The sequence below is a fragment of the Oncorhynchus nerka genome, linkage group LG18, assembly GCF_034236695.1.
Source record: "Oncorhynchus nerka isolate Pitt River linkage group LG18, Oner_Uvic_2.0, whole genome shotgun sequence".
Lineage (NCBI taxonomy): Eukaryota > Metazoa > Chordata > Actinopteri > Salmoniformes > Salmonidae > Oncorhynchus > Oncorhynchus nerka.
Genome location: NC_088413.1, coordinates 32,642,155 through 32,714,243, shown reverse-complemented (window position 1 = coordinate 32,714,243; position 72,089 = coordinate 32,642,155). Strand labels below are relative to the sequence as shown.

Sequence of the window (72,089 nt, the reverse complement as noted above, 5' to 3'; positions counted from 1 at the left end):
AATGAAGGAGAGCGAGAGGTGATGGAAAACACAATGGTGAAATATTCTGTAGCTAAACAAAGTCATGCTAGCCTATTAATTATAGAAACATAAAATATTCCCCATTACTATTGAAAATCAAATATAAATGCACTATATATTGTAGGCTAACTATTCTGTAAGCTGCCCTACATAATCAATGTTTGGAATGTAACGTAAGAATCAGTCCATATAGTATGCATAATAACTGTCCACACTCAAAGCCGATTACTAGAGTTTGTTTCATTTTGTAGGTGACGAATTACAGTGCATTCAGTGCATCCTTTGACTTTTTCCACATTTTGTTACGTTACACCCTTATTCTAAACTGGATTAAATAAAACATGTCCTCAATCTACACACATTACCCCATAATGACAAAGTGACATGTTGACATTTTTGCAAATGTATATATATATATTTTTTTAAGTATTTACATAACTATTCAGACCCTTTACTATGAGACTTGAAATTGAGCTCAGGTGTGGCCAAATTGAGCAATTGGGGTAGAAGGGCCTTGGTCAGGGAGGTGACCAAGAACCCGATGGTCACTGACAGGGCTCCTCTGTGGAGATGGAACCTTCCAGAAGGACAACCATCTCTGCAGTACTCCACCAATCAGGTATTCTGGTAGAGTGGCCAGGCGGAAGCCACTCCTCAGTAAAAGGCACATGACAGCACGCTTTGGAGTTTGCCAAAAGGCACTAAAGAACTCTCAGACCATGAGAAACAAGATTATCTGGTCTGATGAAACCAAGACTGAACTCGTTGACCTGAATGCCAAGCGTCACGTCTGGAGGAAACCTGGCACCATCCCTACGGTGAAGCAATGTGGTGGCAGCATCATGCCGTGGGGATGGTTTTTAGTGGCATGGACTGGGAGACTAGTCAGGACCGAGGGAAAGATGAACGCAGCAAAGTACAGAGAGATCCTTGATGAAAACCTGCTCCAGAGCGCTCAGGTCCTCAGACTGGGGTGAAGGTTCACTTTCCAACAGGACAACGACCCTAAGCACACAGCAAAGACAACGCAGGAGTGGCTTCGGAACAAGTCTCTGAATGTCCTTGAGTGGCCCAGCCAGAGCCCAGACTTGAACCCGGTCAAGCATTTCTGGAGAGACCTGAAAATAGCTGTACAGCGATGCTCCCCAACCTGACAGAGCTTGAGAGGATCTGCAGAGAAGAATGGGAAAAACTCCCCAAATACAGGTGTGCCACGCTTGTAGCGTCATATTCAAGAAGGCTCGAGTCTGTTATTGCTGCCAAAGGTGCTTCAACAAGGTACTGAGTAAAGGGTCTGAATACGTACGTAAATGTCATTTTATAGATTTGCAAAACCTTTTTTTTTTTTTAAGGGGTGGATCAGCTAAATATTGCAGAAAGAATATTGGTTCCATCAATGTAATTGTCTGCATCATTTCCAATCCCCCGTCTGTGGTTATCACCTGCAGAACCACTCCTTTATTGGGGGTGTCTTGCTAATTGCCTATAATTTCCACCTGTTGTCTATTTTATTTGCACAACAGCATGTGAAATGTATTGTCAATCAGTGTTGCTTCCTAAGTGGACAGTTTAATTTCACAGAAGTGTGATTGACTTGGAGTTACATTGTGTTGTTTATGTGTTCCCTTTATTTTTTTGAGCAGTGTACATACACATACCTATATAGACATATATACTTTTTTAAAGAATATACCTTTATTATTATTCCCCGCAAACCCTACCACCGATCCCCCAATTTGAGTAAACCAATCAACACTTTGGCTTTTACCTTCAATTTATACATCTTATACACATTTTACATTCAGTCTATTTTACAAGAGTTATTTTCTGTTTGTTTTTAGTCCTTCCTCTATTTCTGATGTCCATCCAGTTTGATTTCTATTTGTAACTGTGCTATTTCACAAAAGTTCTGAACATATATACATTTTACAGACCCCGTATGTTCTACATGTTTTATCTTGCTATTAGTCCCTTCAGCTCCATCCAACCTCTCAACATCATCCATTTTGGATTTCTATTTGCCATATATTTTTCAACTGTGCTGTGATGCTTCACAAACTACTTGAACCTTTCTATTCTCATAGCTTCTACAGATTGTAAATTAAAAATAAACATTTTTGGTAAAATAATTATTATATTATTGATTGATTGACTATGGCTTTTCAAATCACCCAGTATTGCTGTCTGCAGCGTTAGTTCTAGGCAAATGTTGCAATTCTTCAGCCATTCCTGGACTTGACCAAAAACGAGCTACATAATGGACAATACCAAAATAAATTATCTAATGACTGCCTCCTCACAGCAGAATCTGCAGAACTGGGAAGATTGTATCCCCCATATATATAACATTCTATTAGTTGCAAGAATTTTGTATAGTAATTTAAATTGAAAAATGTGAGTGTTTGGCATCCGGCGTTGTTTTGCGTATCAATTCATAAACCATGTGCCATGGAATGGGTACATCGAAAATCTCTTCCCAAGTATATTTGAATTTAACCACAATATTTGTTGTATTATTTGTTCTGTCTAATGCTTGTTTAAAAAATAAGATATTTTGGAGATTATTTCCTTTTCAAACAATCGAAAGTGGGCTGGTGTAATCTAAGTAAAGGGAAAAAAGGCCCTTCTTGAACATAGGATGAGACATTTGTACCAATTTACTAGAGAACCAGTTTGGATTTAAGTATAACTTTTGTATGACTGATGCCTTTACTGAGAGGTCTAATGCTTTAATATTTAATCATTTCTGCCCTCCGAATTCATATTTGTTATATAAATAGGCCCTTTTAATTTGATCTGGCTTGCCGTTCCAAATAAAATTGAATATTTTATGTTCATATAATGTAAAAAGCAGGTCACTAGGTGTAGGCAAAACCATATGCAAATAGGTAAACTGTGATATAACTAAAGAGTTGATCAGGGTGAGTTCCTGTAGGTTCATGCTCTACAACATCCGCAGAGTACGACCCTGCCTCACACAGGAAGCGGCGCAGGTCCTAATCCAGGCACTTGTCATCTCCCGTCTGGATTACTGCAACTCGCTGTTGGCTGGGCTCCCTGCCTGTGCCATTAAACCCCTACAACTCATCCAGAACGCCGCAGCCCGTCTGGTGTTCAACCTTCCCAAGTTCTCTCACGTCACCCCGCTCCTCCGCTCTCTCCACTGGCTTCCAGTTGAAGCTCGCATCCGCTACAAGACCATGGTGCTTGCCTACGGAGCTGTGAGGGGAACGGCACCTCAGTACCTCCAGGCTCTGATCAGGCCCTACACCCAAACAAGGGCACTGCGTTCATCCACCTCTGGCCTGCTCGCCTCCCTACCACTGAGGAAGTACAGTTCCCGCTCAGCCCAGTCAAAACTGTTCGCTGCTCTGGCCCCCAATGGTGGAACAAACTCCCTCACGACGCCAGGACAGCGGAGTCAATCACCACCTTCGGGAGACACCTGAAACCCCACCTCTTTAAGGAATACCTAGGATAGGATAAAGTAATCCTTCTCACCCCCCCCCCTTAAAAGACTTAGATGCACTATTGTAAAGTGGCTGTTCCACTGGATGTCATAAGGTGAAAGCACCAATTTGTAAGTCGCTCTGGATAAGAGCGTCTGCTAAATGACTTAAATGTAAATGTAAATTTTTCCACAAATAGACAGGTATTTTCCTTTCCATGGTAGCAAGATCGTATCTATTTTTGCTAACTTTCTATAAAAATGTATTGGAGTGAGATCATTTCTTTCTTTTGGGATTTGTATACCGAGTATGTCCACATCTCCTTCAGTCCATTTTATTGGTAAACTACATGGTAATGTAAAATTTGCATTTTTTTGTGATCCAATGCGTAATAATTATTTTATCATAATTTGGTTTTAATCCAGAGAGAATAGCAAAAGTATCTAGATCCTCTATGAGGCCGTGGAGAGACTAATTGTGGTTTTAAAAGAAAACATGAATCAGCGTACAATGACACCTTAGTTTTTAAGCCACGGATTTCTAATCCCTTAATATTATTGTTTCATCTAATCTTAACAGCTAACATTTCGATGGCAATAATAAATAGATATGCCGAAAGTGGACAACCTTGTTTTACTCCTCTAGAGAGTTTAAAACTTTGAGATGTAGCCATTTATTCTAGGCATTTATATATAAACTCCAGTCGTACTTTATCTGGGGTCCCGGATATTTCATAGTATACTATTGTTTCCAGTACTTGTCTTATATCATCTCCAATGTATCGTCCATGTAAAAAACCTGTCTGATTAGGATGAATAATATCTGAAAATACTTTTTTAATTCTATGCGCCAAGCATTTTGCTAGGATTTTTGCATCACAACACTGAAGTGTAAGAGGTCTCCAATTTTTTAAATGGACTGGATCTTTATATATACCACTTGGGTCCTGTTTCAGTAATAATGATATCAGACCTTGTTGCATGTCTGATAATCTACCATTTATATAGGAGTGGTTAAAACATAATAATGGTCCTTTGAGTATATCAAAAAAAGTTTTGTATACTTCCACTGGTATGCCATCCAGCCCTGGAGTTTTCCCCATCCTTAAAGAACCCCAATTGCATCAAGCAGTTCCTCCTCTGTAATTTGGCATTTACATGAGTCTTTCTGTACAGATGTTCATTTTACAATATTATTAGGAAAAAAATCCATACAATTAGTTTCAGTTAGGAGAGATGGAGGAGCCTGAAATGAAAACATATTCCCAAAGTACTTTACTTCCTCTTTCAAAATATCATTTGGTGAATCATGCGTGACTCCATCAATTGTAACAAGTTGAAATACTTTTTTTTGGTAGCATTTCTATATTATATAGATTTGCAAAACTTTCTAAAAACCTGTTTTTGCTTTGTCATTATGGGGTAGTGTGTATAGATTGATGAAGGGAAAAAAGGCTGTAACGTAACGAAGTGTGGAAAAAGTCAAGGGGTCTGAATACTTTCCGAAAGCACTATGTTCAAAAGCCATATTAAATCTATGGGCTTTTGTTGTTCTGCTGTATAATATATTCTGTTTTTTTGGGAGAGGCTTGGGCTCATATTTATACGTATGGATAAGCTATAATATCCGTATGGGTGTTCTGCATGCAACGTCTAAAATGCATTAAATCAACATCTTAGTTCTGGAACCTGCCTGGTACAGATAATTGAGAGTGCAGGAGTAATTGCTTTATGTCAAAGAAAGGGATGCATTTGTGCCTTGTTTGGATTCATTATTAGTGCTTGTATTTTCTTTTTCACCATTTTAAAAACCAATCGAGGGACTTATGGTGCTAACTAGCACAAGCTAAAGCATAACAGTGCAATACATCAGATTGTTGATCCATTTTTTTTGTACGATTACATATATTATTTTACAATTCAATGTGATCATTGATGATTCAATGTGTCAAATGTTTTATTGTAATCGGTCCCTAACATTATTACTAAGGTTATAATAAATCTTACTCATAAAAGAACCATGTCAAAACATCAGTCCAATATGTACTTGTGGCTTTTTGCCAGCTCTGCCATCTGCAGGGTGTCTTTCGATTGGTCCTTGTTTGCTTAGGCATAAAGCCTGAGTCCTTGGCCTTCCTTTGTGCAAATATCATAGCCACGTCTGATAAAGATATTTTTTTTCTCCCTCAGGTGTTTGAAATTCGTATTAATTTTTAACCCTTATGTTACCAGGTTTGAGGGACGGGTTGGAATGGTACAATGATACAACCTGAAAAGTATACTACAAAGCCGGATCAATGTTTTTTATATTTATTATATTTAACCTTTATTTAACTAGGCAAGTCAGTTAAGAACAAATTCTTATTTACAATGACGGCCTACCAAAAGGCCTCATGCGGGATGGGATAAAATGTATATATTAGAGGTCGACCGATTAATCGGAATGGCCGATTAATTAGGCCCGATTTCAAGTTTTCATAACAAATCGGAAAAACTATTTTTGGGCGCTGATTTGCGTTTAAAAAATGTTTAACACCTTTATTTAACTAGGCAAGTCAGTTAAGAACACATTCTTATTTTCAATGACGTCCTAGGAACGGTGGGTTAACTGCCTCGTTCAGGGGCAGAACGACATATTTTCACCTGGTCAGCTCGGGAGATCCAATCTTGCAAGCTTAGTTAACCAGTCCAACGCAATAACGACCTGCCTCACTCTCGTTGCACTCCCCAAGTGCACTCCACTCTACTGCCTGTTACGCAAATGCAGTAAGCCAAGGTAAGTTGCTAGCTAGCATTAAACTTCTTATAAAAAAACAATCAATCATAATCACTAGTTCATTTCACATGGTTGATGATATTACTAGATATTATCTAGTAACAAGCATACAAGTATCTAAGTATCTGACTTAGAGGTGGTAGGCAGAAGCAGGTGCGTAAACATTCATTCAAACAGCACTTTAGTGCGTTTTGCCAGCAGCTCTTCGTTGTGCGTCAAGCATTGCGCTGTTTATGACTTCAAGCATATCAACTCCCGAGATGAGGCTTGTGTAACCGAAGTGAAATGGCTAGCTAGTTAGCGCAAGCTAATAGCCTTTCAAACTCCACTCGCTCTGAGCCTTGGGGTGGTTCGTCCCCTTGCTCTGCATGGGTAACGCTGCTTCGATGGTGGCTGTTGTCGATGTATTGCTGGTTCGAGCCCAGGGAGGAGCGAGGGGCGGAAGCTATACTGTTACACTGGCAATACTAAAGTGCCTATAAGAACATCCAATAGTCAAAGGTTAATGGAATACAAATGGTATAGAGAGAAATAGTCCTATAATTACTAGAATAACTACAACCTAAAACTTCTTACCTGGGAATATTGAAGACTCATGTTAAAAGGAACCACCAGCTTTCATATGTTCTCATGTTCTGAGCAAGGAACTGAAACGTTAGCTTTCTTACATGGCACATATTGCACTTACTTTCTTCTCCAACACTTTGTTTTTGCATTATTTAAACCAAATTGAACATGTTTCATTATTTACTTGAGGCTAAATTCATTTTATTGATGTATTAAGTTAAAATAAGTGTCCATTCAGTATTGTTGTAATTGTCATTATTACAAATACATGTTTTTATTATTTATTTATAAAATCGGCATCAGCTTTTTTGGCCCTCCAATAATCGCTATCGAAAAATCAATCGGTCGACCTCATATATGAGACAACACACACACATCATGACGAGACAACACTATATAAAGAGGGACCTAAGACAACATAGCAAGGCAGCAAAACATGACAACACAGCATGGTAGCAGCACAACATGGTAGCAGCACAAAACATGGTACAAACATTACTGGGCACAGACAACAGTGCAAAGGGCAAAAAGGTAGAAACAACAATACGTCACACAAAGCAGCCACAACTGTCAGTAAGAGTGTCCATGATTGAGTCTTTGAATGAAGAGATTGCGATACAACTGTTCAGTGTGAGTGTTTTTTGCAGCCCGTTCCAGTTGCTAGCTGCAGCGAACTGAAAAGGTGAGCGACTCAGGGATGTGTGCACTTTGGGGACCGTTAACATAATGTGACTGGCAGAACGGGTGTTGTATGTGAAGGATGAGGGCTGCAGTAGGTATCTCAGATATGGGGGGAGTGAGGCCCAAGAGGGGGAAGTGAGGCCTAAGAGGGGGAAGTGAGGCCTAAGAGGGTTTTATAAATAAGCATCAACCAGTGGGTCTTGTGACAGGTATACAGAGATGACCTGTTTACAGAGGAGTAGAGTGCAGTGATGTGTCCTATAAGGAGCATTGGTGGCAAATCTGATGGACGAATGGTAAAGAACATCTAGCCGCTCGAGAGCACCCTTACCTGCAGATCTATAAATTATGTCTCTGTAATCTAGCATAGGTAGGATGGTCATCTGAATCCAGGTTAGTTTGGCAGCTGTGTTGAAAGAGGAGCGATTACAATAGAGGAAACCAAGGCTAGATTCAACTTTGGCCTTCAGCTTTGATATGTGCTGAGAGAAGGACAGTGTACCGTCTAGCCATACTCCTAACTACTTGTACGAGGTGACTACCTCAAGCTCTAAACCAGGGGTCCCCAAACTTTTTCCTGTGAGGGCCACATAACTTTTCCCTTCTCTGATGGGGGGCCGGTGTCAGTTTGTAACAGAAAAAGTGTGACGATCGTAGGGGAGCTTAAAAAATTTATTGTTTTCCAGAAAGCCACACATAACCAAATAACCCTTTCCAGGTTCTTTACAGAAAAAAAGTCAGGAAACAAATAATAACACTATTAATGAAATAAATAATAACTAAATAACCCTCTCTGAGTTCTTCACAGAAAAAAACAGGAAATAAATAATAACTAAATAACTCTCTCTGGGTTCTTCATAGAAAAAAAAGCCATGGAACATTAACTTTCTGTCGTGCCATGCACAATCTTAACAGATAAAAGTTCAGCTCAGTTGTCAGAGCAGAATCTCTCTGACACATATGAGCAGTCTCTTAAAGTTCTTGTGTTCCTTCCTTATAATCCTTTTGTAGGTTCCAGTAGGCTTGTAGACACCTCTGTTTGCAGCTCTCTCTCATCAACTTCCCTGTGAAAACCACAAAAGAAGCAGGTTGAGAAACTGAACTAAGTGATACAGCACCTACACAGCACAATACATTTCACTACCAGTATGGTTGTAAAGATGGATTTTATCCCAGTAGATTTTATTATGATTATATTTGTTTATGCTCAGAATGACTCATTCAAGTCAGAAAAGTGAGCTTACCTATGTATGTTCATCAGTGTGAACTGTGGGCCTGCATCTGGCTGGTGAGAAGTTGAATATCAGGTTCCATTCTAGTTACAGCCAGTCTCAAGCACTGATGCAAATGTTCATCTGTCGATCTTGATCTCATCGGGGTTTTCAGCAGTTTCATGCGAGAAAAGGTTTTCTCGCAGATATACGTGCTGCCAAAAACTGTGGACATTTTCATTGCGTGTTTTTTGATGTTTGGATATGTGTCGTTTGGGAGGGCGGCATAGAAGTCAATGAGACTGTTGGGCTTGAATGCGTCTTTCAGAACATCACAGTTCTGTAACTCCAACTCAAACTGATATGAAGGCTGGGCTTCATCAATGTCGGCAACAAAGGGGTTCTGAAAAAGACGGATTTCTTTTGCATGAACATGTAGTTCACTGAATCGCACACCGAACTCCGCCTTCAGCATTTCCAGTGCTTCCACGCACTTTTCAGCTGGGAACGGGACCGCTGGGTTCTCTGTCGACAGGTTTTGGGTAGCAGGAAGATGGACGAAGTTGCGCTTTTTCACTTGTTCCAAAAGCAGCGCTAATTTCACCTCAAATGCTTTTATGTGTGAATACATGTCGCAAATGAGTTTCCCCTCGCCTTGTAGCTGCAAGTTAAGGCTGTTAAGTATTTCTGTCACGTCTGTTAAAAATGCGAGGTGCCATTTCCATTCTGGGTCGATCAGCTCTGGGACCGTTTTGTCTTTTAAATGAAGAAATGCGTTAATTTCGGGTAGCAGCTCGTAAAAACGCCTCAAAACTCTGCCCCGGCTCAGCCATCGGACCTCTGTGTAGTACAGCACATCTCCGTGCGTAGACTCCAGTTCAGACAGGAATTCTTGGAACTTCCTGTGTTTAAGTCCCTTTGCTCTGATGAAGTTTATGCACGACACCACAACCTTCATTACAGAATCCCACTTCAACACTTTGCAGGACAGTGCTTGCTGGTGAATTAGGCAGTGGACTCGTAGCGGGACGGTGAGACCCCTTTTTTCCGACTCCCGGTTCATGCGTCCTATTAGACCGCGAGTTTCGCCCACCATGCTAGGAGCCCCGTCAGTCGTGATGCTAGCTAGCTTTGACCAGTCCAGGTCCAACTTCTCCATGGTTTGGCACACTTTGTCAAAAATATCCTCTCCCGTTGTAGTCCCTTTGAGACTTTGGAGGGCTGCCAGCTCCTCGCATATCTCAAAGTTTGCGCTAACTCCACGAATAAAAATGAGCAGTTGCGCTGTGTCTTGCACGTCCGTGCTCTCATCCAGTGCTAATGAAAAAAAGTCAAATTCTTTCGTCTTCTGCTGCAGCTGGGCATATACATTACTCCCGATTTCTTCAACGCGTCTGGTGATTGTACTCGCCGACAGACTTACGGCATTAAATGCATCTTTCTTCTCGGGACACACCTCCTCCGCGACAGCATCCATACATTTCTTAACAAACTCTCCGTCAGTGAAAGGCTTACCGCTTCTTGCTATCAGTTTAGCAACCCGAAAGCTGGCCCGAACGGATGCCTGGTTCAGCTGAGCTTGGCGTACAAATGTATTCTGCTGAGATAGTAGTCCACTTTTAGCTTTGAGAGTTTGTCTGCTCGTATTTGGCCTTGCAAGCTATCGTACTTGTCTTTGTGACGGGATTCATAGTGTCGGCGAAGATTGTATTCTTTGAATACCGCCACCGTCTCTTGACAGATGAGACAAACAGCCTTTTCTTTGCATTGAACAAAAAAAAAAATTGTTTGTCCACTGCAGGTTAAATACCCTGCATTCTGAATCAATTTTTCTCTTACCTAACCTTTTCGCCATTATTCCGTTCTCTCTTTGACAGGGCCGGGCCTAGGATTTTTTTTTCTGAGGCCAAATAGGAAAAAAAAAATTCGATAGCGTCTCTGGTATTGTTCAGAGGGCCGGGCCAAATGTGCTGACGGGCCGTATCCGGCCCGCGGGCCGTAGTTTGGTGACCACTGCTCTAAACCCTCAGAGGTAGTAATCACACCTGTGGGGAGGGGCATTCTTCTTACCAAACCACATGACCTTTGTTTTGAAAGTGTTCAGAATAAGGTTAAGGGTAGAGAAAGCTTGTTGGACACTAAGAAAGCTGTTGTAGAGCATTTAACACAAAATCCAGGGAGGGGCCAGCTGAGTATAAGACTATCATCTGCATATAAATTGATGAGAGCTTCCTACTGCCTGAGCTATGTTGTTGATGTAAATTGAGAAGAGCGTGGGGCCTAGGATTGAGGAGCCTTGGGGTACTCTCTAGGTGACAGGCAGTGGCTGAGAAAGTAGATTTTCTGACTTTATATACACTACACTCTGAGGTAGTTAGCAAACCAGCGCAAAGACCCCTCAGAGACACCAATACTCCTTAGCTGGCCCACAAGAATGGAATGGTACACTGTATCAAAAGCTTTGGCCAAGTCAAAAATAGCAGCACAACATTTCTTAGAATCAAGGGCAGTGGTGACATCCTTGAAGACCTTTAAGGTTGCAGTGACATCCAGAACCAGAGCAGAAACCAGATTGTATACCAGAGAGAATACTATAGACATCAAGAAAGCCAGTCAGTTGATTATAAACATGTTTTTCCAACACTTTTGATAAACAGGGTAAAATAGAAATAGGCCTATAACAGTTAGGATCAGCTTGATCTCCCCTTTTAAATAATGGACGAACCGTGTCTGCCTTCCAAGCAATTGGTCGCAATTGTAAATGAGAACTTGTTCTCAACTTGCCTACCTGGTTAAATAAAGGTGAAATAAAAAAATAAAAATGGGAACCTCCCCAGAAAGGAGAGACAGGTTAAAAAGGTTGGAGATAGGCTTGGAGATGATAGGGGCAGCAACCTTAAAGAAGAAAGGGTCTAAACCATCTGACCCAGATGTTTTTTGGGGGTCAAGTTTAATTAAGGAGCTCCTTTAGCACCTTGGACTCAGTGACTGCCTGCAGGGAGAAAAAAGAGGGAGAAGCATCAGGGATAATCACATCAGAAGGGGTGGGAGATGAGGACATTTTGGACAGGCAAGGAGGCATGGCTGAGTCAAATAGGAATCCTGACTTAATGAAGTGGTGATTAAAGAGCTCAGCCATGTGCTTCTTGTCAGTAACAACCACATCCTCAACTTTAAGGGACATGGGCAGCTGTGAGGAGGGTTTATTCTCCAGGTTTTTAACCGTTTTCCAGAACTTCTTGGGGTTAGACCCACAGAGAGAGAACTGCTCCTTAAAGTAACTAACATAGGCCTTCCGGATAGCCCGAGTGCACTTATTTGTCATTTGCTTAAACGAGAGCCAGTCAGCCTGAGTATGCGTGTGCCGAGCCTTCCGCCAAAATGCAATTATTGAGGTGGATTAACTCTGCAAGATTACGGTCGAACCAGGGACTGAGCCTGTTTTTAATTCTCATGTTCTTTATGGGGGTGTGTTTGCAAACAATACCACTGAAAATGTCCAAGCGTCTTCGACAGAGGGGATCAAGCTGATTCTATACCAAGATAGCCAGTTATCTTTGATAAGCAACCAGAAAAAAAACAGACACAGATCTCTGGACCAATTCACCTGCTGTCTGTTTACATCCTCTTAACCATCCGGGTCCAAGCAGAGGACACTGCATAGACACTGTTTGCATAGACACTGTTTGGATAGACACCGCCATGCTCATATAGCGAGAAAATTGTTTGCATAGGAAATATTGATAATCCTACATCGCCTATCCCAAACATAGACCCTGATTAGGCAAGGTATATTAACATGCCATATATTTGTTTGCGATAGTTACAGTAAGCTCCAAAAGTGTTGGGACAGTGACACATTTGTTGTTTTGGCTCTGTAGTCCAGCACGTTGGATTTGAAATGATATAATGACTATGAAGTTAAAGTGCAGACTGTCAGCTTTAATATATGGATGTTAGACTTGAGGTAAGCAAAACTGAAGCATGCATGAGAGCACCAGCTGTTCTGGATGACTGTGTGATAACGCTCTCGGTAGCCGATGTGAACACAAATTTTAAACAGGTCAACATTCACAAAGCCGCTGGGCCAGATGGATTACCAGGACGTGAACTCAAAGCACACGCAGACCAACTGTCAAGTGCCTTCACTGACATTTTCAACCTCTCCCTGATGGGGTCTGTAATACCTACCTGTTTCAAGCAGACCACCATAGTCCCTGTGCCCAAGGAAGCGAAGGTAACATGCCTACATGATTACCGCCCAGTGGCACTCACGTCGGTAGCCATGTAGTGCTTCGAAAGGCTGGTCATGGCTCACACCAATTAAATCCTCCCGAACACCCTAGACCAACTCCAATTCTCATACCGCCCCAACAGATCCACAGATGACGCAATCTCTATTGCACTCCACACTGCCCTTTCTCACCTGGACAAAAAGATGTGAGGATGCTGTTCATTGACTACAGCTCAGCATTCAACACCATAGTGCCCATGAAGTTCATCACTAAGCTAAGGACTCTGAGACTAAACCCCTCCTTCTGCAAATGGATCCTGGACTTCATGACCATCCGCCCCCAGGTGGTAAGAGTAGGCAACAACATGTCTGCCACGCTGATCCTTAACACAGGGGCCCCTCAACGGTGTGTACTTAGTCCCCTCCTATATTCCCTGTTCACCCACGACTGCGTGGCCAAATACGACTCCAACACCATCATTAAGTTTGCTGACGACACAACAATGGTAGGCCTGATCATCGACAACGATGAGACGGCCTATAGGGAGGTCAGAGAACTGCAGGTGTGGTGCCAGGACAACATGTGAGCAAGACAAAGGAGCTGATCGTGGACTACAGGAAAAGGCAGGCCGAAAAGGCCCCCATTAACATTGACAGGGCTGTAATGGAGCGGGTTGAGAGCTTCAAGTTCCTAGGTGTCCACATCAATGAACTATCATGGTCCAAACATACAAAGACAGTCGAAGAGGGCACGACAAACCCTTTTCCCCCTCAGGAGACTGAAAAGATATGGCACGGGTTCCCAGATCCTCAAAAGGTTCTACAGTTGCACCATTGAGAGCATCCTGACCGGTTGCATCACCGCCTGGGTAATGCAACTGCTCGGCATCTGACCGTAAGGAGCTACAGAGGGTAGTGCGAACAGCCCAGTACATCACTGGGGCCAAGCTTCCTGCCATCCAGGACCTATATAATAGGCGGTGTCAGAGAAAAGCCCATTAAATTGTCAGAGACTCCAGTCACCCAAGTCATAGAATGTTTTCTCTGCTACCGCACGGAAAGTGGTACCGGAGCTCCAAGTCTAGGACCAAAAGGCTCCTTAACAGCTTCTACCCCCAAGCCATAAAACTGCTGAACAATTAATAAAATTGCCACCGGACAATTTACATTGACACCACCTCCGCTCTACCTTTTGTACACTGCTGTTACTCGCTGTTTATTATCTATGCAGTCACTTCACCCCCACCTACATGTACAAATTACCTCAACGAACCTGTACCCCCGCACACTGACTCGGTACCGGTGCCCCCTGTATATAGCCTTACTATTATTAGTATTACTTATTACTTTTTATTTTAGTCTACTTGGTACAGATTTTCTTAACTTCTTGAACTGCACTGTTGGTTAAGGGCTTTGTAAGTAAGCATTTCACGGTAAAGTCTACACTTATTATATTCAGCACTTGACAAAGATTAAATAGACATGATATGGAACTGCTTGCATTAGGTGTGCATTATTAGCAGCCTCATTAAGTCTCAAAATGTTTATTTGGGGAGCCTATGAGATTTGTTTTATTCAATTGAGTCTGGTATGAGAAGGGTAATCCCTATATGCAAAAGCAGGGTGTCTGCGGAAAGCTGAGAATCTTGGCTATTGATTGGTGCCTTCATGCCGATGACCTCATTTCAAGATGGCTGCTACCTACATTCCGGTTAGCGTTGTGAAGCATAAACTAAAACACGGAATACATTGATACAAACCGAAAGGCTGGATTCCACAGATCATGAGGATATCTTATTTGTCTGCCTGTGACCTACAATTATTGATCACCAGCCCCGAGAGTCAAAATATTTATTGCAAAACGTTTTCACCAAACATCTTACAAGGTAAACTGAGTTTGAGCTATAGCTACATAGAGGGTATCAAATTAATAATTTGGTTGGTATGAACAAATCTAGCATATTGCCCATGTTATCTGATGATGTATGTCTTAACAGCAACATTGAATGTCCACCGAGTGACTATATCTTTGCGCATCAAAAATATGATGTTGCCTGCTTACGAGCGGTAGGCATCCATTACGCAGGGGATTGGCTACTATGGCAACTTAACAGTCTTTTAGCCAATGAGATAAGGTTTCCATGGATTTGCAGACGACCTGGGTGGGAGAAAGCATGGCCTAGACATTTTTTTTACCCCCTTTTCTCCCCAATCTTGTGATATCCAAATTGGTAGTTACAGTCTTGTCCCATCGCTGCAACTCCCGTACGGACTCGGGAGAGGCGAAGGTTGAGAGCCATGTGTCCCCTGAAACACAACCCAGCCAAGCTGCACTGCTTCTTGACACAATGCCCGCTTAACCCGGAAGTCAGCCGCACCAATGTGTCGGAGGAAACACTGCACCTGGCCGCCGTGTCAGCGTGCATTGCGCCCGGCCGCCACAGGAGTCACTAGTGCGCAATGAGATAAGAACATCCCTGCCGGCCAAACCCGGTCGACGCTGGGCCAATTGTGCACCGCCCCATGGGTCTCCCGGTCGAGGCCGGCTGAGACAAGGCCAGAACTCGAACCAGGATCTCTAGTGGCACAGCTAGCACTGCGATTCAGTGCCTTAGATTACTGCGCCACTCGGGAGGCCTCAGCCTAGAACATTTATGCGTAATGAGAACTATTGCTACCTGGCTCAGAGATTTGGAAACGCCCCATAACCACACCTGACACCACTTACTAAAACTTCTGCTCATTTCTAGTTGTTAGGTCTATTAATCCCATTATTTTTCTGATATTGTTCACGTTGTCATCAATAATTCACTTGTAGCTTGACATAGGCCTTTCAATATAATAAAACGGTTATTTTGTGTGCTTGATCTTGTGTACTCTGAACTATGTAACTCATATCTTCTGATCATTTCCTCGCGATCTCCCAGATGTCTTTTCAAATATACCAAGTTTTTGCATGTAACAATCACGTAATTACACATGAATAGCAGTTACCTTTGGGTATGCCCATTTAGGCGGAAATCTACATATTGCCATTACATTTAAGGAGTTGCATGTTCAATAATAGGCTATAGCCTTTTGGCTGTAACGCGATAGACTTACCATTGTTGAATGTTTCCATTAAACTCTTAATTAAAAAATGTCCGGTCCTTGTATGCATGCGTAGGATCAGTTTCACTCTCGCCAAAATCAGTCCAAAATTAATCCAATGCATTTCTATGGGCTTATTTTGGGCCTAAACTTGTCCGCCTGCCTTCCCTGCCTTAGAACCACTCCCATTGTTAGGACATAAACATAAGCATCTCGTCATTATATACAGATCTTTGATATTATTTTCTGTTGGTCAAGTAATTTCACTGTTTGGAAAAATGGGAACTGTAGGGGTATCTTAGATGGTTGGTGGTCTGGCTGTTGGGAGCTAGGGCGGGTCCCCGGTTCGACTGGGTGGGGGCGCTTGACCCTGGTTGCTCCAGTGGGTCGTTCTGGATGGGAGTGTCTGCTGAATGTAAATGTTGAGTGGCTTCACTGTATGTTTTAAAATTTCTATAAAAAATGTAATACAAAATGAATATTCAGTTGAGGGTAATAGAATGTTTTGAATATTTATACATTTTCCCCATCTGTAATACACATGATTTCCAGTGTTTGTGATACTCAAGTTGGGGGTTGATGGTCACTAGACTTGATATTGAATGTTATGGATTATTCTCCTATCTGTTGATAGTGGTTGACGCCAGACTGGATGTGCAAGGATTGAGGACACACAAATTATTTACTGGTGTATTGTATTGATGACATCCTGTGAACTCCGTGATTCTGTAGCATCTAGCATTCATTGCCTTTTTGTTTCGACTTCCTACAAGACTGTCTGCCTCCCAAGATTGTATAGACTAGACATAGGCCTGCATCACACGTCTATTTCGTACCTAAACAAAGACAGATCCTGGTATGTTTATTTATATATCTGTATCATATACTATCAAATCTAAAGGCAGTTCATGAAAATAACGTGTTGCTGATTGTGAAATTGCGCCACCCACTGGTAAACAGAGGAATACTAAGAATGTACTTTGATGTACAGTAGTAGGTGGTGGGACAAAATATTTGATTCCACACCCGAAGCAACAAACACTCATCTACTGTATTCTCTAATAGCCAGCACACAGGCCTCCCTCCATACATTCACGCCACAAATGTACATTAAATAATAGTAATGGGCATTGCTGAACTCAGATGTAGGTAGAGAATTAGCCAGTTTCAACTAACTATATATTTCTCAAGAAAGGACTACCTAGTCTAGCTAATTAAAATGTAGCTATTTCAATTATACAGTATGTTAGCTAGCTAGAATAAAATTGCCAGTGGATACAAATATTAGGCTAACCTTTACTTTTTAGTTTGAATAGACATTTTTGTAAAGTTAGGCTTGCCATATCAAAGTCAGTCTCAATTTATACAAGTAGCTAACGTTAGCTGGCTACATACCCATTAGCTTAAAAAGCCTAAATCAGCAAGTGATTATGTGGCCCGGTTATGTTGCCAACAAGCTATTAGCAGTTAGCTATCGAAGGGTTGCTGTTAACTAGCTAACGTTATCCCGCTAACGATGTTAACAGCAACCCGCTTTATTCACATTGGTTAGTTAGCAGACAATGACAAATGTAACATTTGGTAACTATATGATGAATAGCTGACTAGTGCTACCTTTCCTACTTGCTAGCTAGCTTACGTGTGCTAACTTCAGCTAATTTCAACTAGGCTAGCTAGCTTTGTTATTCATAGTGAAAATGCGCATATATTACATTAACTAAAATGATAGCGAAGTTAGTTATAACGGAGCACAATATGTTTGTCTTGTCTATATTGCGTTAGCTAGCTAGCAAGATAACTTTATCCAAAAGTGTAGTTCCGCTAACGTCAGCTAGCTACTGTAGCTAGGTCAAAGTTTGCTAGCTAGGTACTACCAAGCTGGCGTTTGCAATACTCTGAAGCGTGAACTTTGCACTAAATTAACTTGCTACCTACCTTTATTCAAGCAGATCCTCTAATTTCATGCAAGGTCTCTCATCATGTCTCTTTCAGATGTAGGCTTGCGTGAACGTGAAATAGTCCCGGGTACTTATACTCAAACTAATATAACGTTATTGGCACATATTGTGCGCGAAATATACATCTTAAAAAATGTATACTTCATTTTATATTCGAGCAGCGCAAACCTCTCACCGAGCCAGTACAATTAGTGTGCAACTGCAGTCTGCAATTTAGGGGTGTTCCTACATGTGGGCATTCCTGTATCTACAGGAACACCTGCCCCAAGCATCCCATTGGTTCCTGCCAAACACCTGTCTTCGTTAATAGAACAGCGTGGGAAAAGTTGCCCGACAGACGTGGGAGAAGGACACCGTTTACTGGTTACTAGTATGGCAGGCGGGAGGCTAGTTGGTGACACTCTGTGCCAGTTAGCTAGCGCACGTGACGCCCCCCCCCCCTCCAAGGTCCCCAAGAACACAGTGACCTCCATCGTTCTTAAATTGAGGTTGTTTGGAACCATCAAGACTCTTTATAGAGCTGGCCAAACTGAGCAATTGGGGAGAAGAACCTTGGTCAAGGGAGGTGACCAAGAACCTGATGGTCACTCTGACAGAGCTCTAGAGTTCCTCTGTGGAGATGGGAGAACCTTCCAGAACAACAACCATCTCTGCAGCACTCCACCAATCAGGCCTTCTAGCTCGGTATCAAACTTCACTATAGATCTATCGACAAGACATCTAACTATAACATAGACCTTGACTAGACCAGGGTTTCCCCAAACTCGGACTTGCCTCCCCCAACAACAACAACAAAAAAGCTGTGAACCCAGGGGGAGCACCAGGACCGAGTTTGTGAAACCCTGGACGAGACCATCTAAACATCTAACTTTATCGTAGATTTAGGTCTAAGCCAACTCAACCGCACCCAAAAACCAACTCTACCAACTAGACATCTAACTAGTCTAATAGTACAGGTCAAGTCCTAGACCAACTTACTTGACCTCTCCCTAGACTTAATATTTTGACCTTATAAGACTATAGATCAAGACCAACTAGATTGTGTGCCAGTCTGTTCGTACCATCATGTCAGTGCCTTGTCACTCTTTGTTCTGATGCCAATTATGTATGGCTCGACAGTGACAGCAATGGAGCTGGCAAAAGCACAAACAGATCTGGGACCAGACTAGCTCTAATCTAGACCAATACTTACAACTCATCTAACTAGAATACATACACTGTATCTGAAACATGTAGTAAAAGCTGATGCAAGCACACATATTTTCTTCAGAAAATGTACCCTTTTCTAGTTTCTGAAGGATTCTCATTACCATTTGATGGAGCTCTTTCTCTGAAATGTTTCTTTAATCAATGACTACCCCTGGCCTGGATGAGTTTCATTGAACAGGCCGGCTATCAAATGTGGGTCCTCACCGGTCTATGGTCGTCACTCAACTCATAATATCCCGCTAAGCTAAAGTCTAGGTGTTATCTATATGAACTTAAGGTCTCAGGTAAGGTCACCCATCAGGCAAATGAGCGCACGTAGCTCAGTGGACTACCAGGTTACCTCTGCTACGACACCTTTCAAGTGATTTTGGTCCTCTTAGGGTAGCATTTTCAATCAAATGTCTGATCAACTCCTTCATTCAGATGTTTCTGAATTCTGCAAATCTGCGTGCTTGCATACAGTCATCAGAGGCAGCAATGAAGTAGCCTACAGAAAAACAGAGGATTTGAAAAACAGTTATTTCTCAAGGACTTTCTTCTCTGGGTGTTCCATCTCCAACCCCCTCTATGAATGCAGATACTCTGTGCTGAACCTCCCTCGCTCGCTTGCAGCCACTTCACTGAGCATCTCTCTCAGCCTCCATCCTGAGCACAACCCAACAGCAGCAGTGCGGCTTGCTATTTCATAACTGTGCTGCATTGCAGGGCTATTTCCACAAGTGAGGGCTGGATTGCATAAGAGCTGGCTGGTGTTAAGCCTTGAGAGCTGCAAAGTGAGAGAGAAGAGGGGAGTGAGAGAGCAAGGTAGGGGGGTGATGGAGGGGGCGGGTTGTGTGACGCAGTAGGACGTGCACGGAGACCAGAATGCAGACACTCCTTCCCCCCAACCCCAGACATTATGAAAGAACAGCGCTGCCTCGGGGACTTGTCCAGGTAAGTGTTGAATGAAAAAAAGGCTGTCACACTGCTGCAATGGGCTCCTTGGAACTGACTATGTTTTCAGCTGGAACCCTATTTCATGCATTTTACACAGACAAAAAAAAAAAAAAACTTCTTTGCACGCTTAGATTAAATTAGGTACTTGCAAACACTTCTTTCAATAGACGTTAGGGAAACAAAGCGAACTACTAGTCCCCAGGTTGATTCACTTAACAGTCGCCTTTGTGAAGTATGTACAGTATCTGGCTGACTATAAAGTCGCCCCTTAGAAGTCTTAGAATTAGACCTTAACTTCACTGGTCTGCGTCACAACACAACCCCATTACATTTACATTGTCCACAGGGGGCAGGTTATCAGGTATTCCCTATTCCCCTCTGTTGTCCAGCTCCACTGCTCAGGTGTTCCCCCACAAAACTGGGTTCCCTCTCCCCCAACACTATTAAACAACCAAGTCAAAAGAGAATTTCCCTGTCCATTTTGAATTCAGGTTTGCTTATGGGGGCAGTACAGGAAGCACTTATCACAGTGCTCTGTGTTATAGGAGGACTTATCTGGACGAGAAAAGATTAGATAAATATCCAAAGAGATTGGCTATATCGACAATGTATGTATTTTCTATTATATTTGTCACTTCATTTTGTACAGAAAAAAAATAAGCTCTGCTCTGTTATGCTTAGGAGCCAGGGCATCTACGTTTGATTTGGATTATGTTTCAAATGTCGGTTGACTAACTTGACTTGACCATTTGTATAGTGTTTGCCCTTAACAGCAATTGTAGGTGTAGCCTGTAGGCTACACCGTATATACGTTACAGGGTAGAAGCTAGGAGAGCATCCAATTCACCCCTTTAAAAGCAGTTAATCATTTGAATAATGAATTCAGGAAGTAATTACAGCAGAAAGGAAGCTGTTTGAACCACCCAGACGGTTGTGTAGACCAACAATTCAGTCACACGACTGCCTCCCTCGATGCACCCCTGCAATTTAAACGCTGGTGTGCTCACTGCGCATCTGATTTGGGTGCAGTTCCCTGGTTTGGTCAGAGGAGGGAGGTAGAGCGAATACAGTAAGAGAGAGTGCATTTCATCATCCCTGCAATGCTCGTGAAGGTCTCTCAAGGGCAACCCATCATATCTGCAAAGTCATACACACACACGTAGCCTTGGAGGTATTTCTGTGTGGACCACACCACGCATGTCAATTATGGGATTGTTTATGTACTGCATATGCTATCATCAGTTGAAGTGGAGATTATTTTTAAAGGAGAGGTATGACCTGAAATATCTTTAGAAGATTCGGATATATCTGGTCACTCACTGTTTTCTCCCTCGCCTACCCTTTAAAGCTGTAAAATATGCATGACCCCTTGAATGTATTACCATATGTATTCATGGACCTACACAGCGATTAAAAGACCAGCAACAGCAGTTTGTGTGAGTGATTTGTATGCGCGCCCGCCCTTGTGTGCATGGGTTTATGTGCGTGTGCATGTGAGTCCTGTGTGTGTGTGTGTGTGTGTGTGTCAAAGCTGGTAATCATGTAATCAATACACCAACACACGTGCTGTGAGGGGTGACAGTGTCAGCAGTCGTCAGGAGACGGCAGCATAGAACAGAACAGAACAAATCTCTCTTCAAAATGATTGTGGAAATGCAACATGATTTAGAGCCACCTTTACCACCTACACAACTCCTATTCAACCACTTAATGTTATACACAAATGTTTACACGGATATGGTAATATCATTGTTATAACATAATATGATCAAATATCCTTTTGACTGTACTTCTCTTTTCAATGCATGACTCACAATCGACGAGGGACACAGTAACAGCAAAGCACTACACAAACACGGCAGAATAACAAGCTCGCTGTTCTACGAGGACACAGACCAAACAAAGCCCTTAGTGAACACAATATCAAACGTTCCCCTCTGCCACTGAACTCCAGAGGATGTTCGGAGGCTGAACTAAAGACATGTCCCCGACCTCCCTGCCTGCCAGTCTCTCTCTGTCTGTCTGTCTGTCTGTCTGTCTGTCTGTCTGTCTGTCTGTCTGTCTGTCTGTCTGTCTGTCTGTCTGTCTGTCTGTCTGTCTGTCTGTCTGTCTGTCTGTCTGTCTGTCTGTCTGTCTGTCTGTCTGTCTGTCTGTCTGTCTATCTGCCTGCCTGCCTGCCTGCCTGTCTGTCTGTCTGTCTGTCTGGTCTACCTCCCCCAGCCTTCCTGTCCTGCCTCCCTCCCTGCCTATACTTCCCGGCATGCCTGTCTGGTCTGTCTCCCCCAGCCTACCTGGTCTCCCTGAATGGGTCGGTTTCCCCCAGCCTGCCTTCCTCTCTGCCTCCCCCTGCCTGGCCCCTAGCCAGAGCCTATAAAGAGTGCTGGGTCAGCAGAGGGTGAAGAGGACCATAAAACAAAGTGGGAACGGCATGACTGCCCCTCATAAAACTACTAACCATCAACTGTGCAGTATCGATCAACAGCCTTTAATCAATACAGGGCATATACTGGGGCCCCCAGATTTTTCTCTTTCTGCAGAGTTAGCGAATCTAGAACCACGTTATTCAATGCTCTTTGGGGGGGGGGGGGGGGGGGGGGACTAAGATGGTGGATGGATATCTTTGTGATGATGGATATTTTTGTTTTGCCTGACGGAGGCCTTTGGGTATGGGTTTAGAGGGTTCCCGATGACCAGTGATGAATATCGCTGAGCGTTAAGTCATTTGGACTGGATCTGTGTTTTAACAGATGAAGTACAATAGGCTTTTTTTGTCATAGCAATGCAGGGAGAATTGAACAGTGGGCTGGGCTGCACATCAGACAAGGATAGTAGACTTTTTTTCAAAATACATTTTTAAGAAATATTTGAAGGTTATGGCACAGAGAGTTCAGAAACACTCTGACAAAATGGGGGGGGGGGGGGTACGGCTGCAGTCTCGCTAAGGTATTAGTAAGCAAGTCATCACCGAATTCGTTGTTAATCAAACCAGTAATGGTGTGCACGCAAGGATCAAAAGGTATGCATGAGCATACACAGAGAAAGCAAAAACCTGAACAGTGTTCCACTAGTTTACTTACAGTTTTTCTCAGTCGCTTTGGTGCATTTTTCACATCATCCCTAACATATGCAAAATAATAAGTGCATTTCTCAGAACAATTTGTACAAATTGCAATATACAATAGATATGTTTCTAAAGCTAGTCAGTCACTAAAAATCTTTAGTACATCTCTCAAAAGTAAATATTCATGCCAATGATCATGTCAGTGTCATTGAGTCATTGTTCACGAACAAGGACGTCAAAATGTTTAGGCATGTTGTCAATGTAACTGTGATATCTCAAAGTGCTGTACAGAAACCCAGCCTAAAACCCCAAACAGCAAGCAATGCAGGTGTAGAAGCACGGTGGCTAGGAAAAACTCCCTAGAAAGGCAAAAACCTAGGAAGAAACCTAGAGAGGAACCAGGCTATGAGGGGTGGCCAGTCCTCTTCTGGCTGTGCCGGGTAGAGAGGAACCAGGCTATGAGGGGTGGCCAGTCCTCTTCTGGCTGTACTGGGTAGAGAGGAACCAGGCTATGTGGGGTGGCCAGTCCTCTTCTGGCTGTGCTTGGTAGAGAGGAACCAGGCTATGAGGGGTGGCCAGTCCTCTTCTGGCTGTGCCGGGGGGAGAGGAACCAGGCTATGAGGGGTGGCCAGTCCTCTTCTGGCTGTGCCGGGTGGAGCCTATGTCCTCTTCTGCCTCTTCCTCTGTTTTGCCACCATGCATCCTTGCTCCTCTTCTTCCTCCTCCTCTTGGCTGTTGACCCTGTTCATTTCCTGGTCCATCCATTATTGGAAAATTGCAACTCTGTGTTTTTGGTCTGTCTATATATTGCCAATTGATTCTTCATGAGATGCACCTTTGAGAAATTTAGACAACTGGTTGATTGTTGGTTGAACTAACACTTTACATTCCTTCATAAGTGAGGGTCAATTTCACCTGCACGATTCATCAATTCACATGTTTGTACAAAAGGTCTAATAGAAATGTGTAAAACTATGCTTGACAGTTTATGACAAATAGTTCAACAATTTTGCATGTAATGGCTTATGCACGGAACTAATGCCTAGATGTTTTGAGGGGTAAGACTATTCAACAGAGAACCATCTACTACATTTTGATCAACATGACATGAGCAATTGATAATGTGGAAAAAAGCTGACACGTGTACATTATCAATTGCAATTTGCTCAAAAGGAATAAGAAATTGCTTTAATGATGTGCACAAGTGACTAGATGATTTGGAATTTGTACAAGTAGTTTCAAGAATTGCACTTTTGATCTAAGAAATGCACCGAAGCGACTGAGAAAAACTGTAAGTGTGATTTCGCGAGGGCATTTTCCCTATGCGCAGTAGCAAGGAGCAGAAGGAAGCCTGTTGGGGTCCACATCTGGAGCTAATATTCACATTTGACACCAAGACTTTCTGTATCACACACGGAAATACCGTCTCTCTACTAATTGTGTGTTAACATGGCTTTCAGCCAAATATCCCTCACTGCGCTAATTAGATGAACCCAAAACCCTTCAGGAGCAACACACATCCAATGTCATGAACAAACACTTTATCTTAAAAACCCAGAGTGAAAGGGGGTGTGTAGTGTGTGAAAGAGAGAGGAGGGTGGGTGGGGGCCATTTAGAATTTAGTATGGGGGGGGCTAAGAAAATGATCTAGCTGCCTCAGAGTAGTCTAGGAACGGGAGTCGGGACGCAATCTGCAGTACATCTCCAGCTCTCTGTAACGTATGCAGCACTTATGGACACTTTCCAACTCCCAACTCCCCCCCTGTTGTCTGGGCTGTTTCCTTCGCCCAGCCAGACAGAGTCAGGGCCCAGTCAGTGGGGAGAGATCACTCAAAGCTCTTAACATCACAATAGCTGCAGGACGTCCGGCCGAGCTGGACCCGCCCTCGCTGGGGTGTGAACCCTTTACGCATTGCGGTGGAAGTCCAGCTAGGCAGACAGGCAGGCAGTCACACCTCCTCCAGAGACCACAGAGTGCAGTTGATTGACACTAATTTCAAAGCAAACGTGCCCCTCCTCCTCGGCTCTGCTCTACTTCGGGAAAAGCACAATAGAGACAGAGAGAGAGAGAGAGAGAGAGGTGTCCTTCAGCTCCGCACAGATGAGGGGAGTTGGACTAAGAATATCATAAGGAGTGTGATAGTATGAAAATGTATGCATGCACTACTGCACCACCCAGACGGTGGTGTTGTTCTGGATAAGAGCATCTGCGAAAATGTAAATGTAAAATGTATGAAATGTACAATTGATTCATATTTCTCAGAATGTAATGACGTTGAAAACACTACAGGCCCCCACAATATTTTTCCACAATGTCAAATATCCTTTCCTGATATATCAAAGCTTTTTACACGTGACTAAAAGCAACATTTCTTATTGCCAACCACTGTGTTAGCAGTCAAATAGTGAAATGGTTCAATCTCTTCCTCTCCTCCAATGTTCTCCAATACAGCTCAATGGAACTCCCAGAATCCCCCTCTCTGGTGTGAGTTTCTGTAACGCAGTGATGTCATTTTTACAGCACACAAGGGTTCTATATAGAGAATAATGGATGTTTGTGTCAGTGTGTTTCGACTGGATACAGTCCCAGTGTTTTGAGGAATGAATGGATTCTATGGCAGCCCTTCTTCTAACCCTCTACTGTAGTCAGTTATTAGTATAGCTGCCTGGCTCCAAATCAAATCAAATCAAATCAAATCAAATCAAATCAAATTTTATTTGTCACATACACATGGTTAGCAGATGTTAATGCGAGTGTAGCGAAATGCTTGTGCTTCTAGTTCCGACAATGCAGTGATAACCAACAAGTAATCTAACTAACAATTCTAAAACTACTGTCTTATACACAGTGTAAGGGGATAAAGAATATGTACATAAGGATATATGAGTGAGTGATGGTACAGAGCAGCATACAGTAGATGGTATCGAGTACAGTATATACATATGAGATGAGTATGTAGACAAAGTAAACAAAGTGGCATAGTTAAAGTGGCTAGTGATACATGTATTACATAAGGATGCAGTCGATGATGTAGAGTACAGTACTCCAAAGACTCACAGTGGGGCTTGGTATATAGGCACTAGCACTAGGCAGTGGGGCTTGGTATATAGGCACTAGCACTAAGCAGTGGGGCGCAGGCAGCATGTCAAGCACGCCAAGACGAAGTCACCCTTGCAGGGGCTGTTAAATAATGCAAATTTCATTTCGGAGTTAGGGAGCGAGGGAGCGAGGGAGGGAAAAGTGAAGAGGGGGAGATTGGAGAGATGGAGGGAGAAAGGGGGAGAGACTCAGAGATGGGGAGAGGATGAGAGCAAAAGAGAGACTGTGGGGCAGGTGGGGGGGGGGAGTGGCTGAGATAAGTGTGTGTGAAAGAGAGCTAGAAAGAGGGGGGGAGAGAGAGGAAGAGAGGATGAGAGAGAGATTGAGGGAGCAGCTAGGAGACTGCAGATGAATAGTTCATTCATACAGTAGCTTCTGGGCATGTGCAGTGTTGTAGGAGACCTGTTTCTCCTCTTTAGGGTCATTTAGGAGACCTGTTTCTCCTCTTTAGGGTAATTTAGCTTTTTTGTTTATTGTTCTTATTTCCTGGTAGATTTGTCTGTCCATGTTCTGCATTGAAAATGGGATTACCTGGTAAAATAAAAGTAAAATAAAAAGTTTAGTAACCTTGTCTGGTTGTCTTAAGATCAATTGCTGTCATTTAAATGAGGTGCACCAATGCATCAACTGAAATGTCATGCATTTTGTTTTGATGCTCACTTGCAAACGGAATGGTTTCAAATGACCGACAACAGGCAGTAGAAATGAAAAACACGCTTGTCGACCCTCTGTATCATTTTTGGAATGTGGAATGAATGTACCAGACCCAAACCCTGTTTATCACCACAAAGAAACACTTATTCAGCTTCAGATAAGACTAAGATAAAAGGTAAGGGGAAGAAATGGTTTATGACATTTTAAAATAGTTTTCTGAGCATCTTTGGAGCCTGGTGGGGAATATGAATGAAACATGCTCTTCTATCCATTCCCTACATTTGACAGTGGTTTAAGCCTATAACACATTCTTATTGGTCTCATTTAGCGTTGTTTTCATGCAGGTTTGCAAAGTCACAGTGACTGGAGGAAAATTCATTGAAATTACCATTTGTCGGGGTAATTGGATTCTTGACTAGAAAAGGAGCTTGTTTTATATTCCGTTTTACATTAGATACTCCGCGGACATTGTTTTTTTTGTGGGGGGGGGGGGGGTTCAAACTCGACAATAGCTATTGAACCAAACATGCCATGAGTATGAAAAGTATATATTCTGAATCAGGGTTGAATGGAGAACAATCCACGCTTTTTTTGTAGATTTTTATTTTTTTAATTAAAAAACTATTTCGGATTTCAATCTTCAAATCTCTAAAACAAAGCGTGCCATGATAATCGAACCAGCAGCGTAACACCCTGCATTTTGCATCTGAAGCTAAGCAGGGTCTGTCCTGTTCGGCCCCTGGATGGGAGACCAGATGCTACTGGAAGTTGTGTTGGAGGGCCGGACTTCCCTCTGGTCTGAGGAGATCTCAATGCCGCAGTGACGGGGACATTGTCTTGGATAGGATGCCGTCTTTTGGGTGGGACATTAAAAATCCTATAGCATTTATTGTAAGAGGAGGGGTGTTAACTTGGTGTCATGGCTAAATTCCTAACCTGGCCCCATTCCATCATGGCCACCTAATTATCCCCCTCGTTCCCAGTTGGCATATATCACTCCTCACCTCTCTAGCTGATGTGTGGGGAGCGTTCTGGCACAAAAAAGGTCCCTGTGCCTCACCCAGACGGGCGCTACACATTGATGGTGGATGAGGTGAGTTTCCCCCTACTGTGTAAAGCGCTGCGAGTAACTCAGAACAGCACTATATAAATCCAATCAATTATTATCCGATATAAAACACATTGCACCTCGGCGCAGTACCGAACTATATAGACTAGAACGCTGACTAAACATCTTGCAACCACCTTTAAATAAATCAACATATCCATTCTCATGAATTAACGAGCTAACGAAATGGTGCATGACGTGAGTAACCTACAGAAGAAGCCTACGTCAGCTGAAGTGTGCATTCACCCTATTTGCGAAAACATTTAGGTCAGACTTTTGAAGGTACATTTATTAGAGAGTTTATATATAGCTAATCTGGGGTATCAAAGTGGCGATTTGCCAAACGGTGTAACCTAGTAGCCAAATCTTGGGTAATAGGGGGAGCAGACGTTGCAAGTCCGGGGCAGTTTTTTGTCAGTGAAGGCGTGGGACGTTTGGGAGAAGGTTGGTAGAACTCCATGTGATTACCCACCTCTCTTCATCATCAGACAGCAACTGCAGTTCCCTCCCCTGACGCGCGTGCAGTCGTTGTGCAGAAGCCAGGAAGACTGTGGAAATACGGCAGGGATGCTCAGAGTGAGCATCTAAGGATCTCCACACCCTCTTTATTTCGCGACAACTTCCATATTTTACCAGGATAACTTTGCTATTTTGAGAGATCCAAGGCGCTCGGAAAGGTAATCGCATGTCCCGATCGCAAGACACAAGAGATGTTGATGTTGTGGGACGAATTGGGAGCTGTCCCCCCAACAATGGTGCTGAAATCGCTCCTCGCCCGAGAAAGGAAGTGATTTTTGCCATTGCTTTTGTAGCTGTGTGTGGGTTCAGACAAGGTTATGTGTCCCGAATATATTTTTTAAAAACGTGATCGTAGGCCCTATTCATTTCAAATTAGCCATGATTGGGATTATGGTTAGGCTACTTGGGACGTCGTAGGCTACAACTCACCGTGCATATGGGTTTTAAACCATATTACTGAATCCGAACAATTGAAAGTTTGACGTTAAACGCGGATTATGGACTCGAGGAATTGATTAGCCTTATATATTTCCCTGATCAAATGAACGCTGTTTTCGGCATTGGGGTGCTATATCGTGTCTGGTAGCCTATGCTTACATGAGGCTGCTTCTTCCCATTTGATGTACAGTACATGAAAGCTTGGCCCCATGCAATGTACTAGGCTACGTTATACCAACGTTGGGGCGGTTATTTACGACACTAGTGCCGTCAATTTATAGCCTTTTTTTTACAAAATATGCCCCAAGAAAACCGCTCGAAATTGACCTTTTTCTGCCCTTCACAAGGCTATCTCAGAATAAATATAATAAAATAAATAATAAATAAATCAATTCATAAAATAGAGTGGGCTATACATTTGAGGTTAGCACTACCCGGAGGAGGTGTAGCCAACAACGCATCTTGTTTGTAAATCACACCATTCCATTTGCAAACTAAAAGGAGGGAGCAGAGACACACGGTCATTGATGGAGAAAGTGAGTTATGGGCCAATATAACCACTGAACCTCTACTGTCTTAATTTCTAAGGTTTCCTTCTCCTGGCACCTGGGCAGCATCTGTCCTGTCTGACGTGAAACTGTGAATCTGAGGGGAGGCAAGACTTAAAGCATCATCATGAATTTTGTAATGAAGGCAGCTATGGGAGGTAAGTTGATTAACGCGTTGCACCATTGCCAGGGTCGTGTCGGACACTCAAAGGCAATGCAGCATATACTGTACACGGGATGGGAAAATACATTACGTGTGCCATTCTTTCAACTCTATGAATTATTTCTAAGTTAATGAATAGGTATATAGTTATAAGCTATATCCATAACATATTTTTTTTTTAGACTAACATTGTCCCTTTATCGTTATGGACCAAACTGATGTAGACTATATTAGAACAAAATGTTAAGGTCAAAACTTGATAAGTGAACACCTGGTCTTGACAAATATAATGCTGTAAACCTTTGGTACTTTTTCTATCATATTTGCTGGGGTCTTCTGCATTGTTGGGGTCTTCTGCTGCACTGGCTGAGCAGCCTATAGAAATTGTGTGTGGGAGTCGAGATTGCGAGAGGTAGCCTACATTTCTCATTGAAATGCAGGACCAACCACCAACTCTCTGCATAGCCCCGTGCTCTCTCACGTCTCCATGATAAGAATCCCGAAACAAACAGTAGCATTGCCCCTTTCCCACATACCAGCATTGAAAGTGTTTGATTGCAGATGCACACAGCTACACTCTAATTCTACTTCACACTCATATAATCCAGCCTGTTATCTGTGAATATCAACCAAATGTTTTTGTATCAATTGAACTAATTCAGGCTTAACTAAATACATTTTTCCCCTTGCAGTTAACTTTGAGATACTTGTCACAAATATAATGTTGATTGTCAGCCAACACATTTAAACAGATAACTTTCATTCATTGGTCCGCGGTAGTCCACTTAAACCACAGAGCCTGAATGCAGAGGTACAGTGAAGACAGTAAAGCAGAAGGGATGGACTCATCAAGGAATTAAATACGCCAGTCAATAAATTATCATTTAAAGAAAACTTGGACATAATTAACAACTAATTATTATCATGTTTTAAATATATATCACACATTTATCCACAAATCTCATCTCTGATTTCCATGTATCTGAACTCTTATACATCCCTGCATGATGTCTATGTCACCTGACCGATGAAAAACAATTTCGCACTGACAATCAAGCTCCAGGTAGCTGGTGACAGAGGCCAGAATCCACCACACTCACTGACTGCTCCATCACCCAAATGTGTTTCCCAAATGGCACCCTATTCTCTACGCATAGTGCACTACTTTTGACCAGGACCATATGGTAATAGGCAACCATTTCAGACGCATCCCCAGTCTACTGCTGCTTGCAGTGTGCACTTGCACCCTTCCTGTTATGGATTGATGTGCTTTCCAGCATTGTAAAATCCATGACGGGACGCATGAGTGGAAGGGTGGGAAAATCGGGATGCAGGCTATTTAGCCTTTTTCAGTGGAATGGTTAGGTGATGTCATCTTTTGGCTCAGGGCCTGGGGGGGGGTGGGGGGGGGGCGCAAAGAAGAAGGAACATCCACACACAGGACTATGAAAGACTAACAGCCAATCTGAAAACAACCTCCTTTCCTCTAGATAGCCTATTTCCCTTTGGCGTCTGCCGATCTGAAGGGACCAGATCTGATAGTTGTAAGATCCAGTATAACGGTGGGGCTTCGGTCCACCTAGACTTCAATTGAGCCTAGGGGAGAATCAACCATATTTCTAACCTCCAAGAAAACCTACAGTTTTATTGAGCCTGCAGGGAATCTATCCTGCTTGTGAAGGGTACTGTACTGCCGAGGGGCAACTATTTCTCTTTCCTCAACAGAAAATAGAATGGAGGCATCTTCAGATGGTCTTCTAGCTCGATAATTGACTGAAAGTCAAAGCTAATCTCATTATTCGAAAGCACTTAGATGAGATTGTATCAGCGAGGGGGTGCACTAAACTGCTTCCTGTATCTCTCCGACTCCCTCCCTCTGTACTGCAAAGCTAATCATTTTCCTTAGTGAGTGTGTGACCTTGAGTTCCTTCAGTGCATAGCCCAGAATCTATAAATAAGGAATTATACCCCACCAATGTCAAAACGGTAGAGACAGTAGAACTGTAAGTAGAACTCTTCGTCATCCCGAGGAGTGGGATGACGGAGAGGAGGGGGAGGAGGAGGGCGAGCAAGACGGTTTATGAGATGATGCATAGTTACACAGTTTCAAATAAAGGGCCCTCTTTAATCCTTAATCTAATGTGCCCCACGACGGCATGAAACAATCCTTCCTCTTCAAAGCACATGGCGTGCAATGAAACAGAAAACACACACTGCAGTCATCATCAGAACACGACACCAAGAACCAGCTGTGGCTATTTATAACTATTGCCCATATCAACTCACAATACAAACTCAGAAAGAGAGAGACAGACAGAGAGAGGGAGAGAGAGATAGAGAGAGAGAGACAGAGGTGGGGGGTTGATGATGCTGCCTATTACTAAGCACAGCTGTTTTTGAAACTGCTGAAACTAACCTGGACTGGATATATCCTGGTTAAACCAGACTGAACACTCTGCTGAGTATGCTCTCCAGTAATTGTATGGTGTTCAGTTTGGTGACACCATGCTATATAACCTGGATTCTATCTGATCAGGGAGAGAATGTAGATTTGCAGTCAGCTCTATAAGCCCTGACCCACCGACCGGCTACAGGAGCAGCAGTCTCCCTTTTCTCTCTCTATCTCTCTCGCTCTCCGTTTTGCTGCAGTTCTTTTTTATGCTGATGAGCAAGAAAAAGAAAAGAAAAAACAGACTAGCAGCTCACTCCAGGGGGCACAACAGTCTCCTGGAATTCCCTCTTTCTATCTCTCTCTCTTTCTCTCCCCCCCCCCCCCCCCCCTCTCTCCCCCTCCCTCTCTCGCATGACCAAGCATGCAGTCGTGAGGCACTGTCGGGCAATACCTCGGACTGTAACAGTTCTGCTCATTTGGCAGAATGCTTGCGACTGTGACATAACATTTTTCCTGACATTCAGCATTTCTCTGCATTGAAACGTGCGAGTGAAACTTGTGTTACGAATGGATGGCTCCACATGAGAACACGATTTAGTTTCTCATTGTATGAGGATCACCGAAAACAGTTAATCTCGTTGCATATTCTGTACTGGGGAAAAAATGACAAGAGTGCTCCCTCGTCCTTGTCCCAGTGATCTAAAAAAACTCAAATGTGACTACTTCACTGATTGTAAGGCGCTGGATGTCGATTGAAAGTTGCTCTGGTTAATGTGTCTGTGACTAAATATGTTTGTAAATGCGGTCTGTTTGGGCCTACCGTACAATATGACAGTCTATGTTAAAAGTAAGTAAGCCTGTCTGACAGTTGCCAATGGCTGTGTCCGTGATCATCAAATCCATGATGCGTTGTGGGAAAATGGTGACTGACTGACTGATCTACAAATAATAAATGAGTAGTTATTTCTGGTGCAAGGTGATTTGTAGATCAGTCAGGTCGGCAGTCGCCTGCACTGTCGAACAAGCCCTTTGTCTTTGTGTTACCCAGGAGGGCCACCTGATGTGGGCAAGATGATGGGAGGAGACAAGGAAGAGCCCGACCCCGATGCAGAGAAGAAAGAGGAAGAAAGACAAGAGGCTCTGAGGCAGCAGGAGGAGGAGAGGAAAGATAAATATGCAAAGATGGAAGTGGAGAGGGAATCAATGCGACAAGGCATCAGAGACAAGGTAAACTAAATAATAAATGTGACGTTGAACAGTTATACACACTGCCTTTCTATCAGCTGGCAATTTTAGTTCATGTTGGGCCCTGAGTTCTCTCTTTACCTCTTGATCTGAGCTGGAAAAACTCCCGGGCCCTAGTTATTACTAAAAACAAACAAAAATTGGGGGGTGAGAAGTAGGCAGATCTGAAGCCGAAAGAGAAAGGAAATTCACAAGGCCTACTTCACCCCTACTCTATCAAGATGTTCCAACACACAGCTTTGACCTAGTAAAGTAGCTATGTTGGCTTATTGCACTTGTAAGGCAGGTTGCTTAGGATTCGAACCTTTTCAAACAGCCTAAATACACTAACAAAATAAACATTTTAATTACTGTACAGGAAGTGAAAGTGAGTTTGGTCCGACGGTATAGAGCTACTAGCTATCCTGTTTCCACACTGGCAGAGGCCCCAGTGAGAGAAGGGGTCAGCTAATGGAGCTGCAGTCGAGGCCACTGTTCACTCGCTTGACAGCACTCGCTTGACAGCAACAAAACCATTTCCCCCTTTTCATGGCATGGCCCCCCATTTTTTGGAAGTTTAGCGCAGATTTTTTTCACTTAACAAAAAAAAAATGTCATACACGACGTGGCTCACTAGGCAAAAATGAAAGGTCAGTTTTAAACGTAAGAAAAGGGAAACTATTGTAAAATGATGTTTACTCATATCTGGCTACCGGAAGGACTACATTTCCCATGTTACAACGTGTTTAAAGCGGTGCTCCTCTTCAGCTGCCTGATGCACTCCTGCTGCATGGTTGCTAGTGGAGGTTGCTATGTAACCACTAGCCACCACCGTGCAGGAAGATAACAGCTAGGGAATAGAGACTCTGAAAAGCAGAACGGCAGAGACAGCCAAAGACAGGATGACCTCTGCCTTCCAGCCCTCCTTTCCCTCATCCTCAAGGTTGCTCTCTCTCCTGAATTCTCTCAACGGACTATGATATCAAGGTTGATGTCAGCTTGGTAGCACTGGCCTACACTCTTAGAAAAAGGGTTCCAAAAGGGTTCTTTGTTTGTCCCCATTGGGGCGGCAGGTAGCCTAGTGGTTAGAGTGTTGGGCCAGTAACCGAAAGGTAAAAATCTGTCGTTCTGCCCCTGAACAAGGCAGTTAACCCACTGTTCCTAGGCCGTCATTGTAAATAAGAATTTGTTCATAACTAGTTAAATAAAGGTTACATTTTGTTTTTTTAAATAGGAGAACCCTTTTTGGTTCCACGTAGAACTATTTTGGGTTCCATGTACATTGTAGAACCATCTGTGGAAAGGGCTCTACATGGAACTCAAAAGGTTTCTACCTAGAACCTAAAGCGTTCTACCTGAAACCAAAATGGATTCTTTAAAATGTTATCCTATGGGGACAGCTGAAAAACCATTTAAGGTTCTAGACTTTCTAGACTTTTTTTCTAACAGTGTAGTAAAACACAAATAAAGACATATAAGAGACTAGTAGAAGCAGAGGAGAAGAGTTGTAACATTTCTGTTTTTGGAAGGAATAAAAAAAAAACGTTTTTTTGACAGATCCTAAAAATAACCCAAAAAGCACAAAGGCGCTAGTAACAGCTGTGCACAATATGTCAGAGGAAGAAGAGTTGGGTTTCTGTTCTGAGAGATAAATTAATTAGCACAGATTTGTGTTTTCACTCTCTCTGTCACACACACACACACACACCACACATGCACAAAACTCTCTCTTACTTCTAACAGAATGGGTGACATCACATCTCCAGGTTTCTGTTATTTAAGTTAGAAAATAGATTTTTGTAACATGCTATTACGTAGGTCTACTGTACAACAATGCCTCACACTACATTTGGTATTGAATCCTGTCCCAATTTCCTGTAATATATAGCCCTGGAATAGCCCTTACCCAGGGTTCCTCAGGGTGTGCAGTTTTGTGCAATAATACACCTAAATCAAATAAGTCAAGGTCCTCAGTCTGGACCTTGACTAGCTGAATCGGGTGTGTTACTGCAAGGTTGGAACGAAAGCCTGCACTTCCCTCCCAGTAGTTCATTCAAAAACGTTCCGCGGATTTGCAGAATATGTCCAAAAACAACATTCTTCTTGTACAGCAAGAGGGCGAGTTTTAATACATCTTTTCCATTTGGAGTTTTTTTTCTCCCTTTCTCCACAAGATGACATGCCATGCATTCTCCTAGCACAGTGAGAGCACAAAGAATGTTATTTTGGTCTAACCCCAGAGGCCTGTTCCAGTCAGTGATTTTGATTGAATTACAGCTAACGTGCAATCAGCATCGAGGTCACGGACCCCAGTAATATGCAACAGCATTACAGCATTAGAACAGAATGTGTGTGTTTGAGCGGTAAGCCTAACGAAGCTGAACTGTAGACAAAAGTTGGAGAGTGAAGTCGGGGGAGGTGCATCTGCAACAGCCCGAAGGTCAAACACTGTAGTGGGTTTCCCGACCGCAAGGCACAGATCAACATTGCAGTGTCAACATTGTTGCTATTGTTTATTTATTTTTTAAATTCTGTATAAATATCAAAATAAACTTTTCTATACCCCCATAATCACACACTCACAAACCGAAAACATAACGTTTGCACAACTAATTGTTTAGAGAGAGAGGTCTCAAATGTCACTTTCATTTGTATCCCCTGTAGCTTTAGAATCCTGGCAACGTTTGTTCCTGTTTCAGTCAAATTTTTGTCCGCGTTCACATGGGTCAGATAAAAACCAACAAACAAACAAACAAAGTGACAAATAGTTCCTCCCACGGTGCAGTTGGCGAGAAGGCGACTTCATAAGAAACTGCATGACCTTTGATCAGTAGCAGTGGGTGGGTGAAATCACTGAGGAAGCCAAGCCAAGTCGGTAAAAAACACACATTACAACAGATGTTGGGATAAGTGTGTTGTTTGCTCTATAACCCATTCGATCATACACCACCGCGATATACAATAAGGCTGTGACAACAAAAAGACTGGTTACAAAGTGGCGGAATAAATTCAACTACACACGTTTGTTTCATCCAAAAAACAGAAGGCAACATCTGTCCGGTGAAGTCCACAAAGCAAATATAAAATATATATATTACATACAAACAGTTATCACCTGCAGCATAGTCAAGCAAGTTCATGTTTGATGGTTTACTAAAACAACTACTGATTTAGAACCACAGCACAAAGACAAAAAGGAGCACCGCTTTTCCAGCACCATTTCAACATCATGTGGCTGTCCATGGTACTGATTCCTGTGTGTGTGTATGTGTGCGTGCACAAGTAAAACACTTTTTTTATTTTTATTACTTACCCTACTTGTAGACTAGTTGAACACAAATGATATCCTCCTCTCTTTCATGTTGGCAAAACAGTCTGTGGCTCTATCGTGCAGTGCACTTTTAGTTTTTGTTGTTCCTTACATGAGCAACAATGAACCAGCTAAGTTAGCTAGCTAGTTAACGTGCTCCTTCTAGGCGACATCTAGGATACATATTGAAATTCAATCGTCTCAGGCCAGTGGTACAACATATTAATTTAGGGTTAGATCTGAATCGCCTTCATCATTCTTTGTACAGGCCAATGACTAAGTAAAAACTATAATTCAAAATCCCCATTTCCATCCATGGCTTAGGAAAAGGCCGATTTAGCAAGCTAGCCACTGCAGGATGTCAACACAAGCAGACCAAAAAGAGAGACGTTTTTCTGAAAATTATGTTTTTTGATTGGTCTGAAGACAAATCCAAACTGGCCTCCCTTGCGGCCTCCCTGTGGATTGTCCTTGCTGCACCAGGACAATCCACAGTTTAGCTCAGCTCAATGCTAATTGTTTTATCAAGGGTGGCCAACTGCTTCAAATGCTACGGCGACAAAATGTTATACTCTTTTGGTCCAGACAGTATCAGATACATGGAATACACACACTGAGACAGAGGGGCTCTGTTTCCCTCACTCGCTGATTTCTCTGATGAGATTCAGCAACTTGCGAATTGACAGAAAATTATGAAAACACAGAGAGAGACAAAAGACAAATTATTTTAGAATTGTATATATTTTTTTATTGGTCAAATATTTGGGTACGCCTGGCTTCCCTTGGCATCCATGAATACATGCCACTGCCTTTGTGATAACATGAGTTTTGTAAAGGCCATGCAATCGATATCTAGTCGCAAGTCAGTCAATTTTCATAACCATAAACGCGCCCAATGTTTATGTTGCCAAATTATTGTTAATTAATGCCCTTATGAAGTACATCATTCTAATATAACTCCACCCCCACTATATTTCCTGTATTTCCTGACCTAATGCTTAAATGTTTTGTTATTCTTACATTATTATTGGATTAAAAGAGGGAGACCATTCCTGTATCACTCCCCACCTCCCTCCTAACCATGTGGCGTTCATAAGAAGCGTATTTTCTGAGACAATGTTATTACTTTTACAATCCGTTTTCTCCAGAGGGCAGTCTGACACAATGATAGTCATCTCTATTATAAAGCTTTCATCATGTTTTTCCAGTACGGAATTAAGAAGAGGGAGGAGGCTGAGGCTGAGGCCCAGGCTGCTATGGAGCAGTCTGCAGAGGGCAGTCTGACCCGTCCTAAGTCGTCAGTGCCCAAGGGCTGCGGAGACGACGACGACGAAGAGGAAAGCATCATGGACACGGTCATGAAATACCTCCCTGGTCCTCTCCAAGACATGCTGAAGAAGTAGCCGAGCAAAAACGTTTGTTGGAGTTACATTAGGTTGTTAAGGTATCCTTCTTGGTGAGAGTTTTAGATTACTTTTCTGTCCCCCTGCAGCAGAGAGTTAGCAACGGAAATTAAAATTTAAAAAACATTCCTCGCTTCACCTGTTTTAGGTTGGTTGGAAAAAATGAAATAATCATACGTCTTTCTAAAAACAAAAACATCAGAGAATAACACTATAAGCCATATTTTATCTTTAAATGAAATTTGAAGAATCATATCATGATGTTAGGGTAATGTTTGGTTTTGTCTATGAGGTTTATGTGAAAATGTTTGCACACGTACGTACGTATATATGTCCATATATTGTGTCGTCATGTCTAGCTCGGTATGGCCCGTTGTAGCCATAGGTCTATACTAAATTTTATATTCCAATTCTGTGTACCTTACGTCTTTGCATGCCATTTGTCAAGTCAAGTTGTGAATATGTACAATATCCTTTTTTCCTCTCGTAGTCACGCAAAACTATATGGCAATAACTCTGATTTTGAATGTCGTTATATTATCATAAGGTATAATGTAATAATGGTTATAAAATGTACGCATTCAGGAATTTCATTTACATTTTTGGGGGACGGGGAGGATGACCAGGGTTATCAGTACTACTTAAAACGTTATGCTTTCGACATTAAACCGGAATTCAACAACAACGCTATCAGGATTTGCTATATATATTTAAAAAAAAGTTATTTAATCATGATTTCTAAAGCTATTACAAAATCTGTGTTGACTAGAGGGCTAGCTTTTCCATCACCTGAATAAAAAGGGACGTCTGTTTTCCCACTGAACTGCCAGAAGGTTGGTCAAAGTCATAATTAGCTAAGAACAGTTTAAGAATGAAGAGGGTAATAATGCTTGATACTTCTGTTGTACTTGGTTGTGGGTTGGTTGTAAGAATGTAGTGTTGGTAATCAGAATGGAATGCTATCAGCAATAAAAAGGGCCATCATGTATGTTCTGCTTGAGAATTAATAAAACTGGTTCACAGACACAAATGTTTTTTTTTTTCAATGCTGTGGGAGGTATGTCTTGTTCTTTAGGGAGATTACATTTGAGAAGGATAGGTTATTGTACAATAAATATTAACATAGGACGCAACTTAAAAAGCGAGCAATATTTGGGTACTCTTAGCAGGAAATATCCAGTCAGCCACCAATCCCAACGGACCAAAGCATCTGACTTTGGCAGCAGCGGTTGGTCCCGTCGTGTCTCATTGGGGGTCTGGCTGGTGGGAATTATGTAGTTCTCTCAACTTTCCCCAAGAGGGCGTGTCATACGTGGTTTGGTGCATCGGCCTAGAAGCGTAAAAACAGTACAAATAAACACAGTGCACAATACTTTCAAACCTGATTTATCCATGAACAACAACAAAATACAATCGTGTGAACTATCTTAACAAAAACATACTCATACTCAAGAAAGAACAACAGCCAGGCTAGGGCAAGGAAAACACAGTCATATTCAGCAGTAGTTCATACGGGGATGGGTTGTTGTACACACTATAGTTGTCCCTTTTGACCATACAGTAATATACCTAATCAGTAGCATTATGCCCTTTGAATCTGAGGGGGCACGTATCCCCCTCATCCATCCTCATCCAATATATATTGTTTATTTTAACCCACAACAACCACAACAATATTGAATTTAGTCATCAGTGCTACCCTCAAAAACAAATGGTGCATGACAACTCTGATACCTGGCCACATAGCAACAATACCTGAAGGGGTGTTCATTAAAGGAAAAATCTCATAGAATCTTACAACAGGCAGGACAAGTCGTTTGTCTTTATGCTTTTTCTTGGGCTTTGATAGGCTACAGAGTGATGACAGTGAATTCATAGTTTGCACACTTTTGGGTTGCAAGACACATTCAACTGACAGCATTTCGACCAGCGTAACTGAAAAAAGGGGAGGGGGTGGGGGGGATGCTGCAACTCCCTTTACTGTGTAACTAAAGTAATCATTTACATAATCAATCATAACTTGCCATGATGACATGTCATCATTCCAAATCAGCTTCAGAGACGGCCACTAAGAGCTGGTCCTATATCGGTTTGTCCGTCAGTGACCAACACACAGGTGAACAAAACATGTATTCACTGAGTGTACAAAACATTAGGAACACCTTATGAGTTTGACCCCTCCTTTCGCCCTCAGAACAGTCTCAATTCGTCGGGGCACGGACTCTACAAGGTGTCGAAAGTGTTCCACAGGGACGCTGGCCCATGTTGACTCCAATGCTTCCCACAGTTGTGTCAAGTTGGTTTGAAGTCCTTTGGGTGGTGGACCATTCCTGATACACAAGGGACTGTTGAGCGTGAAAATAACAGCAGCGTTGCAGTTCTTGACACACTCAACCCAGTGCACCTGGCACCTACTACCATACCCAGTTCAAAGGCACTTAAATCTGTTGTCTTGCCCATTCACCCTCTGAATGACACATACACAATCCATGTCTCAATTGTCTCAAGACTTCAAAATCCTTCTTTAACCGGTCTCCTCCCCTTCATCTACACTGATTTGAAGTGGATTTAACAAGTGACATCAACAAAGGATCATAGTTTTCACCTGGTCAGTCTTAAGTAGATATCGACTTCGTCACGAAACTGATCTAGAACCAACGCTTAGTAGCAACCTCTCTCTGTGTAAGGTTTGACCGAGAAGACTTAAACTGACTAGAGATCAGTAATACTACAGAATTTACACCATAGCGGACAAACTGATCTAGGACCAGCTTTTAGTGGTTGTCTCTATGGGTTCAACTTTGACAAACAAACAACTTACACCCCAAATGTTTTTAATCTTTAACAATTCCTCTGAACATAACTTCCATGTACCGTTATGTGCCTTTGCTTACAGACAGCACAAAGTGCAGACTAACAACTTGTCTTAAAACATTAAGTCACGTGGTTGCGAAATGCTGAAATCCGTAATGTGGTATTACCATCATAAGCAAGTTAAGTTATTTACATTTGAGTCATTTCACAGACGCTCTTATCCAGAGCGACTTACAGGAGCAATTAGGATTAAATGCCTTGCTCAAGGGCACATCCGTCAGATTTTTTTCCACCTAGTCGGCTCGGGGATTTGAACCGGCGACCTTTCACTCTTAACCGTTAGGCTATCTGCTGCCCTTGGCATGTGGTACAATATACATTATGGGTGTAACACCATTTCATCTTCAACCACAACAAGTTCATCTCCAGTAAACAAAATAACAACAAAATAAATATTTTCTGTACGTGGGCTGCTTCTCTATGTCACAATTACCAGATATTATTATTATTACTGAAGATATCTAAACCGATATCAGTAGAAATCTGTGAAGGGAAAAACATTTTTTTTTACAATAGTAGATCAACTCCATTCCACAGTAGGAACAAGATTTGCCAAAGCCCCTGACATTCGAATTGGAAAGATTTCTGTCATCGCGGAGGGGTCGAGGTTAGGGTTTCGGAAGCAGGGGTTGATGGGATATCTGTTGGAGTGCGTCTGGCTGAATACGGGGCTGGGCGGGCCCGGGCAGTGCTGCCGCCTGGCACGGCGCTACACACTTGTCCGACACTTGGGGAAGATGGGACCTCCTTCAAGCCTTCTCTTTCTTACTGTGGTCAGAGAAGAAGAAATTGAAATTAGTCCAACTATTAAAACACATCGGCAGCTTCGGTAAAATCAGGTTTTATTCAAACACAACAAATACTTGACTCAAAAGGAATGGCAATGAAGGAAGGGTTTGAAGTTTAGAAAAACAGTTTGAAAGATTTGGGAAAGAGGTAAAGAAAGCCGGAAAAAAAAAACTGTTCCAAACATTTGAAAGAGACGGTTAAGAAGAAAATAGAAGCTTGAACTGTAAAGAGCCCTTAAGCAAGCAGTCCCCTTCTGTAAAAGACCCACTTAAGAACTACTGAAGAAAGATCTGCCACTGTCGGGAAGAGAAGAGATGACGAGGAGGAATGGAAGGCACCACGCAGGGAGTCGTGGGTAGAACTCAGGGAAAAGAAGCATCAGGTTGAAGAGGTAGGACGATACAACTGCTGTCTTTACTTTCTTGGTCTTGGGTTTGGCGAGTTTCGGCTTGAACTTTTTTACCAAATGCCCTCTCCAGTTCCGGCACGGACAGAGTGAGGGTAAAGGAATTGTCCGAGTGATGATCAGATCGGATTACCCGAGCTGCAACACAACAGTGATAAACACATAAAACAAAGAAACATAGACACACACACGAGCAATATGAGTGAAGCACACGCACACACTTACACACAAACAGTGAGTGACAGTTGACAGATCTGACATGCATTCTCTTTCACTCACTCTTGAAGAGAAAAAGTGCTATGATCATATAGACGTCAACCAAGACGAGAGCGCCTCATGCACATCTTTGGAAGTAGATAGAACTGGTACCATGCCGTGTTCAAGAGAAAATGTCATCGTTATGTAAAACAACCGCGATGACACATTGATGTTTGTGTGCAAACTAGGTCAATCATTTCGTTCCAAGAGATTAGTACAAGACCATCTCTTTAATTTAAAAAAAAAAATGTTTACAGTCTTTGTACAAGACCTGACGTGTCTTTGATCATGTGTTTTGGACCCAAAACATTTAGCCCGATGACTCACACTAAGATTACATTCACATTTACATTTAAGTCATTTAGCAGATGCTCTTATCCAGAGCGACTTACAAATTGCTCTGTCGTTCGCTGCAGACTTTATTCAGACTTTATTCTGAGACTGCCGTCACCGAAGTCGTTTTGTGGTGTCGAGGGGCACGAGGGATGTTGTACTAAACAAAGGCATCATCGATTGGATCATCTCTAACCAATCAGATCATCAAAGCCAATGGTGAATTTTCAAACCGCCGCTTTAGCCACGTGCGTTCTGGCTCTGGTCCAACCCATGGGTTTCTGGACCAATCAGATGGCCCCAAATGTGTTCTGCAACAACCCAAGTCCCCGAATAGACCAATTTGAGGGCACATCCAACATGGCATCCTATTCCCCATGTAGTGCACTACTTTTGACCAGAGCCCTATTGTACGGGTTAGTGAACTATAAAGGGAATAGTGTGCCATTTGGGATGCAGTCCCATGTCTCTAGTGGTGTCTCAGCTGTTGTGAGGGATCACACTGGGAAGTCTGGGAGTGTTTCACTGGAACACCACTTTAGTTCTAGTGAGGTCATCATCCAGGAAGGGATCCAAACAGCCGAGTGTTGTGATTGGCTTGGCTCCTCCCATTATTTAGTTACATAAAACAGTGATGGCGAATTAAGATGGATTACAATGGGCTACTACGAGGTCTAGTTACAGCCGACGCATGCTCTGCACCTTCTGTACAGGTTTCATTAGTTCAACGTTGTTTTGGAAAATGGAGTGAGGTGGGTGGGTGTCTGAACATCTCTAAGATTGTGAGTAACGATTGGAGAGAAACAGTGAGTACAAAATAGATATTTTAATCTATTGTTTGTGAGTGAGTCTTTGAACCTCAATCTCAGCCAGGTTGTTAGCATTAGGGCTAGCAGAACTTCCATCTCAGCCAGGTTGTTAGCATTAGCAGAACTGTCATCTCACCCAGGTCATTGTTGTTCATCATGGCGTTGGAGCCCCTCAGCCTGGGGCCCTGCTGGGTAAAGTGGTAGCCAAACTTTAACAACGTGGTGTTCTTCTCCAGCATGCTGGCTATCTCCATCTCCACCTTGTTACCTAGCGGCTGGCTCTGGAGGCAGGGGAATCAGACCTGGGTTCAAATAGTATTTATTTCCTTTCCAAATTGAGCGTTTGATTGAGCCTGTCTGCACTGTCAGATGGGCAGCTTAAATAATTGGTGGGGGGGGAATGGACATAGAAGGAATCACCCAGCGGGTAAAACTGGTTGAAATGACGCCATTACAAACCAATTTAAAACCAGACATTACGTCGTGTAAACCAGTGAACCTAGATGATTTCCCAATGTCCTGTTTGAAATAACCGGTTACAATGATGCCATTTCTGGTTGTCATTTCAACCAGCTTGACCACTGGGTATTGTTCATCCATGACTCAGCACAATGAATAAAATTAAAGGTGACGTTGTTAGTAAAGTGTATAAATATAAAACATTCCGGAATCAAAGAGATTCAGCATAGTTTATGTTAGGAAAAATTATTCACTGGCAAGAAGTAGCCCGGCGTGGGCAAAACTGGTTGAAATTAGGTCGTTGCAACAACCAGATTTCAACCAGTTTTGGCTGCAATCTGATTAAGCAGGTTGCAGTGATGTCCTTTTCAGCCAGTTTTCCCCCACTGGGAAGGAATAACGACTACTAAGTGTTCCACTGGCAGAAATATCACACCACAATGAATGAATTTAATGATTTGCTTTTTACAATCTGACCCTGTTGAAACAGTAGACTCAAGCGGTCCTCGTGACGTCTTAATGTAACTGGTCGGGCTGGGTTACCGTGACGGCAAAACAGGGGCGATTCCTCACGAAACCAGGACGACAACAAAAAAAGACCACGATTTCTTTGGGATTTTCACAAAATGTTTTCCAGAGAACGGTCCTTTAGGAGGAAGGATTGTCGACATGTATTTGACATTTGGCATCGTAAAGCATCATTGAGAAATATATGGGACATTTTGGCATTACCCAGGCCTCCAATAACGATTGTGCTGTATTTCATTGTACCTGGTTGTCGATCTTGAGTTCCTGCAGGGTTGTGTTGGACTGCAGTGAGGCAATGAGAGCCAGGATACCCGTCCCTGTGATGAAGTTGGATTCTATGTTTAGACTCTTCAGTGTGGTGTTCACCTTCAGCATCTCTGCCAGGGCCTGAGGCACAGACACACAGCAAACGGGGTCAGTATATTTATATGGGCTATAATTACAGGCATGTCTGTGTCTGAAATGGCACCATTTTCCCTATATACATGTAACAGTGTTCCTTCCTTCCCTCTCCTCTCCCCTACCTGGGCTCGAACCAGAGACCCTCTGCACACGTCAACAACAGCCTCCCACGAGGCATCGTTACCCATCACTCCACAAAAGCCGTGGCCCTTGCAGAGCAAGGGAAACAACTACTTCAAGGTCTCAGAGCGGGTGATGTCACCGATTGAAACGCTATTAGCGCGCACCCCGCTAACTAGCTAGCCATTTCACACCGGTTACATACAGTACCAGTCAAAAGTTGACACAACCACTCATTCAAGGGTTTTTCTTTATTGTTACTATTTTCTACATTGTAGAATAATAGTGAAGACATCAAAACAACGAAAAAACACATATGGAATCATGTAGTAACTTAAAAAGTGTTAAACAAATCTAAATATATGTTAGATTTGAGATTCTTCAAAGTAGCCACCCTTTGCCTTGATGACAGCTTTGCACACGCTTGGCATTCTCTCAACTTGCTCTCATGAGGACCGCTACAGGAAAGGAAGACCTAGAGTTACCTCTGCTGCAGAGGATAAGTTCATTAGAGTTACCAGCCCAGAAATTGCAGCCCAAATAAATACTTCACAGAGTTCAAGTAACAGACATCTCAACATCAACTGTTCAGAGGAGACTGCATGAATCAGACCTTCATGGTCAAATTGCTGCAAATAAACCCCTACTAAAGGACACCAATAAGAAGACGAGACTTGCTTGGGCCAAGAAAAACGAGCAATGGACATTAGACCGGTGGAAATCTGTCCTTTGGTCCGATGAGTCAAATTTGACATTTTTGGTTCCAACCGCTGTGTCTTTGTGAGACAAAGAGTAAGTGAACGGATGATCTCCACATGTCTGGTTCCCACCATGAAGAATGGAGGAGGTGGTGTGACGGGGCTTCGGTGGTGACACTGTCGGTGATTTATTTAGAATTCAAGGGACACCTAACCAGCACGGCTACCACAGCATTCTGCGGCGATACGCCGTCCCATCTGGTTTGCGCTTGGTGGGACTATCATGTTTTTCAACAGCACAATGACCCAACACCCCTCCAGGCTGTGTAAGGGCTATTTGACCAAGAAGGAGAGTGATGGAGTGCTGCATCAGATGACCTGGTCTCCACAATCACCCAACCTCAACCCAATTGAGATGGTTTGGGGATGAGTTGGACCGCAGAGTGAAGGAAGAGCAGCCAGTGTGCAAAGCTGTCATCAAGGCAAAAAGGTGGCTACTATGAAGAATATAAAATGTATTTGGATTTGTGTTACACTTGTTTGTTTACTACATGATTCCATTTGTGTTATTTCATAGTTTTGATGTCTTCAATATTATTCTACAATGAGGAACATAGCAAAAATAAAGAAAAACCCTTGAATGAGTAGGTGTGTCCAAACTTTTGACTGGGTCACAGGCCCAGGTATCAATGCCAAAGGGAGGTCGTTTTTTAAAATTGAATTTCCAGATGGAGACGCCTTTTTAATTAAGACTTGGAGACGTGTACATTCACATTGTCTGATGTAACTGCTACAATCATTTGTGCAGGTGGTTTGGTAAAACAGTAATACTCACAAAGGCTACGGGATTATTACTCCTGGTTCCCACCATGCTGAAGCGTTCCACTACAGTATTCTCGATCAGGGATTCTGCAAAAGCCTTCAGTGTCTTCACTGGAATGTTCTGGAACACAATCAATAAAGCCACACACACACACAACTGTTTTAAAATCGGACGGACGACTAATGCATTTGAAAAAGACTGGAGAATAACCTAAATATAACGCGGACTCCAGAGTAGAGGTTTGCCCTGACCTCTTGAAGTCAGACTGAGAATAGTGTGGTACTATGAGAATACGTGTCTCTCCTTTGTGGGTCCTGTGTGGCTTGGGTTGGTAGAGCATGGCACTTGCAATGCCAAGGTTGTGGGTTCGATTCACACGGGGAACCAGTATTACATTAAAAAAAATATGAAAATGTAAATCGCTCTGGATAAGAGCGTCTGCTAAATGACTAAAGGGGGGAAAAAGGTATAGGAGGAGGACATAATGACATCGTATACATCTTTTTAACTGACCGTGTGCGTGTGAATCAACGTAATGTAGCACCTTGATGTTGTTGAGGTTGACCTCCAGCAGGTCAGGGTCATTCCTCTGCATCCTCAACAGCGTCTCCTCCACGTCAGTAGAGTTGGGCTGCTCATCAGGCACAGGCTTATACTGAGTACACTGGATAACACCTATAGGAAAACACAGGCTTATACTGAGTACACTGGACAAGACCTATAGGAAAACACAGGCTTATACTGAGTACACTGGACAAGACCTATAGGAAAACACAGGCTTATACTGAGTACACTGGACAAGACCTATAGGAAAACACAGGCTTATACTGAGTACACTGGACAACACCTATAGGAAAACACAGGCTTATACTGAGTACACTGGACAACACCTATAGGAAAACACAGGCTTATACTAAGTACACTGGAAAACACAGACAACAGAAATATGTTATTATCAATACGTACAGCGCATTCGGAAAGTATTCAGATCCCTTGACATCTTCCACATTTAGTTACATTACAGCCTTATTCTGAAATGGATACAATTTTTTTTTAATCCTCATCAATCTACACACAATACTCCATAATGACAAAGTGAAAACAGGTTTTTTTTCCAATGTATTACAAATAAAAAAACAGAAATAACTTATTTACGTAAGTCAGACCCTTTGCTATTAGACTCAAAACTGAGCTCAGGTGCATTGTGTTTCCATTGATCCTCCTTGACATGTTTCTACAACTTGATTGGAGTCCACCTGTGGTAAATTCAATTGATTGGACATGATTTGGAAAGGCACACCCCTGTCTATATATGGTCCCACAGTTGACAGTGCATGTCAGAGCAAAAACCAAGTCATGAGGTCAAAGGAATTATCCGTAGAGCTCCGAGATAGGATTGTGTCAAGGCACAGATCTGGGGAAGGGTACCGAAAAAAATCTGCAGCATTGAATGTCCCCAAGAACACAGTTTGGAACCACCAAGACTCTTCATAGATCTGTCAGCCCGGACAAACGGAGGTGGTCAAGAACCCGATGGTCACTCCGTCAGAGCTCCTCTGAAGAGATGGGAGAATCTTCCAGAAGGACAACCATCTCTGCAGCACTCCACCAATCATGCCTTTATGGTAGAGTGGCCAGACAGAAGCTATTCCTCAGTAATAGGAACATGAAAGCCCGTTTGGAGTTTGCCAAAATCCACCTAAAGGACTCTCAGACCATGAGAAACAAAATTATCTGGTCTTTGGCCTGAATGCTAAGCATCACTTCTGGAGGAAACCTGGCACAATCCCTACGGTGAAGCATGGTGGTGGCAGCATCATGCTGTGGGGATGTTTTTCAGTAGCAGGGACTAGGAGACGAGTGAGGATCGAGGGAAAGATGAACGAAGCAAAGTACAGAGAGATCCTTGATGAAAACCAACTCCAGAGCGCCGACTGGGGCCAAGGGTCACCTTCCAACTGGACAACGAACCTAAGCACACAGCCAAGACAACGCAGGAGTGGCTTCGGGACAAGTCTCTGAATGTCCTTGAGTGGCCCAGCCAGAACCCGATCTAACATCTCTGGAGAGACCTGAAACTAGCCGTGGAGCGACGCTCCCCATCCAACCTGACAGAGCTGGAGAGGATCTGCAGAGAAGAATGGAAGAAACTCCCCAAATACAGGTATGCCAAGCTTGTTGTGTCATACCCAAGAAGACTCGAGGCTGTAATCACTGCCAAAGGTGCTTCAACAAAGTACTGAGTAAAGGGTCTGAATAATTATGTAAATGTGATATTTCCGATAAAATAAAATAAAATACATTTGCAAAACTTTGGAAAAAACTGTTTTTGCTTTGTCATTATGGGGTAGTGTGTATAGATTGAGGGGGGGGAACTATTTAATCCATTTTAGAATAAGGCTGTAAAGTAGCAAAAGGAGGAAAAAGTCAAGGGGTCTGAATACTTTCCGAATGCACAGCATATAATGTAAATCAGTAATAACAAATGCACTCTTGATGTTCAATGTCGAAAGTTAATAAATATTTGCTGCACTTAGTTTGTTTGGCTAAATCAACACGTTTTTCAATTATATTATTTAACGTCAGAAATGGATTGTTTGATTTGATTGTAAAAGTCTTCAGTTGTAAACAGGAACATTTTGTCCAGTTCTCTTTGATGTTGGTTCCAATTCATGTTTTATTTTTAACTTCTGTGAACTGTCTGAAACACATACGCCGTTGGTGCCACTCTTTTTCAAATCCACTTGAAAAGCAAAACCCGAATAAGTACAATACATGAAAGGATAAACAGAGGAATCATTGTTAAAAACGATGCAGAGAGCTTTGGCACAGACAGGAGGGACACACACACACACACACACACACACACACGGTACACTTACTGTTAAGGCCTTGTTTGTTGACTATATTGCTGCTGGCCAAAGCCTCGTAGTACTGCTGGTTACTCATCAGAGTGTGCATTCCCAGAATGGCTGGAGGGAGGGAAGAGATGGACAAAAGGAGGGAGAGATGGACAGAAGGAGAGAGAACGGGAAAGAAACATTAAGTGAGAGAAGGAGGGAGACAGAGAAATATAAAAAAAGTAGTTAGAAACAAAAGGGGAGAGAGAGAGGGGAGATAAGAGAGAGAGGGGGGAGAGAAGAGAGAGAGAGAGGGGGAGAGAAGAGAGAGAGAGAGAGAGAGAGAGGGGGAGAGAAGAGAGAGAGAGAGAGAGAGAGAGTACATTGTGTCAAATGACGTGAGCACTGAGGGCTAAACACAGAAGACTTGACGTGGGTGTGAGTGCCAACGCTCTCCTTAGCCAAGTAAACATCATATGCTGAACTAAGACAGCAGACAGGACACCCACAAGTGGGCCTTGAGAGCTGCCTCGTTCAAAACTCGCAAACTTCCAAGCCAAACAATCGGCTCTCGCAAAACATTTCACACACAGCAGTAGATAGTCATCCCCGTCATAGCCAGACATACAAAAGAACAACACGTGCGTCGATTGCCAGCGTTTGCAAGTCATTATTAAATACATTGTTTAAATAGCACATGTCACTGTTGCAGACGTCACACAATGCAGACATTCTCCCTGGCTTGGGTGTCCTCTGCTGCCACAGTTAGAACGGTCCCTATGAACTGCAGGAACATGCTTGACTAATCAACATGTTTTTGATTATCGCAAAGATCACGGTTTTAGCTTTAATTTGAACCTTAGTTTTAGCTTTGCTTTCCCCCCCCCCCCCTCTCTCTTTTACTGTTCATGGTCCTTGGGTTTTTGAAAAGCGCTTTAAATCAAATGTATTATTATTAGAAGTAGTCGTTTTTATCTTGTGTCCAGTTTGATGGGAAAACTCAAATAAAATGTGCTTTCTGGACCACCGTAGATGACTTGGAGCAGAAATTAACAAAAGGGAGTGAAAAGAGGGCAGTTCGGCAGAGAAGCAACAAAAAAAAAAGAGCCAGTGTATTATTTTCATCTGTCAGAATGATAGAGTGTGAGAACAGTTCGTTTTCTTTGAGATAAACAACGGAGAACGAGCCGTCCATTTTAAGCAGCCGTGAAGAGTTAGTTGGAAACTCACCATGAGGAGGCTGTGGATTAATTACAAACCATTGGAAATGTCTGGGAGGACCAAAACAAAACGCTGGCAAACAAACCACTAGTCACCGATTAACACTAACACTTAGGGAAGCGGAGAGAAATGCAGTCAAGATAAATGTGCAGCTAGTGTTAGGGCCGGGACGATAGCAGTATATGAACCAGCAGTACCCGAGGCAAAAATGAAAACACAAAGCAGACCAAACTCTTTGGTCCTTTAATAAAAACCTGCTGTATGTCAAATATTGTGTGCTTCAGTTTGGAAATTAAATGAATGTGACTCTGGATGACAACATAATGATGTTTGTTTCAAGAAGCTAAATTCGCTTTGTGTTTTACTTCCTTGCCACGATACTAACGGGTACTGGTATCGTCGTGGCCCTAGCTAGTGTGTGGGCTGGCAAATACCGCGGCTGCTTGTCATAAGGCCCAGAGAGAGGGCAACCATGGTGTCCAACAGCAGTCATGGAAGGGGTGATGACGATGGCAGCGTATGGGGGGGGGGGGGGCAGGGAGGAGGAGGAGAAGGGTGGGATCACTAGAAGAGATAGAAGAGAGTTAGAGAAAAGGAGGAAGTTACTGACGGAGGACTGAACAGCGAAGTTGATTGAGTGTCAGTGACCGTTCTAAAGTGACTGTTTAGTTAGCGTGGATTTTGACTATATTAGCTGAAGTTGGTGAATAGACTGAAAATAAAAGAGGAACGGTGATAGCGGGGAAAGATGGCACAAAGGGATCTGTTTACATCCGTCTGTAAAGGGGAGTGTGCACGTGAAGATGCATGGTTTTTCTACCGGCAATGTCGCAGATCTCAGCGTCGCTGGCGTTGGCCAGTGCCTCCTCCAGCTCTGGCTCCAGAGATACGTTCTCCATGATGGGGTCCACCATATCCTTAGGTATAAAGACTTTACCTGGAAGATAGGGGACAATCATTAATACAACACATGCCACTATTCATCTCCACCCGGCACAGCCAGAAGAGGACCGGACACATCTAGGAGTCTGGTTCCTCTCTAGGCGTCTTCCTAGTTCTGGCCTAGAACTAGAACTAGCTCGTTTCTAACGAAATGCTTTAATTGGTCATTTTGACCGCAGGAAAGCATAAAAATCAATGCCTCGATACTAAAATAGACCGAACATTACCCAATCACCAGTAGCCAACTACCATTACATAGTGAACATGACCATACGTTCTGTGAGGAAAACTTCCATTTGAATTCCATCTAGGTTACACCGACTGATAATGGAAAATACAAGGCTGATATGCAATATCATCTTACATCATGGGGCGCTTCTCATATCGTCACTCAGAGTGAGCTGTAAAAAGCCAGGCAGCCTGTTGGGACAGATGGGGGCGAAGACCTTCTCGTGTTATACCCAGCCATGTCTGACATGTAGCGCCCCACGTCACGCCGCCCCGGCCTCAGAACACCGGAACAGGATTATGTGAACGAACACTGGGGGGGAGGAAGGCTGCAGTGACAGGCTGTGTGTGTGGTCCAAATATAAGCCGTTCTCCCAAAGTTTGCAGACTGTGCACTTGTCTTGCACACTCCCTGTCATGAATCTAAAACGAATATTTGGCTGGAGGGAATAAATCCATAAAATGGGAAGTGTGCAAGTGCAGACTTTGGGGGGAAAGAAAATAATTGGGACGTAGCCACAGTCTACCGTATCTGATCTAGGATCAGGTTCCTCCCTGTCCATGTAATCATATTCATTTGGCTCTAAAAGGCTAAACTGATGCTAGTTCAGCACTCCTACTCTGAGACTCTTTATGAATACATGCCCAGAGGTCTGAGGTCTTACTCATATCAGTTCCAGGTCCAGGATCAGTTACAGCACCGTCTGTCCTGCTGGCTTTGACTGTAGCCTGGATTATCTGTTCTGGGGTCTGTGGAACCAGTGGAGATGTTCCAACTGGAAAGTCACCTCACCTTCAGGCTAGCTGCTGGGTGCCAGGATGTAGCAGGATGTTCGTCTCTGTGGTTGGTCGGTACCTGTCATCTATCAGGCTTGGCTGAGACACAGTGCTTGCTTGAGTGTTGGAGATCGGCTACATTGCAGCCGGACTGCACAGAATCAGTGATCTACAAATCACCTCACATCCCAAATAATACTCATTATGTGATCAAGATTGGAGATTCCGGGCCTCACCTCGCTGAAACTGATCCCCCCAGACTGTACGCTGTCTGGCGTACACACAGAGAGGCAGGCTGATACCCAGCAGGCTACATCTACACCTGAGTGGATCTGGGATGAGTCAGCTGGCACCAGGCCCTGATTTCTACCTTGATATGTCCAGATATAAAGAAGGACGAACTAGAGGACTCAATTGCGGCAGGCCCAGTTTCCCAGAACCAGACTGTCTGAGATCTTAATTGGTCTGATAGGTAGGCAGACTCAACTCAGGCAGTTTCGTAGCTGGATATGTCCAGATATAGGCAAGAACAGATGAACCAGCATACAAACTGGGTTGTGACTGGGGTCCAGTTTCCTGGAACTAGATATTGTCTGAGACCACTGATTGGTTCTGATGGATGTAGGACTTTAGGCCTTTATTTAAATGGCTGTAATGTTCTGAAAATATTTGGATCTCGGCCCGCTGAGCAGTAAGGTTCACCTCAAAAGGTTATTATCACTGCTTATATGTCCCTGGCCACGGTCCACGTTGGCCTTCAGCCACTTCCCCTAGCCAAGCTAGCCCGTATCCCTTCTGTGTTCATAGATCTGACAGGATTACATGTAAACAATAGGAGGATGGCTCCACCACCACAAGTGGAGATGATGCTCAGATCCGATCTAACTCCTACCTCTCTTCTCTCCAGTGAAGCACAGGCCTATAGTGCTATTCTATCCTGCCGGGGCCTGCGGTCATACCTCTCTTCTCTCCAGTGAACGGAACCAGGTCCTCCTTGTCAGGGTGTTCCTTGGCTTGCTTCTCCAGGTGGGCTACCAGGTTCTCTCTCTGGAAGGTTCCGGTCGGCGCCTTCTTGGTCTGATCCTTCTGCCTCATCCCGGCCGGCAACAGGGCATTCTAAAGACAGGAAGGATTTATCATTGGCCGATAATGCTAACAATTGGTTGCACTTACTCTAGGTAAGAGGGTATTCTAACCAAAAGGAAGGATCGTCATTGGCCAATAATGATAGCAATGGGTGGGATTGCACTTGTTTACATACAACATTTCCGCCCACTCTCGAAACATTAAACATTGAGATAGTAACACACTTTCTAGTGTGACGTATAGCCCGAATGAAAGAGTGAAAGGACACATACAATCACTAACTGTGTTAAAATAACACTAACAGAAATAACAAAGGCAGTTCCCAGACAGCTATTCTTAGACCGCAGAATGCTAAACCAGGTCCATATTATAGCGATAGACCAATATCTTATCTTAGCTTTCAGCACCTACAGTGAACTGGCCACTTAAAGACACAGTATTTATACCTGACATATCAGTTTAACTCTTTAACATGGCTCTGTGGGAGATCTGGACGATATCGTCAAAAGTCAGGGAAAGACGGACTAGCACCACTAGATGCACACACACACACACACCCAGTCATCTAAGCCTGGGCTGGCACTCCTGGTATTGTAGGTGTCCAGACTTTATGTGAGCCGTCGACCATTCATCATAACCCTATTACAGCTTGTGTCAACACCTCGACAGACGAACTACTTACGGATAAAGATGAAGTCAAGCACCGCCGCCTTATACAGTATCATACATATCTGATAGGCCTATAACTTAACATATATTATATTATAAATAACAGGTGAGGCCTACACTATGAGAAATCCCTGTTTTTCTCGACTTTCACTGGGAAGTTGGTTTTGGAAGATGGTTTGAGGATCACTGTATTGTTTAGACCTACAACTGCATATTAGAATTGAATATACAGTGATACGATATATAGGCTAATATATGGTAAGTCGCTCTGGATAAGAGCGTCTGCTAAATGACTTAAATGTAAATGTAAATATGAACGTGATATGATAGGTTAATATGTTCATGCTCTATAAGAATTTCAAAGGGTTAAAAATATATATATATTAAAAACATTTAAAAATTAAAGTTATGAAATCTGAAATCAATCTGACAGACTTGGGCTACATCATCATCCAACAACGCTTCCAGCTAAGATGTACTCATGACTAAATTGGTTTGAGTATCATTTGTCAGTCTTAGTCTGTGGGAGAATCTCAAGTTCCTGCAAATTCCTCAAGTCCTTGCTTCTCGCCTCCTGAAAACCCATTGACCAGAAAGCCAGAGGTCCCACCCCTCAGACCATCTCCTCCAATGGGTTTTGAGGAGGCGAGGCGAGAGGACGCAATTGAGATTCTCCCCATGTTTCTAAAATGGCACCCTAATGCCTATATAGTGAGCTACTCTTAACCAAGGCTCTGGTACACCTGTAAACCTTAATATCAGAGTGTTATTCCACGGTCTACTTCATAGTGGGTTGTATGTTTGGTTGAAGGATCTTTTCATAGTCCTAGACTTTTGAATGTGACAGCGAGATTAAATGCACTGTCCTGTTACCGAGCATCTCCCATCTCTGTTGAGCTTGTACAAAGATAAATGTTTTAGATTTGCGTCAGGATCGAACTCCTAGCTCCAGATGTACGCATAACCACGCGCGCACACCAAGAAGATCAGAGTTGTAGACTTACGTCAGGATCTAACTCCTCCAGCTCATCCTCCAGCCTCTGTAGCTCTTCCTCTGAGAGTTTCTTCAGTAGTTCATCCTCATCCACGTCCCTGTAGTTCACTACTTCCTTCTTATAGGAGGTGGACATGGTGGTGCGATAGAATCCCAATGACCACCCCCCCCCCCCCCAAAAAAACAAAAAAAGACAACTAAAAAAGTGCCCAGCGACGTTTTCAAAAGGAAGTCTGCAAGAAGGTGGATGGAAAACAGACGAGACAAGGTTTAGTCAATATGGTTTGATTGGTCAACTAGCTGAGTCATAAGGCAGATCTACCAGCAAAATCAAAACACTGCATCTATCCAATAAATTTGAGATGAGAGACTATTGGTAAACACCAATAACTTGATGTGTTGGATAAACACTGAAAAGTGGGCCCTTGACTAACAGAAACTAACTTGTGTTGCTTAATTAATGGCCTGGAATGCCGTTAAAAGTTTTTTTTTTTTATGCATTAAGAATGCTGTTTCCAGGTCCAACAACACTTCAGCCATAGTTTTTTTTTCTCAAAATGTTGGGTGGGGTAGGTTCCTACTAGTGGGTTGTGTCCCAAGCCCAGAGCACGGCTAGAAACATCCCTTACCCTTCAATGTTTGCAGATCTGTAAGATTTAATCAATATAGTGGAGGCGTCACCACTACATTGCTTAGGCCAATACCTACGGAGGCAATTCAGATCTGCAAACATCAGAGGGTTAGGGCCTAGAGGTAGGGAGCAAATTGGGACAGGCTTGATGGGTCATGTAAAAAAACACCACAATCTTCATGTGGGTCAAAATAAACATTTGTGAACCACTGCCATTGTACTTAACTTCAGATAGTAGTCTACATGTAAAAAAAGAACTAACTTTAGGTGGGGGATCACGACCCAAAAACATTTTGAAACCACTGTTTTAAGGAGATAGGCCTGCAGTTCTATTATTTTCTTGAAACGGAAACTGTATACCGTTTAAGAAGCAAACGGAACAAAACAGGAAAGGACCTACCTGAATTTGTCCAAAACGTTGCAAAACGTTTTCCAAAAGTTTTTCAACAGAATCGGCGTAATAAATACACCCCAGTACTCGGTCTGTTGTTTGGCTTCACAACTAAACTAGCCTCCTGCTGGTCAGTGAGGAGTTGAAGGTTTGTGGGCCAAACTGCAGCTGAAAGCCTGGCCTGCCTCTTAAACCCTGATGGGTTTTAGCAATGCATGATTATGAACATAATGACGGTGTCTCGTAGCTTCCTAGCTCAAGGTTATCGTACTACATTACCTATACATTTAAGTCAGTTAGCAAAGGTCATTATCCAGAGCAACTTTGTGCATTCATCTTAAGGTAGCTAGGTAAGACAACCACATACCATAAGTACTACTTACTTAGTACTTACACATACAGCACAAATTGTAAGACATTAGGCTAATACAAGTGACATTCAAGAACTTAACACTAAATCTGTCAAAATGCCTGAATTGACAATCTTTTCACAATGTTATTTAAAATGCCCATTTGTTCCAATATAATATCTGTTATGTTAACTGCAAACAATGTTATACTATATTAGGAAAGAAGTGGAGTTGGGAGATAAGTTCATGTTTAGAACGCTTGTAATTGTCCCTATCAGTTTCTGGGAGTTGATGCAAAGCAGGCCAGGCAGCAAAGTAATGCGAAAGGTTGTTTTTATCATTGGGTAGTAGACCTGCAATATTTTGGTATTATTTTAAAAGTAAGTACACTTCAATTGTGATTTAAAAACCATAGGTTAACAAGATATAGGTCGGGAATTTATGCAGGCGGACAGCTGTCGGTCATTCATGTGCATTCTTTCGAATCTGCCTAACTTTGCATTATAAATACAAAAATTAACAAGTTGCTTATTCAAAGTAACACAATAATTCAGTTTTTTCCCCCCACACTTCGAGGGAACACCGGTTCATTTGAAGCTTTAGTTAGAGTCTGGGTTAAAACATGGGATATGGCAAAAGTTCATTATATGCTAATTATTCGTGAGATTTTGTATTTGTTAAGGACTAGTCCGCTAGTTTTCATATGCACGTACCTCCTCCACTGCTTATCCCGGCTATTTATAGCGAACGGGTCCCGCTTTGTGACAGTTGAATACTTTGACTAGATATGGATTATTTTCTGGCCAGTCGAGTCACACTAAAGAGTCGCTTCATACAAGGAAAGTAAAAGTACGCCGCAACCAAGGGTGGGAAAAAAGTTGGGAATCCGCACGGATATCCTCGAATGTTGTCAACTGCAACCGAGTTGAAATCCTGAACTTTGCTTTCGACTCGTCTTTCAGTGGTTTGCGTAATGTAGTACAACACTCCCACGAAGGCAAAGTAAACTCACCGACCCCCTACTCCTCCTCAACCCGCGCTGCCAGTCAAGTGATGTCACACTTGTTCTTCAGGCAAGTGAGCTACATGCGCCATTATAATGATACACTTGCCATTTACATTACCGTTAGAGTAGACATTACCGGTACATTAGAATAACAGCAAAAACAATAGCGCGTTTTCATTGTAAATAATAAAAACCTTTGTCATTGAATACCATTTCGTATAATGTTTTAAATGAACAAAAATCGCAAAACAGAATTCTCCTTTCATATTCCACTGACGGTATAAAACAGCATAGTAGTTATACATTGTATTATCGTTCATTACTAATAACAAAGTAGTGCTTTTGAATGATCAATTTATTCAGCTAAATCTATATTCATCCATTTCCTTCAAAAGTTAATTTAGTACTGTGAGATGTCACGCACAAAAAGCAAAATACGTGTCAGTCAAATCAATTTCAAGCATTTAAAAAGTCAAGGTATTGAAAAACGAATTAAATACAGTCGACTTAAGTTATTATTTAAAAGTTCAAATGTATTTAAGTAAAAGACAAATAAACAAAATCACAAGTTAGAAGGACAAATGTCTTAAAACAGATCAACTGCAAAGACCATACATTGGTGCTGAATAATAACTAAAATCAGCAAAGAACTTTCTATGCAAAGTATTTGATTGAAGATTGAAACTGAACGATAAAGGAAACTTTTTGTATATACACATGAACGACATAACCTACTAAGGAGATCGATGGGGTCGGTACTGCTGTTTAATCCCTTTCTCTGTATATGCACAACTGCAAATAGATTCACCCCCACCCCCACACATACGATAAGGAAGAAGAAAAAAACACAGCTCTATGCTTCATACATTGCTAAGCTGATAAGACCACGCTTCTGCATAAATGGCTCCCCAATGACCTGTGACACTCTGGCAGATCTTCGTGACCCGTGGAATAAGTGAAAGGGATACCAACAGTTATATGCTGCAAGGCAGTGCTGTACAAAATTTCAGCGTATGTGATAGACTCTGGCAGAGTTCTACCTGTGCGGGATAAGAACATGATACCACAACAGTCTTAAGCGTTCGGTCTGTCCAGTCCGGTTCTACGGGGCGGTACTCAGCTCCTCTGGGAAGTCAGCCATGACGGTGTGGACACAGATGTCTGTCTCCTCTGAAATGGGGCCTGGTCAAAAGCAGTGCACTACGTAAGGAATATGGTGCCCTTTCAGATGCAACTAGTGACTTTGCGTTATTCTTTTTTAAATATATGTCGCTACTGGCTATTTATGTATTTTTGTAATTCTCAAAGAAATTCAATAAATTAATCCACCAATCGCCTTCCTGTCCCAGGGAAGCTCCGCCTCCACCACACACTCCACCTGGGCCACCAGGGGCTTCTTCTCTAACAGTTATATTGCCTCAGCCATTTGAAAACGGAACAAAACAAAGCCCATGAATCTACATACTTTATATGTGGTTTTAGTCGTCTTAGTTCACACTGAAAGCAATATTATTTTTTACAGTTTGACAGAGAAATCGCTGTCACGGGAGTTCAACAATACGGACTAAAATATACAAAACATATATCCAAATACACGTCATCGCCAAGACTAAGCAAAATCAATGTCTAAGACTAAGCTACGCCATTAACCATTTCTCTTCAGAGTCCCAAATGGCACCCTTTTCCCTTACATAGTGCGCTACTTTTGTGCAAATGTAGTGCACCATGTAGGGAATTAGGGTGCCATTTGGGACGCAACCATTGACAGCTCTCTTGAACTGGTTACCTGCCACGGCTGCAGCACAAAGTGTCCCGGGTGACAGGCCACAGACACGTAGACGTCCATGTTCTGGCCCGCCTGGGGAAGCTCCATGAGAGGGGTCAGGGCCAGCTGCTTCTCTCCCCAAGCGCAGGTGACCAAAGTGGGGGTGAGCACTTTTGACGTGTCCCCGGCACCCTCCAGAGGGCTGGGGGTCTTGGTGGAGACAGGGATAGGGCTGCAGGCTGGGCTTTCGAGGGTAAACTGATCCACCATGTTGGCGACCATGGTGTCGAGGAAACTGGGGGTAGGGGGGCCGTCCTTCTGGGGTCCGGGGAAGGCGGGGTGCTTCCATAGGTCAGAGGTCACCATCTGGTGGTTAACACTGTTGGTGACATCCTGGGAGCCCTGAGAGGTAAACAGGTAGATATGCACCAGCTTGGCCTCGTCCAGCTTCAAGCTCTATAGAAAAGGAAAGGGTTAAAAATGCTTGGAAATCGACATGACATAGGAGAATCAATAACATTTCATTTTAAAGTTCAGCTTGAAGATCTACAGCGCATAGAGGAAAGGAGGGAGAGGGTTAGAAACCTTGAAGATCTACAGCGCATAGAGGAAAGGAGGGAGAGGGTTAGAAACCTTGAAGATCTAACAGTACAGAAGGAAAATCAATCGAAAATATGTTTCTTTTTCCTTTTTCAAAGTGCTTTTAACTAAAGGGGAAGAGAGGGTTAAAATCAGTCCAAGTTAGAGCCTTTCATCTTGTCTTTTTTGGACATCCAGTGTGCCTACTTTCAGTTCGTGTCTTCTGAAAGCTGATGAAAGCTATGCTAATGAGGACAACTCTGTGGCCCAATTCTTTCATTGCGCCAGCTGTGGATCACACCTGCTTCTAAATGTCTAATCAACTCTCATCCGTCTATGCTTCACTTTTTCAAGCATCATATTGCTGCTCTTGAAGCAAGCAAATTCAATAGTTTTGTTTAAAGTGTGCCTACTGCAATTTCTTCCCAAATTACATTCTGAACCAGCTGTTCAGCTAGCTGTTACCACACCTGTAGTACAAAAACAGTTGACACAGTGCATTCAGAAAGTATTCAGACCCCTTGACTTTTTCCACATTGTGTTATGTGACAGCCTTATTCTAAAATGGATTAAATTGTCCCCCCCCCCTCATCAATCTACACACAATATCCCATAATGACAAATCAAAAACAGTTTTTTAGATATACTGAAGAATGGTTTCCATCTGGCCACTAACATAAAGGCCTGCTTGGTGGAGTGCTGCAGAGATGGGAGTCCTTCCAGAAGGACAACCATCTCCACAGAGGAAGTGTGGAGCTCTGGCAAAGTTAACATCGGGTTCTAGGTCACCTCCCTGACTAACTGATTGCTCAGTTTGACCAGGCGATGTCGTGGAGAATCGTCTCAGAAATATAACACGCATACAATAACTTGTGAATTCAATATACACTTTAATACAAAGTAGCAAAACTGAGCCCTTCCATGGAAGGACCCTATCACAAACATAACAGGGCCGAGCCCCTCCAGGGAAGGACCCTATCACAAACATAACAGGGCCGAGCCCCTCCATGGAAGGACCCTATCACAAACATAACAGGGCCGAGCCCCTCCATGGAAGGACCCTATCACAAACATAACAGGGCCGAGCCCTTCCAGGGAAGGACCCTATCACAAGCTTAACAGGGCCGAGCCCCTCCATGGAAGGACCCTATCACAAACGTAACAGGGCCGAGCCCCTCCAGGGAAGGACCCTATCACAAGCGTAACAGGGCCGAGCCCCTCCATGGAAGGACCCTATCACAAGCTTAACAGGGCCGAGCCCCTCCATGGAAGGACCCTATCACAAACGTAACAGGGCCGAGCCCCTCCAGGGAAGGACCCTATCACAAGCGTAACAGGGCCGAGCCCCTCCATGGAAGGACCCTATCACAAACGTAACAGGGCCGAGCCCCTCCATAGAAAGAGACAACATTTTCATATTACAGAGTCCTGCCTTTATAGGATCCTGTCTTTGCATAACATATAGAGTCCCCTCCCTCTATATGAAAATAGCTTCCCGTGGCCTTTTATTATTTTCTTCTCATCTCAGAGCTAGTTCACACCCACTTAACGCTCATATCTGCTTTTGGTTAGGTTATAACGATGGTAGAACCCTTTTCACGTCCTAAAAATAATGTATGCATTGCATGCTTATGTTTCACGTGTTAGTCATCAGTTATCTTTCTTCCATCTTTCTTCCTGTATCCTTCTGATCATAGTACGTCCAGCTGTCATAAATGTTCGTATGGTCTTGGTTAATGTACTCTTTCAAAAATAGAGCATAACCTGGGTGGCATATGGCCTGGGTGTCATCTTTGTCACACCTACTGCCGGTGTGCCATAGAGCAAGGCCATTAACCCCATAATGTGCTCCACTCCGAGGCCGACCCTATGCTGCTCCCAGCAAGTCAGAGACAGAGCGAGACAGAAAGAGAGAGAGAGATGGAAAAAGAGATGGCGACATAAATGGAGAAAGAGATGGTGACAGAAGCGTGAGGGAGCGAGAGAGAAATGGAGAAAGAGATGGTGACAGAAGCGTGAGGGAGCGAGAGAGAAATGGAGAAAGAGATGGTGACAGAAGTGTGAGGGAGCGAGAGAGAAATGGAGAAAGAGATGGTGACAGAAGCGTGAGGGAGAGAGAAAAGAGAGAGGGAAAGAGAGATGGAAAAAGAACGAAAGCGATTAAAATCAACCTCTTGCCCCATATTACATCCCAGAGGTACTTAGATATGAGAGGATCCCTGAAGGATAAAGACAGCAGATTAAACACAGGAGAATGTGGAATACCACTAACTGTGGTGACGTGTCACGTGTAAATAAACATTACATTTAGCTACCTGCTTGTATTCTCCATCACACAAATCCCAACTCGTCTTTCCAACGAATCCTTTTCAGGAGACACATCGTAGTTGCAACGCTCAGAAGAAATGGGGGAAATGGGAGTTGAACTTGGTTACCAGCTAGTAGACAGGTAGCCACCTGGAAGGGCAGCTTGAGGAAGTCTTTCTGCAGCTGCAATAGTGTGGTTCTACTGAGGACCTCAGAGAAGCCATGTTCCACCTAGTACACCTGTAGAGCAACGAGACAGTCTGGTTATAAACAGGGCCTTGAACTCTCTGTGGACTGAAAACCTACAAGGCACAGTCTTCTAGTAGTACACAAGGGTGGGTGATTACTGGGCTAGTGGTCCAGGTAAAACACCTGAGGGGCAACAAGACAAGACTGGTTATAAACAGGGCCTTGTAGGTGATGTGGAATGGACACCTGTAACTAAGTCTAGCATAGGAAGGGCCAATAAAACGTCCTCATTATTTCCTGCTTCCCATGATTATTATTTTTTACACTAGACTGTAAAATCCAGCTAAAAAGTTTGCAGAAAAGTATCCTTATAAGGCCATTCTTTTATTTTTGTATTTCACCTTTATTTAACCAGGTAGGCTAGTTGAGAACAAGTTCTCATTTGCAACTGCGACCTGGCCAAGATAAAGCAAAGCAGTTCAGCACATACAACAACACAGAGTTACACATGGAATAAACAAACATACAATCAATAATACAGTAGAAAAAGTATATATACAGCATGTGCATATGAGGTAGGATAAGGGAGGAAAGGCAATAAATAGGCTATGGTGGCGAAAAAAATGACAATATAGCAATTAAACACTGGAATGGTAGAATGTGCAGAAGATGTATGTGCAAGTAGAGATACTGGGGTGCAAAGGAGCAAGATAAATAAATAAATACAGTATGGGGATGAGGTAGTTGGACGGGCTATTTACAGATGGGCTATGTACAGGTGCAGCAATCTGTGAGCTGCTCTGACAGCTGGTGCTCAAAGCTAGTGAGGGAGATATGAGTCTCCAGTTTTAGTGATTTTTGCAGTTCGTTCCAGTCATTGGCAGCAGAGAACTGGAAGGAGAGACGGCCAAAGGAAGAATTGGCTTTGGGGGTGACCAGTAAGATATACCTGCTGGAGCGCGTGCTACGGGTGGGTGTTGCTATGGTGACCAGTGAGCTGAGATAAGGCGGGGCTTTACCTAGCAGAGACTTGTAGATGACCTGGAGCCAGTTGGTTTGGCGACGAGTATGAAGCGAGGGCCAGCCAACGAGAGCGTACAGGTCGAGGTGGTGTGTAGTATATGGGGCTTTGGTGACAAAACAGATGGCACTGTGATAGACTGCATCCAATTTGTTGAGTAGAGTGTTGGAGGCTATTGTGTAAATGACATCGCCGAAGTCGAGGATCGGTAGGATGGTCAGTTTTACGAGGGTATGTTTGGCAGCATGAGTGAAGGATGCTTTTTTGCGAAATAGGAAGCCAATTCTAGATTTAATTTTGGATTGGAGATGTTTAATGTGAGCCTGGAAGGAGAGTTTACAGTCTAAGCAGACACCTAGGTATTTGCAGTTGTCCACATATTCTAAGTCAGAACCTTCCAGAGTAGTGATGCTGGACGGGCAGGTGGGTGCGGGCAGCGATCGGTTGAAGAGCATGCATTTAGTTTTACTTGCATTTAAGAGCAGTTGGAGGCCACGGAAGGAGAGTTGTACGGCATTGAAGCTTGTCTGGAGGTTAGTTAACATAGTGTCTGAAGAAGGGCCAGAGGTATACAGAATGGTGTCGTCTGCGTAGAGGTGAATCAAAGAATCACATCATTGATGTATACAGAGAAGAGAGTCGGCCCGAGAATTGAACCCTGTGGCATCCCCATAGAGACTGCCAGAGGTCCGGACAACAGGCTCTCCGATTTGACACACTGAACTCTATCAGAGTAGTAGTTGGTGAACCAGGCGAGGCAATCATTTGAGAAACCAAGGCTGTTGTCTGACAATAAGAATGTTGTGATTGACAGAGTCGAAAGCCTTAGCCAGGTCGATGAATACGACTGCACAGTAGTCTCTTATCGATGGCAGTTATGATATCGCTTAGGACCTTGAGCGTGGCTAAGGTGTACCCATGACCAGCTCTGAAACCAGATTGCATAGCGGAGAAGGTATGGTGGGATTCAAAATGGTCGGTAATCTGTTTAATAACTTGGCTTTCAAAGACCTTAGAAAGACCTTTTAACCCATTATCACACACTTCTCTTTTCACCGCATTTTAATAGGCCAATGTTTGTTCAACTTTTCACCACCTAATCGTGTTTTGTCTCACAGTTCCCTGCAGCGCTTCACAAACCTATAGGGGAGATTTCCTGGACACCGATTAAGCCTAGTCCTGAACTAAACAGAACTTTCAATGGAGATTCTCCATCGAGCTTGCCCCTCCAAGACCTTCCTTACCTTGACTTTTGTTGGTCATGACCTCACAGACCTGGGCCCTGGCGACCTCCTCGCCCCTCTCCACTTTGACGGCCGCAAGTTGGCCAGCCGAGGGGAAGGGGAGGAGCCTCTGAGCACTGAGCTAGCTGTAGACCGTTGTCATGGATTCCTCCATTGCCTGAGAGTAGCCCTCGCCTATGTAGCTGAGTAAGAAAAGTAAAATCCCCAACATTTCCCAAAAGTTTTCAGGTTTTTCTGAAATCTTAGTTGAAGGATTTCCGGAAACCGCAGGAAATGTTGCATGGGAGGGAATCTTTTAAACAGGAAAATAGAGGCTTTAGGCAGCAAAAATGACCTGAAAAGTTCATGAAATGCCCTTGAAATTGCAACGTCGAAGACGAGCAATTTATCAAAAGAAATAATCAAATGACCAAAGAAATAAGCTACCTGAGGATGACCAGGTCGATGCTGCTTGCCTCCACAACCAGCACTGAGGGGAACTCCTCCTTGGGGAGCAGCAGTGGAGGAACCATGTGGGTGCTGTTGAGCTTATAACCCGACGGGGAGAACGGGGTGCTGCTCATCTGCATGTCCAAACAACATACCTTACTACAGTTGTGCCAATGTGTTTTCTACCAGTTTCTTCTATTGGAGTCGGCTCAGGATTGAGAGGGAATCAATTTCAAGAGTCGATTCCCGACTCCAGGAATTGAGGAATCAGAAATGACTCCAATATCTGATCACCTGAATTAAACAATGAATAAATACAATAATATTTCTGGAGGAGAACAGGCAGCCCTACCTTGGCCTTGTACTCCGTGGCGGGGCCGTAAAGGATGGCCTTATTTTTGTTGTCGGGCATGGGGTACTCCACAGTGCAGATGTCCTGTAAGAGAGACAGGTTGGCCAGGATGTCCTCTGGGAAGGGGGCCTTGAAGGTCTCCTGGTAGGGCGTGGGCCCACAGGCCATGCCTGTATTTAGACAGCAGCTCCTTCAGTCTGAGGCACGCCTCCGCAGGGATGCTCACCGCTGTAGGGGAGAGGGGGGATAGGGGTGGTGGGGGTAGGGGAGCCCATCCATGTGGGGGAGGTGAGGAAGGGAGGAGTTGGGGGGGAATAGGGGAGAAAGTGGTAGTTGTGGGCTTCCATGAGGGTGAGGTGGAAGTAGGGGAGGGTTTCCACAAATTACAGGTGGGTGTAGGGAGAAGGTGGGAAGGAGAGGGCTTCCACAAGGTAGAGGGGGCAGTTGGAGAGGTGGAGGTATGGGTCGGGGGAGTGCTTTCACGAGGGGGCCGGTGGAGTGGGTGAGGTCTGACTCTGGTTCAAGGAGGGGCTCTGCAGTGAGTAGAATAGAGGGGCCAGTTTCATTGGGTTGGTGGTGACTGGTTTGACTGGAGCGGTAGTGATGGGTTTAGCTAGGAGGGTTGTCGCTGGTTTGACAGTATAAGGGGCCGTTGCGGGTTTGACTGGTGCGACAGCAAGGCTGGGGGGGGTTGGGCTGAGGGGGGTAGACCAGCCTATCTGCTCGATTGGTACTAACGGGCTTCTTAACCTGAAACACAAAGTTTCACTCAATGCATCAAAGTGCATGAAACATCTCAAAACACTACAGGAAAAAGGCGTGACTATCGAATGTTTCCGAAAATCAGTGAGTGAAAAATAAACTGGAAAAATTCTATCATTTCAAAACAATTCCTTTTGTTGCTGATCGAAGGGAAACAAAGATAATATGATTTTCCACTAGATACTTACTGAGCAGATATGTGTCCAGTTCTCCAGGTCTATGACCGCTTGGCCAGGTAGGACCTGGTTGTGCATGTTCCGGTACACACAGGGCAGCTTGGACAGCCACAGACCACTGTAGTACTTCTTCAGCACTTCAGAGATCCGACTCTGGACCACCTGGGGGTTGTAGCCTCCCGGCTGAAGGGCTTTGGGCGTCGGAGGAGGAGCAGAGACGTTACTGATGGTAACGGAGGGAGCTGGGAAACAGTAGGATGAATGGACGACACATTATTACATAATATACCAGCAAGTCATGTTCAGTAGGGTGAAATCATTTTCAAATGTTTTGTACAGTAACACTACCACCACTAAAGCGTCCAGAGGACAGATGCACTCTTCCTTTTATTTCTTCTTGGTACTTTTTTAAACTGCACCGTTGGTTTGGGGCTTGTAAGTAAGCATTTCACCTGTTGTATTCGGCGCGTGTGGCTAATAAAATGTTCTTTGAAACCAGATGGCCTCTACGGGGATACACAGCATACACTTCCTAGGAAGAAATACTCTGTCTTTCGGATTTCAGACAAAATCTCCACTATGAATCTGCTGCTATGCAATTAGCCAAATCTCCAACTGGAGAAAGGAGGGTCCCACTTGACTTACCAGGAGCTTTCTGGGTGGTATTCGTAATGCGATGGTTGACTTCATTCACCAGTCTAGAATGAAAAGGTACATTTCTTGTCTGGCCTGAAGAAAAACAGAGGTAGAGTAATATCTGTTGGTACTATTTGAATGCAGAGAAGACAATTTGCAGTAACGTTACATCAAATGACATTGAAGACGGTATAACATCACAAACCACCTATGTCTTACACAATGGTATGCGTTAGTGCCCTCCACACCTCTCATACTAAAACATGTGTTCCTTCCACTCACCTCTCACTCTGTTTCACCTGAGTGATGGACTCCCTGTTCTGACTCTGTAGGGGCCGGAGCAGGGGGGGTTGACCCTCTCATCATGCCGGCTGTACATCTTCCTGATGTCTTCCCCCAGCGCTGAAGCCTCCACAGGTGTTGTAGCTCCGCGGCCGTTGGGGTCCCATGGAGGTGTAAGGCTGGCTCCAGCCAGAGTGCACTGGAGCACGGTCAGGCTGACGCAGGGACGTGTGAGGCTTCTCTGGAGGAAGACGAGGGGAGAGATGGAAGAGGTAGATGTCAGTGATGATAGCATCCTGCTTCATTTTCTCACTCACTGGTTGTATTAATATCTGCAAAGAATCAGGAGAGAGAGAGAGACGGAGAGAGAAATATGAGTTTTGGTCTGAAAGGCCCTTATTCTTAGCTCTTTTTTAAAAAAATCAAGTTCTCAAAGGAATAGTTAACTGGGCCATCAAGGAAAGACACATTCAGAAAAAGAGCCATTGCCAGATGACACTGACTGTGACAAGGACAGACGAGACCTAGCATAGAACACAAAGTTTGAAGCCAATTTCGACCTCATCTGACAGTTCAGCATCTGGGAGCTGCCAGGCGCCCTCTTGCTGGACTTCTGAAGAGCGACCAGCTGAGTGATGTGGGCCGTTTCTTGACAGACTGCAGCAAAGCACATTATCTACAGGAGAAATATGGAGAGTACAAGCTCATACAAAGTGACACATATTGGCTTAAAACTTAAATCTGACTTGCTCAACTCTCCTCAAACTCCAAATCTGTCCTTCCTCCTGAAATGTGTACGTCTTCACTTCCCTTCATTAGATTTAAAAGGAAAGTGGCAGGTAGAAAGGAAACAGCTGGTATACGGGTTATGCTGCTTGCTCCCGAGAGGCACAGGCAGATTTTTTTTTACTTAGTCGGCTCGTGGATTCAAACCAGCGACGTTTCAATTACTGGCCCAACGCTCTTAACCACTAGGATACCAGCCACCCGTTTATTGGGACGACGGCCTTGCCTCCCCCATGCCATTCTCCATCCTGACCACAGAGGGGGTACTGCGGAGGAAGCACTCCAGTGAAGGGTAGCCCAGCTTTCGGTCAGGGATGAACTCCCCCGTCAGCGACCTGTATCCGCCTGATGGACACCCCGTTCTTATTGGCCTGGAGGACAGCCCGGAGCATCTTCTTCATCAGACAGGTGTCAGGAACATAATGAAGAAGACAGCTGTCAGTATCAACACAATATTACGAATGAACTACTTTGTATTGCAGCGCCCAGTTTGTTCCTTCTTAAATACAAATAAACAAATGGAGACAATTTAGAATGAATGTTCAATCATTGCGCTAGATAGCTAAGTCAGTTAGGTTCTACAGTCACCAAACACACAATTATACACACTTACCAAGGCCTCAAATATGCTCGCTAAATACTTCAGCTGTAGATATGTAGTTAAGTTAAAGTTACCTCGATATAACCAGCTCAAAAACTATCTAGCTATACGGTTGCCCACTTAGGCTACGGCTTTCCCAGTGTTTGTTGTTAGCCAACCAAACAAAAGTGGTGATTGCAGCAAAGATGTTTAGAAGGTTACAAAAGTTTGTTTTGATTGTAGGTTGAACTGGATGACAAAACAGTGGGGCACCGGTCATGGGGGGACACCGATCTTTGGGCGGTCAAACACGTTTTTCAAAGTAACTTTTCCTATAAACATGCCTTGTCCTGAGCAACTGTATCCAATGTCAGTCATTGCACTATATTACTGTCTACGGGTAATCTGTAGCCTTAACGTTGCTGGCTAAAAAAATGCTAGCTAGCTAGCCAACGTCTGCTAACGTTAACTAGCGCCTAGCGGGCAAGTTCACTGGAAGTTATTGTAACGAAAGTATCCAAGCTTCAAACTAACGTTAGCTAATGTACATGGCTATTGTTAAAAGTCGCGTGTGGGGCGCCCACGTTCCCTCACGTTCAGGTGGTCAAATGTAATAATTATCAGCATTCGTGGCAGCTTTTAGTAAATATGTGATTTATTTTATTGTAAGACATTTACATAAATGTAATTATTCACGTTCAAGTCAAAGATACTCAATTACAATCATTGATGCAACCAGAATGTCAACATATTGAAATACACTTGACTGTGGCCTATGTACAGTATGTGTGGCATACTATAGCTGCTGGACATAGTTTGGGGGTAGGAGTGCTGCGATGGGGGGAATGCAGATTATTTTATTTTTTTGTAGGTGCTGAAGAGTTCTACATCAGTCTGCTAATACAGAACTAGTAAAGGCCCAGTGCACTACTTTTGTGATGTTTAACTATGTAATAACTGAAATGGTCTAGTCATTCATTTTTGTAGACACTCTTATCCAGAGCAATTTACGGTACATTTGCATACTGGTCCCCCATGGGAATCAAACCCACAACCAGAGCATTGCCAACAGCATGCTCTACCAACTGAGCCACATTATTACATGATCACAAACCACTTGATGTCTCAATGTACACAATTATTGTATTGTGCATTGTTTTTCTTCATGGTGATGGAAAGTCTACAGGTACAAACCTATATGATTATTATTATATATATATATTAAATGTAACCTTAATTTAACTACACAAGTCAGTTAAGAACAAATTCTTATTTACAATGACAGCCTACACCAGCCAAACCCAGACAATGCTGGGCCAATTGTGTGCCGCCTTATGGGACTCCCAATCACAGCCAGTTGTGATACAGCCTGGAATCGAACCAGGATGTCTGTTGTGACGCCTCAAGCACTGAGATGCGGTGCCTTAGACCGCTGTGCCACAGCTGCGCCACTCGGGATGACCAGCCTATGTACAATACAGCAATGTACATTTATCTTAAATGGTTTGTAAGGACGGTAAATAAATACTGCAAAGAAAAGGGGTTGTTTTCCATGTATTCACATGGAAAAGTCCACAGACCCACTCCAAAAGGCTTTCGGAGCCATCATCGACTCAGTGGGTTTTGTCCAACCTGTCTCCGGACCTACCAAGTTTTGTCCCGTGGAATAAACATTGTGTATCTTAATGTTTTCCCTCATAATCCTGGACTATCAGACTACCATTTTATTAAGTTTGCAATCGCAACAAATAATCTGCTCAGACCCCAACCAAGGATCATCAAAAGCCGTGCTATAAATTCTCGGACAACCCAAAGATTCCTAGATGCCCTTCCAGACTCCCTCCACCCAGCCAAGGACGTCAGAGTACAACAATCGGTTAACTACCTAACTGAGGAACTAACTTTAACCTTGCGTATTACCCCAGATGCAGTTGCACCCCAAAAAACTAAAAAAAAACATTTGTCATAAGAAACTAGCTCCCTGGTATACAGAAAATACCCGAGCACTGAAGCAAGCTTGTAGAAAATTGGAACGGAAATGGCGCCACACCAAACTGGAAGTCTTCCGACTAACTTGGAGACAGTACCGTGCAGTATCGAAGAGCCCTCACTGCTGCTCCATCATCCTATTTTTCCAACTTAAATGAGGAGAATAAGAACAATGAAAAATTGATTTTTGATACTGTTGCAAAGCTAACTAAAATGCAGCATTCCCCAAGAGAGGATGGCTTTCACTTAAGCAGTGATAAATTCATGAACTTCTTTGACGAAAAGATCATGATCTTAAGAAAGCAAATTACGGACTCCACTTACGGACTCTGCATATTTCTCCAAAGCTCAGAGACAAGTTTTTTAATACTATACATCCTGACACATTGATGAAAATAGTCTTGGCCTCTAAACCTTCAAGCTGCATACTGGACCCTATTCCAACTAAACTACTGAAAGAGCTGCTTCCTGTGCTTGGCCCTCCTATGTTGAATATAATAAACGGTTCACTATCCACCAGATGTGTACCAAAAGTGGCAGTAATAAAGCCTCTCTTGAAAAAGCCAAACCTTGACCCAGAAAATATAAAAAACGATCATATCGAATCTCCCATTCTTCTCAAAAAAGTTTAGAAAAAGCTGTTGCGTAGCAACTCACTGCCTTCCTGAAGACAAACAATGTATACAAAACAATTCAGTCTGGTTTTAGACACCATCATAGCACTGGGACTGCACTTCTGAAGGTGGTAATTCACCTTTTAATGGCGTTAAACCAAAGCTCTGCATCTGTCCTCTTGCTCCTAGACCTTAGTGCTGCGTTTGATACCATCGATTGCCACGTTCTTTCGGAGAGATTGGAAACCAAAATTGGTCTACATGGACAAGTTCTGGCCTGGTTTAGATCTTATCTGTCGGAAAGATATCAGTTTGTCTCTGTGGATGGCTTGTCTTCTGACAAATCAACTGTAAATCAGTGTTCCTCAAAGTTCCGTTTTAGGACCACTATTGTTTTCACTATATACAGTTGAAGTCGGAAGTTTACATACACCTTAGCCAACTACTTTTAAAATCAGTTTTTCACAATTCTTGACATTTAATCTGTAATGGTTCTCCTCTTCGTCTGAGGAAGAGTAGTCAAGATCAGACCAACACGCATCGTGGTAAGTGTCCATGTAAGTATTTTTATAGAACAGAACACGAAACAAAAATAACAACGACAATGTAAGAAACGAAACAGTCCTGTCAGGTGAAACAACACAAAACAGAAAACATCTACCCACAAACACAGGTGGGAACAGGCTACCTAAG

General features: G+C 43.2%; 3 protein-coding genes and 1 pseudogene across 4 annotated transcripts in view; 1 reads left to right on the top strand and 3 right to left on the bottom strand.

The window, feature by feature from the left end:
• Window positions 1-18,285, bottom strand: part of LOC115145760 (bifunctional UDP-N-acetylglucosamine 2-epimerase/N-acetylmannosamine kinase-like) — a 111,943-nt gene extending 93,658 nt beyond the window's left edge. The window contains exon 1 of the mRNA XM_065004037.1: window positions 17,964-18,285. The gene's annotated coding sequence lies outside the window, so the exon portion shown is untranslated. The remainder of the gene's footprint in view (window positions 1-17,963) is intronic.
• Window positions 18,286-28,373: 10,088 nt separating this feature from the next.
• On the top strand, window positions 28,374-39,098 carry LOC115145759 (complexin-1-like). The gene is made up of 4 exons (XM_029687260.2): window positions 28,374-28,731; window positions 29,600-29,717; window positions 33,163-33,341; window positions 37,857-39,098. The coding sequence occupies exons 2-4, from the start codon at window positions 29,687-29,689 to the stop codon at window positions 38,049-38,051; spliced, it is 405 nt and encodes a 134-aa protein (XP_029543120.1). The 5' UTR covers window positions 28,374-28,731; window positions 29,600-29,686; the 3' UTR covers window positions 38,052-39,098.
• Window positions 39,099-39,421: 323 nt separating this feature from the next.
• Window positions 39,422-57,685, bottom strand: LOC115145757 (tropomodulin-1-like). Of its 2 annotated transcripts, XM_029687258.2 has the most exons (11): window positions 57,393-57,685; window positions 55,318-55,540; window positions 53,518-53,674; window positions 51,432-51,548; window positions 49,433-49,522; window positions 47,095-47,225; window positions 46,563-46,670; window positions 44,751-44,894; window positions 43,657-43,801; window positions 42,133-42,258; window positions 39,422-41,693 (listed from the first exon to the last, which is right to left on the bottom strand). In XM_029687258.2, the coding sequence occupies exons 2-11, from the start codon at window positions 55,441-55,443 to the stop codon at window positions 41,635-41,637; spliced, it is 1,203 nt and encodes a 400-aa protein (XP_029543118.2). In that variant the 5' UTR covers window positions 55,444-55,540; window positions 57,393-57,685; the 3' UTR covers window positions 39,422-41,634. The 2 variants fall into 2 exon arrangements, with proteins under 2 accessions (XP_029543118.2, XP_029543119.2); XM_029687259.2 differs by lacking the exon at window positions 42,133-42,258.
• A 1,735-nt stretch (window positions 57,686-59,420) lies between these two features.
• Window positions 59,421-68,614, bottom strand: LOC115146739 (tudor domain-containing protein 7B-like; annotated as a pseudogene).
• Window positions 68,615-72,089: the final 3,475 nt, after the last annotated feature.

Bases quoted from the DNA above. Each gene is read 5' to 3' on its own strand.
- LOC115145759 (XM_029687260.2), top strand. From the start codon at position 29,687: ATGAATTTTGTAATGAAGGCAGCTATGGGAG. The intron at 29,718-33,162 runs GTAAGTTGATTA...TGTGTTACCCAG, and splicing joins AATGAAGGCAGCTATGGGAG to GAGGGCCACCTGATGTGGGC. The intron at 33,342-37,856 runs GTAAACTAAATA...ATGTTTTTCCAG, and splicing joins GACAAGGCATCAGAGACAAG to TACGGAATTAAGAAGAGGGA.
- LOC115145757 (XM_029687258.2), bottom strand. From the start codon at position 55,443: ATGTCCACCTCCTATAAGAAGGAAGTAGTGAACTACAGGGACGTGGAT. The intron at 47,226-49,432 runs GTAAGTGTACCG...GTTTTCCTATAG, and splicing joins CAACAAACAAGGCCTTAACA to GTGTTATCCAGTGTACTCAG. The intron at 42,259-43,656 runs GTGAGATGACAG...GTTGTGTTGCAG, and splicing joins GATGAACAACAATGACCTGG to CTCGGGTAATCCGATCTGAT.